This window comes from Macrobrachium rosenbergii, chromosome 23 (genome assembly GCF_040412425.1).
Source record: "Macrobrachium rosenbergii isolate ZJJX-2024 chromosome 23, ASM4041242v1, whole genome shotgun sequence".
NCBI classification, from domain to species: domain Eukaryota; kingdom Metazoa; phylum Arthropoda; class Malacostraca; order Decapoda; family Palaemonidae; genus Macrobrachium; species Macrobrachium rosenbergii.
Window position 1 is genome coordinate 20562929 of NC_089763.1, and position 54737 is coordinate 20617665.

Here is a 54737-nt window from a genome sequence, read left to right on the forward strand (position 1 = left end):
ACACTGTTATGTTTGAGGCTGGAAAATTATCCTCAGAATCATTAGTGAGCACACTATAAAATATATATATATATATATATATATATATATATATATATATATATATATATATATATATATATATATATATATATACATATACATACATATATATACATATATACATTAATGTATGCGCAATATGTTCGAAATGATATATTTTGGTGCATATTGTTCTCTAAAATGTGCAATATTTTGCATCAAACAAGCACAATTCCTATGACTTGTTCAGTAGTCTTACAATATACATCCTTCGTAAAATAATGAACATAACACTCTCCTAAGCAACGATGTCCTCTCTGTTTCATGCAGTCGTAATGATCACTGGACCTAGCAAATAAAAGTACACCTATGTACTGTGTTTGTATGTGTGTGTACGCATGCATGTGGAAAATCGCCTCTGTAAACATGCTGAGATTCTAAGATATCTTAACGTACAAACTGCAGATTCTGTAACGTTATTTGATAGTATTAAATCACGTGATCTGAACATGCAGATAAGGTTATAGAGAATGATATAATAAAACGAGGACACAGAAACAGAAAGCGAACCGCACATTCTACAACGTTATTTGATATTTTTCAATCACGTGACCTGAGCATGATGACAAGATTATAGAGAACGATGTAAAAAAAAAAAAAACGAAGACATACAGACAGAAGGGAACAGCACATTCTGTAACGTTATTTGATATTTTTCAATCATTCGATCTGAATATGCAGATGAATTCATGGAGAAAGATGTAATAAAACGGAGACATACAGACAGACAGAAATGTGTAGTATTTTGGGTGCCTCCAGAAACTTCAGCAGGTTCTCCTCCCTGTCTTGGCGTCTCAGGCGATATTGTGACCCACTGTCACTCACTCCAGACACCAAAGGCCTGTTGCAAGCTCCCAAGCAACGATTTATAGTTTTCTGTAAAAGAAAACTATTGAGATGGCTGTTTGTCCGTCCGCACTTTTTCTGTCCGCACTTTTTATGTCCTCCCACAGATCTTAAAAACTACTGAGGATAGAGGGCTGCAAATTGGTACGTTGATCATCAACCCTTCAATCATCAAACATACCAAATTGCAGCCCTCTAGCCTCAGTCGTTTTTGTTTTATTTAAGGTTAAAGTTAGACATGATTGTGCATCTGGCACCGCTATAGGTGCCAACAACACAGCCACCACCTGGCCGTGGCTGAAAGTCTCATGGGCCGCGGCTGAGAGTTTCATGAACCGTGGCTGAGAGTTTCATTCAACGTTATATGCTGTACAGATAACTCGATTGCGCCGAAGAAACTTCGGCGCATTTTTTACTCGTTCAGGTAAGGACGAGGTTGGGGTCTGTGCCAGAGGTGTCTAGCTTTATAAAGTGGTCATACACCGAAGTAGAGACAAGGTCCTCCGTTACGTGACGTCACTCATAGGAGGACCTCCGCTTTGACGAACGTGCTACGAAGAGCGGGAAGTTCAAGGGCGCCTTCAGGATGCAAAAGTCCTTGGAGAGGAAGATGATTCTTTGGAGGTGCAATAGGCCTACGCACAAGGGGCTATCGAGAGCCTAAGTTCTTTAAAGAAAGATCATATGGTTGAAGGTGTTTCATTTTATAGCTTTCTCATATACGTAGATGCATACATACAAACGAATGAAGATCAAGACTTTTGTAATATATTCATGCATACAAAAATACATATTTGCATGCATACGTGCGTGCATAAGAGGAGATGTTTATCGAAACCAGAAACCCAGGATTTTTTTTATACATACATGCTGTATATACATACATGCATGCATATGAAGATGTGTGTACTGAATGGCCTCTTCCTTAATCAATGCCTGTATTGACAATCGACAGGACAGGTACTTATGTAAAAAAACTGTTGCCTATAGGCAATACTTAACTAAGTACTTCCTTAGCGATGGATATGAGACTGGAACAGATTTTATAATGTAATAAAAATCTTAATTCTTAATATTCAAATGACTCTGATATGGGAAGGTTATGCAAACCGTAAAGTAGTGACTAACCAATTCCTTGATTATTTTTCGTCAGAATGATTAACCATTGCATTATTCAATTTTCTTTACATTTGAATTTTTCTTTACAGGAAAAGGAATCCGTGTATACATTTATGAATATATATATATATATATATATATATATATATATATATATATATATATATATATATATATATATATATATATATATATATATATATATATATATATATATATATTATATATATATATATATATATATATATACATACATACATATATATATGTATGTATGTATGTATGTATGTATGTATGTATGTATGTATGTATGTATGTATGTATGTATATATATGTACATAATTGTCTATATGTATATAATTATAGTAACCCTGAATCTGTGTAAATTATATATTATATATATATATATATATATATATATATATATATATATATATATATATATACAAATATATATATTACAATTCCTTTTCCTTTTACCGAGATTAATGCCTTTTTACGGTATCTGTCGCAGCACCACAAGTAACACTAATCAGCTACGTGGTGACTCATCGTCGAGGGAAGAAAGAAAGAAAGGAAAAAAAGACACTGGTAGAAAATAGCCTTCTTTCATTTCCTTAGGTTAGAGGTTGAAGAATAAAGTCAAACATCCATCGTGCAAGAGATTTCAGAGGAACGCAAACAAATTAGACTGATTCATCTTCTTGCTTTTCTCTTTCCGTCTGCCTTTGTTCGACTTTTCTGTTCCTTTCCTTTGATGTTCTTTAAAGATAATCAAAGTAAACTAGAAGTACTAACTTGGTAATGAAAATCTTCTGCCTTACTCACTTTTTTTTATCTTTGTACTTATAGACTTTCTCTAAACCCACACCCTTAGCTAAGGAAGTTAAGTATTGTGTAATAGGTACAGGTGATTTTTTATAAGTACCTTTTCCTACTGATTTTCAGTACAGGCGTTGAATATAGCAAAGGATACTCTGTGCACACCTCTTCATTTGTATGTATGTATGTATGTAAAAGAGGACTTGGAATATCATAAACCCTGCATTTATAAAAACAAGTTTATTCTCGAATTCAGTTCATGAAAGTCTTACGAAATCATGATTACATGGAACAAAACAAGACTTGGAGATAAGTTAAGACTTGAAGGCTTTCAGTCACGCCTGGAGGGTTTTCTCTAAATGACAGGGGGCTGAGGGCATAATCCGGGTACAGTAAATCCAGTGCCAAAATGTCTGCTTACTTAACAGACCCTAGAATCTTCGGGGCGGTAGAGGAGCTGATGAGATATTATCGGCCGTGTCCTGCGGAAACAGAGGAAATATATACAGTACAGATATATATACATGTATATACATACATACATACATACATATACATATATACAGTACATATATATATATATATATATATATATATATATATATATATATATATATATATATATATATATATATATATATATATATATATATATGAGATGCCGTTTAAAGAGAAATCTTTTAAATTAAAGAATCAATTTCTTTAATCGCACAATACTGACCTGACCAGTCTTCAGATACAACAGCTAGTTCATAACTATATAATTCAGCTGGATATTCCATAATAGAAAAGTCCTATTTAAGTAATGAAACTGGAGCTTTTGAAGGCTACAAGTAGTGGTGGTGATTCTACTGTTAGTGATACAAAAGTATAAATTGTTTCGTTTCATGGCACTGTACATTTTATAGAAAATGTTTAGTGGGTGGCTGATGGTTTTTTCGATTGTTTTACAAAAAAAAAAAAAAAAAGACACCCGAGATTTTACAATAAGTGTTTAGCAGATGTCTGAAGGTATTCTAGATTATTTTCGTAAGTTTACAGAAGAGACACTTGAGAAATGACAAAAAACTTTCCACCTAATCTAATGTTTTGAAATCAAAGGAAAACACATCACTTACTCCCGTAACCACCAGCAATGAATCCTCCACCAGCTGAAAAAAAAAAAAGATAAATGAATAAGTTAATAAAGAAACAAGTAAAAAAAAAGTAAACAATGATAACTAAAGGCATTTTCATAAAATAATCATACAAAACCAGAACTCAGGTTCTTCCTTAACAAATCTGAAGACTAGGCAGCACACGACCAATTCGCCCCTGTCTTTATAAATAAAGTCTCAAGCCTAGAAAAACATGAATCCTCTTGGAATACTAAAAAAAAAAAAAAAAAAAAAAAAAACTTACCTATGAACCCAGCAGATCCTCCACCGTGGTGGTGATGACGGTGACATCCTCCGCAGGGGACAGGCTCAGCTTCTGCAGCGGGTTCAGGGTCAGCATAAGCCTCTGGGAGGGCATAGGCCTCAGGTTTGGCGTCAGCCTCAGGTTCGGGGCCGGGCTGTGGATAGGCGTCAGCCATGATGCTGACGACAGCAATCAGGAGACCAGCAACCAAAATAACTCGGGACTGAGCCTGGAATAATAATTCGAGAGATATATTATAGATTTGTTTGATATATTTTCTTATAAGAAACTCTCCAGCCATAAGATCTCTCATGTTCGGCTCAAATCTCTTAGAGAGTTAGCGAACAAAAAACTGTAATTAACTGCTTACTCATAAATCAGTTTTATCAATGATAAAAATCAATGGTATCGACAATCATTTCAGGTTTGTTTTCTCTACCAACGAGTATCCAAGGAACTACAGAAGCATTGCTCCCAAAAAAACCACTGGAAGAACTCACCATGATGTCTTCTGCAGGGACCAGCGACTGAAGGACGACTAATGGCAAGGACAATCTGCTCTCATTTATATCCTGAACTCGCCCTTGAGCTTCCATCGACCCCTCTCCCTACTCTACATATGACCCCAGTAGGATGTACCTTTGTTTTTATGTAATGTTGATCCTGCGTTTGCACCAGGGACGTAATGCTTCTCCTACTTTTATTTGCTTCTCGTTTCCCAGAATAAGGAATAAGCTGATTGCTTGTACCTTCTTTTCCTTCTTCTTCTCCTTCTCCTTCTTCTCCTCCTCCTCCTCCTCCTATTTCTTCTTCTTCTTCTTCTTCTCTCTAAGTACTTTCACAGAGTACGTCAGTATTAGCATTTAGATCTTGAGAGTCCATTTCATGATGCCGTGATATTGATTTGTTTGAGCTACCATGATGTTGACTTTCAGCCATATTTAGTTAGTGAATTCCAGTCTTCTGGGGCCACTAATGTTTCAGTGTAACTGGTATTTGTGTGTGTGCGTGTGTGTTTTAGAACATTTTGTACTAGTTTTCGAAGCAACTCGCTCAGTATCCTATTAGACTAAATATGAGAGCAATTTATTTTTCCTGTTGCATATCACGCTATCACAAGAAAGGACGAAGATATTAAATACCTGTTTTATAATTATAAAAGTGATCACAATCTGTTTCTCATACTTCTCTTCTTCTTACTTTCCTTTAAGATTAATTTTTTTTTTCCAAGATACAGAGACAAAAGAACAGTGCTGAGGTATTACCTCGTTACATTTTCTTTTCTTGTTCAATTTGCCATTTTAAGCCCAATGTCAAATAAAACTAATCAATTTGATACTATACCAGCCAAAGCTAACATTTCCTCAGGTTATTATCTGCTGATATTAACCTGGAATTGATATGCACTCCCGTGCCGTTGCATTTGTTCACTAGGAACTTCAGCAATACTTAACTAATAATTGCCTAAAGCTAATTAAATTATTACTGCTAATACTAATACTACTACTACTACTACTACTACTACTACTACTACTACTACTGTTTCAGTAGAGCTTAGGTTTCTTTATCTTATCGCATCCCCCCTTTCCATGACATTTTAGTAATTGTTCTAAATTTCCTAAAGATAGAATCAGATTTGTGGCTCTCTGAATCTGGTTACGAATATCTCTCTCTCTCTCTCTCTCTCTGTTTATTTCAAAAACAGCTGGTTTATATTATCTACCAAAATAGTGAGTTAAGTCGTGACTAGTCTACAATCTTTCAGCATCCTCTTGACGTCGTTATAAGACTATGTTTCAATAGAAAAAGCAGCATTCTATCCATTTACTAAAACGTAAATGACTTTTGCATTAGCTCTCTCTCTCTCTCTCTCTCTCTCTCTCTCTCTCTCTCTCTCTCTCTCTCTCTCTCTCTTTATTTATATACACAACTGGTTTGTAATATCTGCCATTATAGTGAGTTAAGTCGTGACTAGTCTACGATCTTTCAGCATCTGCTTGACGTCGTAATATGTTGATGATTCTAAAGAAAAATCAGCATTCTTTCCATTTACTAAAACGTAAATGACTTTTGCATTAGCTCTCTCTCTCTCTCTCTCTCTCTCTCCTCCATTACAATGCAGTGTCCCTGGCCTCAGCAGGAGAAGCGCAGTTCTTCGAAAACACGGCGATGTTTGCATTCGTTGTATACCAGAATGACGTTCACATTTGCTGTTTACTCTCGGATCGTACATCCGGCTATTCCGGCTGCTACCTGTCGTCACCAGGGCAACGCTACCTGTTTCGAAGCGTCTCGTTTATGGTTCAATCATTTCAAGGTCTCCAATTAAGGGTAATAAAAACTGGTTTATATTTTTGGATATGTGATGCCAAATGCGGCCCTTCCGACGACACGCTCACGCTACGGAAGTCAAGTCATTTGTTCTGTGCAATGGGCGAACTTGGATAGTCGAGTCTATCTCTCACAAAGGCAGCCTAGATCCCCGTCACGTACTGTTATGAGGAGAAAAGGTTCTTATGTTAATGGACCCTATATATGTGCGCTTTTAAAATTACGTCTCTGGGGATTTCAGAAGTCGTAAGGCAGTAAAGAGGTCTTGGGATAAGACGCCGATGTACAGTACAGTAACCTTTGAAAGATATATATATATATATATATATATATATATATATATATATATATATATATATATATATATATATATATATGTGTGTGTGTGTGTGTGTGTGTGTGTGTGTGTGTGTGTGGAAGAACCTGTAGACTTGAGGCAAGGCTTAACTGAAAATGAGAAATTAATTATTGGTACAGATAATCAGGGAGAGTCTCCTGAGATGGCATGGAGACGATACTTCATTACGATTTTATTAGAAGTCTCCTAAAGGACTGAAAGTGCTGATTAGGAATGAAGTACCTGACCTAGCTAAAGGACGTATCTACCTTTCTGCAAAGCACAAAGAGAAGAAGTTCGGATGTTTTTATTTCCAAAAACCCTCCTGAAATCTTCAAAGGGCAAACATCACTAGAAAAAACGAGTTATCCCAACTGTCTTCGGTAACCGACGTTTCTGAAACAAGTAAAAATGCGCCGAAGTGTCCGAAAAATAGAGTTTCTATCTTTCGGTGGCCACCGAAAATAGATCTATCTTGCATGAGCCGCGGCCATGAAACTTTACCCGCTACCCGGTGGTGGTCTATCCTATATCGTTGCCAGAAGCACGATTATGGCTAACTTTATTCTTAAATAAAAAAAAACCCTACTGAGGCTAGAGGGCTGCAATTTGATATGCTTGATGTTTGGAGGGTGGGTGATCAACATACCAATTTACAGCCCCCTAGCTTCCAAGTTTTGAAGATCTGAGGGCTGACAGAAAAAGTGTGACAGAAAAAGTGTGGACGGTCAGACAAAGTCCTGCACAATAGTTTTCTTTTACAGAAAACTAAAAACGACTATTCGGGAATAGTAAGAGGACCCCACCCTCTCACAACCTCTTCTCTCTCTCTCTCTCTCTCTCTCTCTCTCTCTCTCTCTCTTCAGGAAATTTCATGATTATTTTGCACATTACATTTATCCTTTTGCCATATATGCTTTATACTTTATACCCTCGGTAAATGTTATGAACAAAAATTCTTCATTGAGGGGTGGGTAGAGCTTCGGTCAGCACGCTGTTGGCCCAGCGTTCGACTCTCCGACCGGCCAGTGAAGAATTAGAGGAATTCATTTCTGGTGATAGAAATTCATTTCGTCATGATGTGGTTCGGATTCACAATAAGCTGTAGGTCCCCGTTGCTGGTAACCAGTTGGTTCTTAGCCACGTGAAATAAATCTAATCCTTCGCAGCTTCTAGGAGAGCTGTTAATCAGCTCAGTGAAACTAAGATATACTTAACTTTGACGTTATGAACAAGTAACATGTCCTGTGCTGTCGTTCTCATTTTTAGCAAAATAAAAAGAATATGGCTATTCGATTTAATTTTCCTCACTTACAAAAGAAGTAAAAGTAATGTTATGAAATATAGTGCAAAAGAGCAAATCTGTAATGCATGTTCCAAGAGTCAGAGGGAGACTTGTTACGGTAGATCATTTAAGGAGGAAAAAATGTCTAAGGGAAATCTCCCCCTAATTTCAGTACTTGATAGTTACGTCAGCAAATGCATTTTGGATATGTTGGTGACTTACTGATGCTATAAATTAGAGTCATAGTAACTGTGTTTATCCTCACCCTTGGGTCACAGTGGTTTATATGTAGGCGATCGCCTAATAATATTAGTGAATGAATACTTATGTCGATTTAACGTGTTTTTATAGATGCTTATTTTCTCCATAAAGTATATTTTTCATTGAAGGCTTTTAATCAGTTTTTGGGGGTTTTCAGAGATAATTTTGTTTTTGTTGCAATTTCATTTAGGTCTTTAGAGATACTAGATTATTTCCACCGTCAGTTTCAATGCTTAGTGTCACGTCAGTTTGTGTAAATCATTCATCAACCTATCAATTATCCACTAGGTCCTAACAACCATAATTAACTAAGTTCAGTAACAAATGGCAATAGTAAAAACGACAACAACAACAAAAAATCCCTAATTGTTCTTTTGATCTTAGTATCATAAAGCTTTCGAGCTCGACCTGTAAATATTTTAACCAGGAAGCCGTCCTGAATAGGGCCACTGGGTGTGTCTAGGAAGATCGACTAATTGTCATTGTCCCCCTTCCAAACCAACGCATGTCTAGGCAAGCACTACAGAGACCGGTAGTCACTGGGTGTGTCAAGGAAGATCGACTAATTGTCATTGTCCCCCTTCCAAACCAACGCATATCTAGGCAAGCACTCCAGAGACTGGTACTGGTAGTCACTGGGTTGTCCCCTTCCAAACCAACGCATCAGGCAAGGACTGGTAGTCACTCGACTAATTGTCATTGTCCCCTTCCAAACCAACACATGTCTAGGCAAGCACTCCAGAGACTGGTAGCCACTGTGCGTGTCAAGGAGGATCGACTGATTGTCATTGTTCCCCTTCCAAACCAACGCATGTCTAGGCAAGCACTACAAAGACTGGTAGTCACCATGAGTTATCTAATCCCATTTTAGGCAGAACAAACTCCTTTAGCAGGAAGATAACCCAGAACAATAGAGAGTAGTACCAGTGTAGCTTCTGCCAGAACAGATTTGGGTTCCTCTCCTAGGACCCAAACGTGTCCACAGGTCATCTGAAACTCGGTGTAATGTTACTAAAAGATACACAACTCTCATTCTTTTCATTTATACTTTCCATAACAAGGTGTTGTACCATTGCGTGTTCTTTTAACAAACGAAGAGACGTAAAGCATAACAAGATATTAGGATATAAAAATAATAATAAAGACAATACGTTATTGTCCTCTTTGTTGTTTTCTGCTCCTATTCCTAGTAACTTGTAAATTCTCGTAGCTCTTGTTTACATTCAAGTTGAATGTAAACATTGTTACTACATGCTACTTGAATGCTACTTGAACGGTTACTTTCTTTTATTGTTTATACTGATAACTATGTTGTGGAGTCAGTTCCCTTATTAACAAACTTCCATTTGTAACTAGATATTGGCAATTTTATCACACACCTGTTTAAAGCATATTATTATTGTAAGTAATTGATATTGACATAGAAACTTGTATGTATTATATGTGACTACATTTATAATCTATTAAGTAACACTATCGAGTTAATTATTTCATATCTTTAATGCATACTTAAATTAGCAGATATTTGTGTACTTTCAGACTGCTTTCATTGTTGTTCTCATTAAAGAGCCAAGCAAATAGACCGAGTTCTTATAGTTACATTAACGCTTTTCTAATATTTTATCAGTAAAAAGCTGATCTGTTTCTTGAGGATGTGACAATCTAGTGGAAACCATTCCAAACAAGATTTTCTTAATTCTCCACATATTCGCACTGAATATTGTCAGCTCATGAGGATGGGATAAAGCAGAACTATAGATAACTTCAGTATTCGGCATTATCATCAGTCCATGGTATTGTGCGAGCATGAAAAATTATATTTCTTGCGACGTATTGGTGAGGGAAAGCTGATGTCATTACAAGACTTCGTACATACCTGTACGAAGATCATCTTATCAAGAAAAAACTTCGATATAGACTGCTTAAAACAGTAAGAGTCTGTTTTGGGATGAGTCCTTCTTGATTTGACAACAGCAACAACAATAAACAAAAAATGAAATCTCCAACATCGGTGGTTTGGGTGTCCACGAGGTCAGTGAACTCGCTCTGCAGCGTCATTCCCGGAGTAATGAATGCCATCAATAAGGTCTAGAGACCTTGGCCATCAAGTTGTCACACTCCGTTACAGGTTTTAAATTTCTTATCGGGGATATTTATAATGCATTCTTTTGGTCCCTAAACATTCTCGCATCATACATGGACTTTTATTGCAGAATGTAGCCACCTTCAATATAATATCATTATTTTGTTGAGCTAGTTCTGGAGGATCCTCTTGCAATTACGCCTACGGTTGTCGTTTGTGATGTAACCGCCTACAATTGAGTTTCTTAATGTACCTTTTAGTATACCAGTTGCATGACATTCTCTTTCAGTTTTATTATCCAGCCATACGTATTTTGGTTTGTATTTTTATTTTATGAAAAACTCTGTACAGTATCGTTTATGTGTATAACATTTAAACTTATGATGTGCGCTAACCTGACATTCAAAATTAAAACACGAATCTCTTTTAGTGCATGTCGCCGTATAATAAACAGGCAATGACGCAACATTACACGATGATTTTTACTCAAACATTTTTCCCCGAATCATCAACACAGCGTCCACAAATCTCCAGGAAATAGCAACCTGATCTAAAAATCCTTTTGATGGGGTATTAAGATCGGTTATTATGATCTTTTACTATAACCAATGGAAGAAGTAAGCTTGATTTAATACACAACGGGAAATGCTATAAGCCATACTCTTGGGGTGAAGCTCTTGACGCAGTTTATGTAAAAGGCAGCCTGGGATCACGTTGTTTTGAGTAGACACAGCCCGGGACCATTTCATAAATCCTACTTTATAAACTCTAATAAATTTTTTCAACTTTAAAACACATGAAAAATAGAAATAATACCGTTTATAAAGCTATTTTTCAATACATCTAAAATTTAAAACATTACAATAGGTGATCTTTCGTCGGGAATGTTTGGCCAAGTTTAGTTGGTAAACAAACAACAGCCGGTATCTGTCAAGCACCTGTCAAACAGCCGTCGATGTACACGCTGCCCACGATGCCTCTTTGAGTTTGTCGACCGTAAGGATTTTTAAGTATTACGGTAGTTAATAGTTTTAATTTATGCCACAGAACAAATGCCAATGGATGTATTTTTACGGAAATTATTTTATGGATAGGTTAATTACCTTTCGTCAGGTGTAGGGTTCCGTAAGCCTATGGTAGACAGCGGTTAGGCAAGTTACGTACGTATCGTAACCAACCAATTTAATATTATTTTGGTTTCCGCCTGCCTTTTAAGATTTTACTCCTCTAATTTTGTAGGCTAGTTCGCACTAATTAAGCCTACCTTTCCAAGGTAACCATGGGAACAATACCTACGCTAGCTAGTCATATCCCAGGCTAACCAAGCTTGCTAGGCCATAGAGCATCATTATTCGAAAGATGAAACTGAAATTAGTGAAAAACAGGGATGCACCTTGATAATACTGAAGAGTACTACCACGCCCCTGTTGTTTGGTAATTAGGCTACTAGTTTAATTGCAAAATGGGCTGGATGAACGTAAAAGCTTAAGTAAAAGAAGATAATTATATATAAATAAATGGCGTAAGTATTCACAAAATTATAAACAAAAGGTGGTAAATATTCCGGCAAGCGACTGGCCTGAACCAGGCCACTGTAGTGGTCTTCAGTTTTAGGTGCACCTTAACCTTACCTGGGTCATTATGCTGTAACTGACAGGGGAGGAAGGTTGGCTACCCCTAGACTCCAGCCTAACCTCACATAGGATCCATTAAATTACAGAGTGGAATACGAAGATTAACCTAACCTATCATAGAATGCCACGCCCTACCAGACTCGAGTGGTGGCTTAACCTCCTCATCACCTTAACTAGGTGGTCATATAGCCCATTAGAAGTTTTTGGTAACATGCCTTGGTAATACAGTATCCCCAAAAGGAGTGGCCAGCCCCTGATCCCTGACAGTTTAACCTGACTGTAAGGCCTAAGACACTGGTATTCTTGTTTCTTACTGGGGGCCCTTATTGTTGTTAGACATAAGGTTGTTTCTTACCATGGGCCCTTATTATTGTTAGACAAGGTTGTTTCTTACTGTGGGTCCTTGTTGTTGTTAGACGTAAGGGCCATGTAATGAGTTAACCAAAGATTTTGATGGAAATGAGTGTCAAGTTTATCAAATGGCATCAGAAAAAGTGTATCGCATGTTTAAAATCACTTCCTGAATAGCCTAGGCTATTCTCTGTCACTTCCTGAATAGCCTAGGCTATTCTCTGTTTTCAGTGCCTGTACTCCTCTGAATATGACTTTTAAATGAAAAGAGGCATCTCAACACTTGTGACACTACTGAAATCTTATAACATATGTTTGATAGAATTCTTAAAATATCAGCTAGTGATGCACAGTTAAGAGACATCAATTAGCCTATACTGTATATGGTGGTTCCATTGAAATCAAGCTAATTTTCTAAGAAACTCTTACAAACTACCTGAAGAAACATGAAAATCATGTGATTGGTTTAGCCAGAAAAATGTTTGAAAATGCCTCTCCTCATTTGTAGATAGTAACTGTCATAATTATGATAAATTAGAGGGAAACATGAATGATATATCATTGTTATTGATAAGATTTTGTTTAGGGCTTGGCAAGATCAGGCTTATTAACTTAATGGAATTTACAGGCTTATTTTCTGAGCAATCCATTTTGAAAATGTTTTGTCCATTATGGAGGCTGCCAAAATTCTGAATATTAAGCATTTCCTTTATCTGTTTTTCAAAATGCCTATGACTTCACTGATAGGAAGTTAGTGTGCTACAATGAACTTTTATCATTAACATCTGTGAAACGTTGTTGGTTGCGGCAGTGAAAAGGTGGGCTACTAGCAAGTCAATTAGTATTTTATTTCTTCTGGAAGTTAGTCATTACTGTATATTTGTAAAATGAAGATAATACTTGTATAGAGTCTGATGAAATGAGACATAGTTACACCAATACCACATTAACATTTGCTTGTTGGATTAATTGGTCCTTCCATACTGCCATATAACAAATGGTTTTGTTTTCAAAGTCATTAACAGGAAAACATTATGCAGATTATGTAATGAGGGTTTTTGTTCCATCATAAGGGTAATCATGGTACAAGTGAGAGGTTTTTTGTTCCATTAGAAGGGTAATCATTGTACAAGTGTGAGATTTATCACATAACCTATGTAACTAAAGCTTTACAGTGTTAGGTTTTGATCATGTAACTGTAGCCATAGCCAAGCTCTCTCAGAATTTGTTTTAAAACATTAGGGGTGAATATGTTTTGTGGGGCTTGTTGTTGCCGTAACAGTTGGTAGGGGTCAGCGAGATGAAACCCCAAATAGATAGAAAGGTGAGAAAGCATGTTCAGCTTACATTATGTTGGGGTGGGTTGTCATAGGTAATGTCAATACAGTCCACCAGATACTTTATTTCTGGTACATAAATTCTGTCATTACCTTGTGATGTGAATTTACATTGCATGATTTATTGTCTGGCTGAAATTTTAATCTTCATGTTCTTTAACCAGTTTTTGGTTTCCAGTCAAGTTTTGTCTCCAAGTCTGGGGTTTGTGGGATAGCCTACCCAAAAAGGTTAATGTAAGCTTATTCAAACTTGCTTTATCCAGTACAGAATTTTATTCCAAATAGCCTTTGCAGCTGCTACATTGTTTTATATTTGAAATTAAAAACTGGCAAATAGTATAGTAAACTATAAGCAAAAAGCCATGACATTTATTATCCCACTGATTTATTTCCTTTACTGTTTAGAAATACCCTGTACTGTACAGTAGTGAATTTTAAAAATTTGGCTTCAGATTTATTTAGTGCATTTCTTTATTATAAAGTTTTAACCATCTCCTGGAATTGTATACAGGATGTTGGATATCTCAGGCAATAGGGAGTGCAGTGAATGGGTATTCGTTGCTTTCTTAGTAACCAATTAAAGTAGTTAACTTTGTGCCTTAGTGATTTTTTCCCATGACTTCCAAACTTCAAGTTTCAGTATTCAAGACAAATAGCAGATTTGGTTTCACCTTTATTGGTGAAGTAGAGTATGGCACTTCGTAGGAGCAGTGACCCGCATCGTCACCTTCGGGATCCTAGGGCTGCAGGTGAACATGAATCTTTCGGCTAAAATATTGGTGTATCCTGTTCCCTGTAAGATGTGATTTGTATTTGCCGTGTGTCAGAGAAACCCTTTCATTTAGTCTTAGAGTCTTAATAATGTTGTGAAGAACTGTGTTTTTGTTATTTTAAGATAGAGGACAGTCGCTTGATGCAGATGGTTAAGTTAGCTGCCACTGTAGTGATTATTCTCTTATTTTCTGCTGTGTCTAAATATATAACATTTTTTGGATGGCATGGTTGTATTTGAAACGTTAATTTTTGAAGTGAATCATACTCCTCTTATGATGATGACTATATTTCCTATGTTAGTGGGAGGATGATTTAGTTGTAAATATCTGTTAACCCATTCCTTTTACATGAAATGCTGGTTCAAGTGTCATGAACTGCTGTAGTGCAACTCTCAGTGCTTTCAGGTATTCATATTTTTAATTTTAAGTTTTTAGATTTACCAAAGGCTACCATATCCATATATAGCTGAGATAAAGTACCTACTTTAAAAGTTTGGGGAAAAAGCATATACCGGTAAATACTGTGTTCTTGATGGTTCATGTGCTTGATTAAAATTTTTATGTAGTGATAAATAGGCATTAGGTACGTAAAGTTTATATATGAAAAACTTTATCTTTTGTAATCATGTTATGAAGTATTGTATGTTTTGTTTATTTGTACTCCTTATCAAGAGCCAAAATGCATGTTTAGGCTAAAAACTAACTACTTATTACTGTATGTTACAGTGTTGTAAACGTGTGTGACTTGTCCATTCGAGCAATTGGCTCAACTTTCCTGACATCTTTTGTCTTCTGGCTGTTACTCTTAATACATGTGAGTTTTTGTAGGACTGGATGCATTGATTAAAGCTGGTAGTCAATCTGTGTACTTAGAGGATACAGTTAACGTATAACAAGAATTAGCTATCATATTGGCTTCAAAGTGAGACTAGTATCATTTTTTCTCTTATTTTTGTAGCATCAGGTAAATGCATTATGTATATTCTTTTTCTGAGCTCGTCCCTGTGTCAGCCGGTGAAATTCCTATTAAGCACGAATTTGTAGGTATAGATATTGCTAATTTCACCGGGTGACGCAGGGCCTCCCTCAGAAATAGACTTTTCCTTTGTCAAAATCCCTTTTATGCACATGAGCATTTATTTGAAATTAAAGTCCTGTATGCATGAAATTTATACACTGTGAACTTTTGAGCATATTACAATAGTTTTAGTTGTGCATGGTGGGGCTGTGTATACTGTGCTATCTAGGTTTAGTGTAATGAAGCTGGTTATATCCAAGGACCAAATTAAGATGACACTTTTATTATTAATTTTTTTTTAACTAACTTTCATTCTAAGAACTTAAAGAGTGTGGCTCAGAGGTAAGGTACTTAATTGCTGAATGTATGGTTAGTTTTTGTCATTCTACGACACTTGAATATACGAAAAGGAATTAAATTAGGGTAATTGCAGAGATACAGCGCACGAGTGGTAAAGATAGATCAAACTGGTATTTTCCCCCAGTCCTTAAGAGTTTTAGATCCCATAATTAAGGAGTATAGTACATATTAGTATTTTTAGCATATTCTCACATGATGCTATATACCTGTTAGAATTGTTTATGGTATGAACTTTTGATTTTAAATTCATATGTAATATATACTGTATATCACCATTAAAGATATCAGCTTTTAAGCAAAATATTCAGATTCTCTACTGGATTAAGAAAATCCTCTGTATATCAGGTCAACTAGGGCTTTTGCTTTCATTTTCTGATATGGGTAATACAGTATCACAATTAATTCATCCTTTTCTCCATTTATTATATTTTGTGCAGTTACCCTTAAATCATTAGTTGTATGAATTGTATGTTTAAAATACTGAAAATGCATGTCCTGTAATTCTGCAATTTTTGCATTTGGTTGAATACTTATTGTGTGTCCCACTCTTTTGTCATAAAATTCTTTTTAGGCTGTTCATGTTTGGTGCTGTACTGAAAGGAATATTGTATTGCTATAAATTGAATAGGTTGTAGCTAAGTACAACATTTTATCCCAAGAATGTATTAGAAGTGTTCAGTACTTTATGTAGCTCTTCATATTAGGTCCATTTTCCAATTATTAAAATGAATAATGTTTCTTGGATTCCTGAGAGGATGAAGATATTGTTATGAATTGTATAGTTTAAAATACATGAAAATTAGTGATTGGAAGTTATGTTTTGCAGGACTGATGCAGCTAAGCCGGTCTGCAGTGTACAAAATGTTGCAGACTCATGCAGAGAAGGATCGCATTGTAACAGCACTCCCTCCACCTTTTATAAGACATGTAAGAAGTTTTTTGTTTATATGTTAATGTAATTTTAATACTGTTTTCAGGACCACTTGTTAGATTAACAAAATGTAGTTGGAAACTACAATGTAAAGTTAACTATGAAGGAATGCAAGATGGAAAAAATAAAATTGATAATTTATTCATACAGTTAATTAGGTAGAGTATTTTATAAAAATATGGCTTAAGGGACACGCTGATCTTCGAATTTCAGGGAATGATAAAAATTTCTAAATAAACATATCCTGAAGTGTTATTGCTAAAATAATTTGAGATGGATTTATTGACACTTTTGTTTATGGCTTATATGGTACTGTGAGCAGCAAATTGTTGTAAAACTTGCAAAAATTTGTCTAATTCCATTTAGTTGGAAGTAATTGATATACTTGCATCACCTGCTAAAATATCCCTTTTCTCTAGTCATTGAAGTGTCAAAGAAAATGTGAAAACGGAGTATTAACTCACTCAAGATGTCCCATTCGTCTCAAGACTCGTATAAGTGGCACCACAGGTGCAATGCGCCAAACAATTTACTGATACAGTACAGTGATGTTTTGTATTTCTTGACTTTTTTATATTTCTTGACTTAATTTACAGTAAAATAACCATATTTAAATTGGCATGCTATATACAAAAATATACAGACATATGCAAATGAATAGCAACCTTCCTCATTGCCATTCAAGTACAATACAGTATATGAAATTTATGTTATCATATGTGAAATCATTTACAAGTCAGTTTATTTTGTTTGACAAATGGTAAAAAATAGAATGGATATTATTTTTATTTCCCCAGGATATCCATAAAGGATTCTATTCATGAATAAAAGAAATATTTAAGTATATGGCAACATTTCTCTAGGGTGCTTCACAGTGCCATGGTGTACTTCAGAGTCATGCTGCTGCTCGGCTTTTTAGTGCATTTTCTGAGTATAAGTACAAGTTTTTCTGTCAAAAATAGGAGCAAAAGAAGATGCACTATAGGAGAAATATTTACTGTAAACTAATGCACTATGAGAATTGAAAAGATAAAAGAAATCAGAACAAAAGGAAAGTGTCTAAACATTGAGAAATGCCACAATGTCAATCACCCAAGAGGAAACCAGGCAGGGGAGTACATTTTTCATCTGCTGTAAATTTCAGGGGATGTTTCTTATATGAAGAAATACTTTTACTGCAAAAATCAGCATTCTTAACTATCATAGTTTCATAGTTATTGCAAAATAAGCAATAATTATTTCTTCCCCAATTTCTCAAAACTTCTTTTAAGAAAGAAAAAGGACCATACTTTGAAGAAGACTGAACCAAATTCAATTAATTTTTTTACATGATTTATGAAAATACTTTTTAAATGCAATATTTATAAAATTAGAGGTAAAATTTTTTTATTTTCTAATGCAGATATTTTCAGTGTTAGTTGTTTAATAAGTGGTAAAAATTTGAAGCAAATCCTTAAGTCATTAGGTAGCTATGGCCACCTACATTACAATGGGGCCTTATGGCAGTGCTGCCCCTTAATGTCCGTAGTCAGAATGAATCTATCTTTAATTTATTAAAGTTATAAATATCAGTACAGTACCTGTACAGACACACCTGTGGTTAAATTAATACTGTAGCTTTGAAGCGGCTTAATTTTAAGTGCTAGTTAACGAGTTAAGATATACTAAGTGATGATAAAATAAGTATCTGGACCATCATATTTTCATTTACTTTTTATCTGAGAGACTTGAGCAAGAGAATTTAGTTCCATCTTGTCAGCCTTTTCCCACTGCACTTTGATCATTTATGGGTTCTTAATTTGCCTCATTGACATCGGTTCAGGTACTGATTTTTTTTCTCTCTCTCTCTCTTTTGCATTGCAAACTTCGCCCTACCTCAAGATGAATTTGATGAAGCTGTCCGGAATGCAGCTAATTCCAACCGCACTCTCCAGGCAGGCCTCAAGATATCAAAATGATAGTCCTTGGGGATGTAGCTACAGGAAAACTTGTCTAGTCAACAGGTAGAGGATTTGCGTAAAATTTGATATTATACTATTATTATGATGTTATGGCTGGAGGAGCAGAGTCTGTTATTATTTCACACAATTTTTATGCTTCCTCCGCTTTAGGAATAAATCTAATCAGTAGGACCTCCATTGGGTGTGGACACAGTTGAGTATTTGTTTGTTTTTTTACTGGGAGAATCTACAAAAATGAACATGTGAAAATACAGTAAGCTGACCTTTAATTCTGGAATGAGTTTACATTATGGTTAGGGATAAGGTGGTAGAAATGTATGGCTGTCAGATGGTAATGTTGTTGCAAGGAATATGTTCCTGCTTGCTGTTTCCTACAACGTGGTGATGAGCTGCATTGCTACTGGCTGGCCTGTTTGCTCTGGAATTATTTGATCAGTGTAATTGTTAAAGGTTATGCTGCTCCACCTTTCTGATTGCCTTGGTGCCAGTGCAAGTAACATCAGTGCAATGAGGGTACTTGTCTTGTGAGGTTTCAGTGTTCTAGAGTATGTTGGTAAATTTCACTTGTTTGGGTCTCTTGATGGTGGTAACAGGAAGTCTTTCTCCATGTTATGGTCCTTGTTTGTGGTGCAATACATGTACCTCCAAGATTTAGGTTATGATGTTGAGCCTCAGCAACTTGACGACCTGCCAGCGTCCCATAAGAAGTAGATTGAGGTAGTTTGGGTACATACTAAGATGGAGAAGTAGCAGGATGTGTCTAGCGAAAAGGCCCAAAAGTTAAAGGGGAAGGCATAGATGAGGAGTTCATTTTTTTACACCATATATATTTTTTGTTTGTTCCTATGGGGATATGAAACTTATTATCTTAATGGAGTAGTCCAGTGCATCTTGTGCTTTGGCTGTTACTTAGAAAATAAAAAGCCTGTTGGGTGGCTCAGGCAATTCTCTGACCTCTCTGGTCACCTTAGCCATTGTGTTCCCAGCCACTCTTGTATAAAGTTGTTTCTGTGTGTCAAGATGCACATTGTGCTAATGTACATTGAGCATTTTCACCTCGTGTGTTAACTCCAGAATCTGTGTTCTTGCAAAGTCTTTACTTTTTTGGTGCTGATACCCAGAATAGTCTTTTGTTTGTTTAATTTTTGAGCATTTTGTGTGGAGTTTTGAGCTTTGTGTGGTGTGTTCTTTAAGCCCGAATTCCATTGTTGTTAAGGAAGAAATATGTCTTGTAATAAGTTCTATTTCACCAGTGGCAGTAGACCTGCATTCTGTGTGTGTTTTCAAGTGTGAAAAAGTGCTCAAGAGAGACTACATGTAGGGAGTGTGGAGGTTGGTTGACTGCCAAGTGGAATCTTTGAGAGATGTCAAAGGAAGCAGGCGGAACACTTCATCAAGGAAGGCTCCTTCCTCCTTCAGTATCCTCTTCCTTCCACCACCCTTTTAGTAGCTTCAGGAATGACAGGAAACCTTCTCTTGCTCCCCTAAGAGAAGGTATGACAACAGAAATCATGAAGGGAGTGCTCACCATGCTTTTGAGAAAGTTTGGGAATCCAGCGTGGTGGCCACATGACCTCTCCCAGCTTCGCCCCCTCTCCTTAATGCAACTAGCCAGCAAGAAGGGAAATTTGAGTGTCAACCCTCCCATTACCCTGTATCTGTGAGTAAAAGGGGCTGGGAGGGATCACACTAAGCCTCAGAAGTGTTCAACATCCCTGCCTGTGCCCCTTCCTCTCCCCCCCCAGAGTACTAGAGGTGGGAGTGTGTGAGAGAGAGAGATTCTGTCAGTGTAGAGTCAGATGATGAAAGGAGGAATGCTCTCGCTCTCATAGGAAGAGCTGGGCGAAACATTTGCATTTTGCCTCATTGTCATCCTTTACTGCTGCTGCTGCTGCTTGGCAGCCTGCACCTCCTCGGCAGACAGCAACATCAATGGAGGAGTGCATCCTTTCCTAGTGGGAGAAAGTCTAAAAGTCTTAAGGGAGAGAGTCACCCTGTGAAACGGAGCTGATTAGCAGAACAGTCATTCATCAAGGCAGAGTCAGTTGTTGAGGCAGCACGACAGGTGGAGTGAACCTATGTGACTGGAAGAGGTCTTTTTCGGGAGCTAAAGGTGTCCCAGTCGGAGTGACATCAACTGGAACATGGCTCTTCTCTGGTCAGGTCTTCCCTTGTCAACTCCCCTTTTCTACCCTGGGACCTGTAGAGTTCTCACCCAGAGGAGCTGAAGACATTGCCGAGCTACAGCACCTCTAAGGGCAGGGAGGCCACCTCCACTTCATTGGTGACCAATGTAACAGCATCATTCATAAAAGCAGTGGAGGGGGATTGAGCCATGCCAGACTTGGACAGCCAAGAAGAGACAGTGCAGGTCAAGGCGTCAAATCCCAAAGAGAAGAGCTCCTAGGAAATGATCGCCCTGATTAGATGGTTCCTTTGACTTGCCAACCAGCCTCTAGCTCCTCATCAGTGCCTCCCTCCTGCTCTTACATGGAAAAAGATCCTAGAGGCTATGTCAGAGGTCAGACAATCTGTAAGACTCCCCTGGTTTCCCTTGTCAGAGGGCTTATTAGCCGAAGTGAACAGCCACCTGCTAGCTGGCCCTCAGTTCTCCCATCCTGAGGAGGTGGGAGTAGCCTGAGCAGGTCTCTGACCCTGGGGGCTGTGAGTCGGGCAGTTTGGGAAGGTGTGGAGTGCCCTTTGTGGGGCACTCCTGCCTGTTAAACCAAGAAGGTAGATTGGCCTTCCACATAAGGAGTGAGGCTCATTTATGAAAGCAAAGGTTTGTATCCTTGTTGGAACAAATAACAAATTTTAAAATAATTTTTATTTTCTGTGGGTATATAAAACCACAGCTTTCATAAAGGACTAACCCCCTCACTGCCACCCCCTCTTGTTCCAATCTCAGTTGATTGTACAGTGAGACGCCTGTGAGCTTAGCTGATTCCTTCAGTGACCCAGGTAGGCCAACGGGTAGGAGCAGTACCGAGCCTACTGATAGGCTTTTGTTTTGTTTTTTAGTCAGTAACTGCTGAAGCATGAAATGTGCTGAATATTCCATTTATGAAAACTACAGTTCATATACTTTTGAAAAATACAAATTACTTGAAAGTATGGTATTTTAGCATCAAATTTTTAGGGGTTGACTTACTTGCCAAACTACATTTTGCCTCAGTTATTTAATTTTTTAATGTCTTATTACTCGTGTTATTTTCAGATTTTGTTTTTTAATTTCAGATTTTGCCATCAGATCTTTGATTCAAACTACAAGGCAACTATTGGAGTTGATTTTGAGGTGGAGAGATTTGATATTCTTGGAGTACCCTACAATTTACAGATGTAAGTCCTAAACATGAGCATGGATCTCTCATCAGCTTATTTTCATTAAAACTAATGCAATAAAGAATACCAACAACAAAGCTAGCTGGTGTCCATTGATATAAGTTATTGTTGTTCTAAATAATTCACCATGTGTTGCTTTTTCTTCCTTAGTGTTAACAGGATTTATAGAAATTTTCCCCACTTTTTGCAAAATCTCACGTAGACATTCTTGGTTTATTTTCCAGTAGCTATAAATGCCTCTTCATTTCCACCAAGAATTCTTCTCATTCATTTCTCATGAGTATCCTCTACACTGTCTGTTATGCTGTTAAGCCTGCATATTTGTGTAATTTACCTAAATGTTTTTGCTGTGTTGGGATATTATTATTATTATTATTATTATTATTATTATTATTATTATTATTATTATTATTATTATTATTATTATTATTATGGTCGACCCATACTCTTGTGATTCCGGATTCTCTGACTCACCTATTCGTGGACTTCTCTATGGAACATACATACAGTACACATTATTTGCGGAAAATTCACCTATTCATAGAGAAATATTCACAAATTACTGTATTTTCATATAATTTTCATGACAAAATGCACTTTTTGTGATAAAACTATTAAAATATTCAGGTATAAGCATTCTTAGAGATTTTTTGGTGTTTGGAACTATCAAAATACAGGCAGTCCCCGGTTAACAGCGGGCTCAGTTAATGGCGATCCGGTTTTATGGGGCTTGTCTAGCGATGAAAATTGGCAATTTTTGGCGCCAAAAATTGCTGATTTCCACTTATTGGCACCGATAATTGGGTATTGACGCTGATACACACCTAACAGAGGCGCTGATAACCAAAAATCTACGCTTTTTGGTGCCGATAAGCCCCGAAAATTGCCGAAAAAGCGCCGAAAATCACCAATTTTCGGTTGGCGGCCATTTTCGGTTATCATCACACCCTCAGAAATGGAGCCCTGCTGATAACTGGGGACTGCCTGTAGGCAGTTATATGCATATTTTGAGGAGATTTGAGTATTCGCGGATTTTAGCCATTCGTAGGGATTAGTGGCACTCATTCCCTGCACATACTGGGGGTCGACTGTATTATTATTATTATTATTATTATTATTATTATTATTATTATTATTATTATATTATTATTATTATTATTATTATTATATTATTATTATTATTATTATTATTATTATTATTATTATTATTATTATTGAGTTCTATTTTTCTATTTTTCTAGAAATTTTATATTTTTTTTATTTTTTCAATGAACCTGTAGAAAGAGGACCAAGCTTGTGCTGAAATACAGCTGCTACTTTTTCACAGATTAATACCATATTATGAAGAACTGTTGCTTATTTTATGGAACTGGCATGCCCTTTTTCTTAATAAATTCTCCTTTCAGTAACATGTTGGGTGTATTAAGCCACTTCAGAGAAGTGTTATTTTAGCAAGGAAATTGCCAAATTTCATGAGGAACTGTTTGCCTTTATTATAAGCATGTTTACCATTTGTCTTGGATCCTAAAATAACATAAGTACCTAGTCATCTGGGAGTTTATTCCAGCCTTCCTCATGAGTGTGGACATATTACCTTGAGCATGGCATGGTTCTCCTCCTGCTGTTTAGTTGTGCTTGAAAATAGACTGTCACGCTAACTTTGCCCAGGGCACAGATATCAGTGTACTGTAGAATATTCTCATAAATATATTGTACAAGATTTCCATGCTTCAAAGATTGTAGGTGGTACTATTTTAAAAGGATTTTACTTCCAAAAAAAGTACTTGCCATGTCTTTAAAGACCATATGGTGTGAAAGGAGCTTTGTCATTTATGTCCTGCAGTATGTAGTTTAGAATGCTTTTTTCTCTAAGGTTTTACCACTCGATCTGATGTTTGTGAAAATACTGGTGTATGCTACAGGTATTTGTTAAAGTCTGGTATTAGCAAACTTGCTGACTTTTTATAGTTTTAAAAATTATTGTTGCATAGATTACTTCAAAATAAACTTTTGTAAAGCTTAAATGTTTTGAGGGTAAATGCTGACCTGTAAGGTAGCTAATAGGACTTCTAATATACAGGGGTCCCTTGATGGAGTAGGTGCTTGTTTAGTTAAGTGTGCAGCAATATTTCCTCTGCATTGTAGTTCACCATCCACACTTATATTAAGGGTGGTAAGAATGTTGGGTGGGAGGATTACAACAACAGAAAAAAAGTAATGCAGGAAACTTAAAGTAGAATGCAGTGTAGGTGAAACAAAAGAATGATGCTTAGAACTCGAACACTGGTCTGCTTGCAGTGTACCTTGTAAAGCATGCAGTAATACCAGTTATCCATGTATAAAGTAAGGTAAGTCTTAGACAATAGTTTATGAAAAACAATTAGCTAAAATGTGTGATCTAAAAGCCACATGATCAGGATTTTACTTAAGATACTTCAAAGGCTACCAAAATGTGAACAATACAAGACCAGTGTCAAGTTAAAAGGTGTCCCATATTATTGTACTCTTCATAATTGTTGGTTGCTAAAATGTGCTGCATGTTTTTTATTTGCTATTTATCATGGAGAGTAACATTAAAATTTAGTGGAAAAACTTTCTTGTTCCTTGTCCATAACAAGATGCTATTTTTATACAGTATACTGGTTTGCGTCGTTGATTTTTGCTATAGTATATATACAGTATTTGGTCAAGAGGTAACCTTTTAAATTTGAATCTTATTACATCCTGGAAGCATTCAGTTAAGTGCGTATAAGAATGTTTAAGTGAGTTTTATTTTGTTAGTGTGTACTGACTTGTGTAGCCACAACTACCTTAATTTTAATCATGAAGGCCATGCTTACCATATGCCTTGCCTTGACAACATGTTCTAACTTGTGTTAGCTTTTAGAAGTTTTGTATATGGGTTTTATATCCACTGCATGTGTACATGTGTGTTATGTGTGTAAAGTTGCACACACAACTTGAAGGTTGATTAGATCAGATTTTTATCTTTAATTTTCATATTACTTTTTACTTAGATGTGAAGTTTACTTCGATGTATTTTTACTTAGTGAATCTTTGTGATAACAAATAGATCACAAAAAATAAACTTCAGAAAGCTGTTCATTGCACAGTACTGTACATTTTATTTTCCAAGTTCAGAAATGATACTCTCCTTGTCATTTGCTACAGATGGCTGTTTATTTGAAATTTAGTATGTCATACCATAAGAACCTTTTGTATATTTAGATATTTTGGGTTTGTTTATATTGTAGGTATATTTATATTTTCAGTTGGGATACTGCTGGACAAGAGAGATTCAAGTGTATAGCTGCTTCCTATTACAGAGGGGCTAATGGTAAGCAAACTTAAGGATTGCTGATGTTGAAGTATGGTGTTTTAAGAAAGTACTCTGTATAAAGTAGGGACTGGATATTAAAAAAGAAACTTGGGGCAGCACATTTAATATAGTATACCAATATAGTATTACCCTGCTTTATTTATTGAGTCATATGCCCCTTTTCTAGGGTTTTAGTTGCATCACATTATAATATGAAAATTATGCATCCTTGTCAACAGCGGTGATGGTCGTGTTTGATGTCACTAACATAGTGTCATTAGCCCACACAGCTCAGTGGTTGGAAGAAGCCAAGGAGGCAAATCGTAATACCAATCCTCTTGTCTTTCTTGTTGGTACAAAGCGTGACCTAATGGTTAGTAGAAATACTTTGTTAAAGTAATGTATGTTTTAATTGAAATTACTTCTTTCAGATCATGAGTCTATCATTTAAGCATGCCAGTTTTTCATCTTGAAACTGTCATAAAACACTGATGGTGTTATTTTTAAGGATTCTTGTCTGTGGTTTGAATAGACTTTTAAATCCATGCCCATAGATACAATAAAATAGTCTCAATACTTGACAGAGAAATGTGATATGTTGTTTTTATTTTGACAAAAAAGAAATACATTTAGCTTCTTAAGGTTTTTGCTCATCTTAGAATGGATCTCATGATTTACAGACTGAGAGTTTGAGGTTTGTAGCTTTAAATGTTAATTTTTCCCAAGATAATTACTAAAATTCTTTCAGAGTGAGGGGGCATATAATCAAATCGAGGCACAAGCCAGGAGAGTAGCACATGGGCTTGGGGCAGAGTATTGGGCTGTGTCATCAAAGACAGGAGACAATGTTGATGCACTCTTTTTACGTGTAGCATCCCTCACTTTCAATCAAGCTGTCCTTGAGGAGGTCGAGGGAGCTGACGAGAATAAGCCCTCTGACACAGTCAGTAAGTATCCGGAAAACAATAGCAGCTTGTAGTTTGGGCATGTGCCCTAGGTTCTTTGTTTTGTTGCATTCAGGAAATTTGTGTGGCGGCTGGAAGGAAGTTGCAGAGAATGAGGCTATTTATGATTAACAGTTTGTATGAAAATGTTACTTGTTCCGACGGGAATAAAAACCTACACTCGCATAGATAGGAGTACTGTACTTAGTTCAAAGTGTGCTGTAACTGTCTGCTGACTTGAAAAAAAACAAATGCCTAACAGGTAGGCATATGAGCCACCTTTGACCTGAGCTGGCTTATTTTTTGTCTTTAAGATCTAACTGATGAATTTTGAAGGAAGGAATTTATATAAAAATGCATTATGTATTCAGATTACAGTATTTTATCTATTAGGTATGGTTTTGAAATTTTGTTCTTCATAAGGTTTAATTGGTGGTTTTGAAATTTTGTTCATAAAGTTTAATTGTCTTAAGACCAATTTCTTGTGGCCTGCCCTAAATAGCTTAGGAATTATGACTAAAACTATTTTTCCCAGATGTAAATCATTTTCCTCTTTATAGTGGTTAATTATGATTTTTCTAACACTTATTTTAATGAAAGGTGTTTTCCTTGTTAGAGAGGAATATAACATAGAATTATTGTTATAGGAAACAACGAAAAATTTGAAGAAAAATATTTTCTTACTAGATGAGCAAATATAGAACTTGAACACTATTGCCTCAAGAACACTGCTTTGAGCTTTGTGTCCTAAAGTTGTTCACAGTTGTACCATTTTGTTTGGATGCTTAAACATGATGAATTGACTATCCTTAGTAAAATGGTCCCCCCCAAACATTACTGTAAATTATGTATTCCTTGGAACCCAATTTGTCGAATTCCATGAAACTCTTGAGATGAGATACTTCATGAAAATATGAAATTTACAGTAATCAAATATTCTTCAATAAGTATAATTTTTTTTTATTTGATTAGATTTTAAGAAGAAATTAAAATCACCAATCACTGTTGGTACAGCATATTGTATACTATATTTTCTCCTTTCAGAAATTGGTGAAAAACTGGACAGTTCTGATGTTAGCAAGAAGCCCAAATGTTCACCGGGCCATTGCAACAAAGGTTGATCTTGGTACTAGTCAAAGAGCCTGATGCTTTCAGTGCTTAAAATTCTTGTTTTTGATTGCCCTTATAAATTGTGCAACTCCTATTTTATACTCAGGGTCAGGGTGAGTAATAATTTTCTTGAATCTGTGGCATTTTATTGAATTGTGGTTTTTAAATAGGATTATTGCTTCCCATGCTGGTGCTTATTACATGTACACAATGAAGAAAGCACAACGTATGCTTTGTTGAGAAGCAAGTTCTTCCTTAACATATCTTGACTTTGTCATATGACCTGCTTAAGTTTCCTGTCACATGACCAACAGCACTTCTGAACAGTACAGTATTTGAGTTTTTAAACTGGAGTTGAAGAAATGCAGGTTAGTGTCTGCTCACTGCATTTGAGTAAAATATCAGCAGGTCTACTTTAGATAAATTTGCGCACAATAACATCAGTTATAATGCTTAACTGAATAGCTGTTAAAATGGGTGCTTATAGTATAATCTTATAGCAGTTATATTTTTCCTTATTCCAAAGATATATTGCCAGGCAAAAGTACTAGAACAGCTTCATAGTGTTATTTTTTCATAAATATAATAAAACTGTAGGTATCACCAGAGAACATGACCTTATAAAAGTATTTTGGTGCTATTTGTTTGCCAAGATGCGGGCAGGTATGATTATCTTGTATTTTTATAATTTCATTTTTTTAGGGATATGAACTGTATCTTATTTTGATAAGTATTTGTTTATAAGTATTTGTAAGAGTTAAGTTTTTTCACAGGAAAATAATTAACTTCAAAGGTAATTGTAGTATATGTACCGTATACTCCTCTTGATAGGGTATTTTTTTATAGACATTTTGTTAAATCTGAGGAAGTATACTGGATGGGCAATGAAAGTTTTAAACTGAAAAGAGCTGCATGGGGTTATTGGTTGTTGTGTAACTTTGTATTATAGGCTGCATAATTTAGGTATTCTGTGGTACTGAGAGGGGACTGGTTGTTAATGGAATTGGAGTCTGTGATGACATAGAAAGTTAGTTACTGTCCCTCTGATTTAAATATACTGTATATTTTTGTGTATGGGGTGTTGTGATGGGTAACATGGTTAGTACTGTCCACTTAAAGAAAAATGGACAAGATAAAGAAGATTTCAGATCTAGTCATAATTGGGAGGTCCACAACCCAGGGTGGGGGACTTTCAAAGATGCAGGGTACCCAGAATATGCTTTTACAGCTTTGAGAGGTACGGAGGAAGAAGCAACCACTGGTCTTTGGTAAAGAGATTTATTTTGAGGTGTTTACAGAATGTTCCTGACTTACACCTTATTCGCCTTGCATCCATAGTTACTTTCAAAGAATTACAGTACTGTATAAATAAATTTTTAAGAATAAACTTTGAAAATGCAATAAGAAAGGTAATACTGTAATAAAACAACTCGTGCATATCAAAAAAATTACTTAGGAGGTAAATTGTAAGGTACTGATGCTACTTAAAAGGCCAGTTATATTTAAAACTTATACATGAAGAATGTGCTGTTTTTTTATTTGTATCCATTTTGATATGTGATGGCCTGTCAGAAGTGTAACCTCTTATGTGCTCTGTTTTGTGGAGCATTTTTGAAACAGTATGTTGAGGCTTGGGAAAAGGTCTCTCTTGGTAAAAGATTAGTCATTAAGTCAGCTTGGTTGTACACTATTTGAATAAGGAGGCTTACAGAAACTTGAAAACTTTCAAGGCAACTTGGGTGCTTACTCAGGTTATTAGTTGTAAAATGAGGTAAAAATTTATTTATCCCTTTGTAAGCTAATTTGATGACATGGAAGAACTTCTTGTGTTTATCATATACAGATATTACAGAGCATTAAAGGGATAACGCAGCCTGAAAGCTCAGTATTTCATACTGGACATGTTTGTGTTTTACTTATGTAATGGAACATTTTGATCGTTTAGTTAATTTGTACAGAGGGAAAATATGGATTAACCATAGTGATGCTCAACCACTTGTATTTTTGATCTTGTAAGTTGTATGTTCACATTGTATAGTCTGTTTAGATTAAAACTGGAGTATGATGTGTACAGGAGGTGTATGAAGTTGTTGAGTTATAGAAATTTCACCAAAAACCTTCTAGTCACTTACAGGTATTTTGCTTCATTTATTGAAGACCCCTATATAGGTTGCTGACTTCCATTTGACTCAAAATTGACATTCTAGCAGATTTGTGCTGGTAAACCAACCCCCTTTTTGTTTTTTTGTGGCTCCACTTTGAAGTGGGTTTTGGGCTTGTGCATTTATTTGGTGCATCAAATTTTTTATTTAGGTTTTTCAGGTTTTCAACAGCTATAGGACAGAAATAAAATCAGAACACATGCAACAATTTTGAATTTCTAAAAATATGAAATCAAATATTTGTGTTGGTTTGAAATGAAAATTTTTCCTTATAGTAGTGTCTCATAACTGCATTTTGTTGCAAGTTCATCATGTATTATTAAGTATTTTGAGATAAGCCATCCTTACATACACTCACTTTGCAGGTCACTCTCTGTGTAGAGAATGTTTTAATTGTTGGTTGCTTTGATTTTTATTTTTCCCCTTTTCAGTAGTTGTCATTTGTGAGAATTCTGATGAAAAATAGTATTACAAGCAGTTGCAATGTATATATTGCAGTTTTGCAATCCTTGTAATTAGCAGAACAAAATACTTAAGTATAACCAGTTTAAAGGATACGTTTTTAATATCTTTATGGGTTTTGCAAGTACATACTGTACTTGAAAGAAAAATAGAATTCTATTGAAAGAACCTGATTTCTTCATTGTACCGTATATATTCATGTCTTTTTTTTTCTCTCTTTTTTTTTTTGGAAAGGGTCAGCATTGTATTCATTGATTTATTACCATAAGTGAGATGAATGTTTGAAATTCAAGTGCATTTTTGGCTCTACTGTATGGTCTCAGCTTGAATTTTTTTGGTCATTTCGGTCATTATCCATTTGATACATCCTTTATTCAACTTTCCCTTATTCAGCTTGACCTGTTTGTACCAATGTGTTTGATAGCAAGATCTTTATAAGTGCTGAACAGAGCCTTACGAAACTTGCCCCGTATGTTCAGTAGGTGGCCTCAGGAAAGTAACCTTTGGGAGAATCTGCTCAGGTGTGACTTCTGTTGCCATGGAAATTTTCTTGACTCAAAGCCAGTTTCTTATCTGCTCAGGGGTGACTTCTGTTTGATTCAAAGCCAGTTTCTTATCAAAGTTAATAATTGTGGGAATCAACATAATGATTATATCTGCTTGTTTTCCTTTTCTTGTCATAATACTCCTACACTTAGGAATTCCATATAGTGGAGCATTTAAGAGCCACATACAGTATTTGAGTAGCTTTTTGCTGAACACTTACGTTCGGTATGTTAAAGTTAGCAATTGACCACTGGTCATTTGTCAGTATGACCTCAATTTAAATACTACAGTATGTCTTCATTTTTTCTCTTTAAACTGCTAGAATGAAAAGCTGTTGCTTAAGCGTACAGATTTTCCTTGAATGAAAGATCCAGCACACTGCAGGAAACTCATGCAGTTAGCCCAGTATTGTTTAGATGGCAAAAAATGTGCATTTTAAATGCCTTAGAATTATGGAATAGATAACCAGTTAGAGTTACCTAAACCACTGTTTGTAGTTTTGTTTGGGGCTGGTTGTAAAATATCACTTAAGACTGGATTTTGATTTTTTCATTCACTCTTTCAAACAAAAGATGTTTACCAAACAGAAAATTTATTTTGAGGAAAAATGGAAGTAGCAACAAGATATGAGTGCCCTGCAAACCCTGTACGGGAATATGTAACTAACAATATGGTCAGTATCAAATCAGTATCATTGTCTTGTTTGGCAACCATAGTCATGTGAGATGAAAATTAACAGAGGGAACTTACAATACTGTAGAAGATTCGTCCTTATATTTATGTATGTAATAGGTTGTGCAATATGGTACTTTATGTTGCTCAATACTTAATCACATTTGTACTCAAAGGTTGTTTTACAGTAGGTTGTGGTTTTGATATAAGTTGTAATCTTGTTGTAGAAGACTTTGACTTTGATGGATAGCCTTTTGTTTACAGGAAGTATTAACTTTACAAGGAATAATAAATTTGAAATAGTTAGCTGCCTGTCATGTATGCTATTTACAAGATGAATAGCAGTAGCTTATGTAAAAATATTTACTTTTATTACTAAGATAATTTATCTCTTGAAAACCCATGTAGATTTTGTAGAGAACTGTTTCTTTTCCATGTCTATTTTGAGAGGAATTCTTTGTAATCTTTTTAGATTCCATTTTTTCCTAATTTAGATTGAATTTTGAAATGAAGAGGATTTTCTGTTGTATTTATCAAATAGAATTTTAAGGTATATACAGTACCTCATAATGGCCTTGCAGATGATAATTGTCAAATGGCATGAAGAAAAATGAAAAAATGCATGCGTGGTAAAAGCTGAAACTTTAAAATCAACGCTACCTTACTGATCTGTGAAGCATGTTAGTTTCCAAGTAAAATTATCATGTAAAAATGTTATTTTGGTTTGATGAGAACATTATTTGTTGATAGTTGTATGAAGTTTTGTAGAATCTTTATTTTGTAGTCTTGTAAGTAGTAGTGCTTTTGTACCTTTGAGTTGATGGGATATTGCAGTTTATAAGGACTGTTTCCCAGTAGTATAAATATTTATATCTTAACTTTATCAACAATGAACATGTCAGACCATTTCATTGTGTAGGTTAATGTTTATTTGGTTTATAAACATCCAGATCTACTAAAGTGGTAGGAAAAAGAATGTAGGCCTCAGATTCATGTTGTGATAGAATTATCTAAATTTGACTGCATTATGATATTCTAAACTAGTATATCATGATTCAGTGTTGATTTTTCACTTGGCATGATTGTATTTTGTAGCATTCAGTTCTTTGGTTAACTGCATGCTCTCGTTTATCAGCTTTTACCTTAGTTTTTTGGCATTATCTCAGTTTTATATTTTTATATGGACTATTTCAGTTTTTAGATATTTTTATACTAGTCATGATTATTACTGAATTTGCAAATGGATAGTTTTCTTTTTGCTACAGACATTACCAGGAATATTTTTTTACATTTTTTCAGTGATCATATAGAGCTGCTTAAATGTTGGTGTTAAAGTACAGTTTCAAATACTGTACTATCATGGTAAACTCTCAAGCAAATACTAACAGGATAGTTTTGTTTTGATTGAGGAATTCCACTTGCCTTAATGCTTGAAAGCTATGGTAATGAGTAACTCTTGTAACTAATCATTTTTTCTAAACTGAGGAAGAGAAAAACTGGGTCTGTTGTAAGCCTCGGATTTCCTATGATTATGATGATTTTATCCCCAAGGACTTTTCCTGCTGGAATACATTTCTTTTTGTTTAAAGAAGTTTATCCAGCACTTTGCTTTCAGTGATAATTATCGTTCTTGTTTTTTGAGGATCATATAAGTTTATGGTGAAAGACAGAAAGTGACATGGCAACCCTAACCCATATCTTTGTGGGGAGAAAGTGCGCTTGTAGTCTTATCTTTTAAAAAGAGGATAAACTTGCACGTGTACAGTGATTTAAGGAGTGTTGAGTAATGCCGAACGACCAGCGTTTTGTTAATGATTATTTTGAAGGACTTTTCATACTAGTCAAATGATAGATTTGCAACTTCCACACAGTATCTGTCAAATTGTTAACCATCCCTGAAATTAAGAAGCACTATCTTGTCCACTTCATTTTAAGAAACAAATACAGATGGTGTCATGCCTACTCTAAATAATTTAGGTAAAGAGAGGAAAGCCACCATGTTTACCATTTTTCTATAGTCATAAATTGTTTCACCAGTAAAAATAATTATCAAAGATTCAATCATTTTTAACACTTCTGCTTAGAAATTTTTAAATTTTTTTATTCAAAGTAAGAAAGAATGGAACTTATTATTGTAAGTGTATGCAGTATATACAAGTTAAAATCAAAATGTAATTGATAAAGCTTATTATTAAGACAATATTTTTCAAAATTGTCTTAAACTGAAGTATGTGCAAAGTTTCTTTTAAATTTATGTTTTGTACTTCATGGGTAACCCAATTGGAAGGAACATACAAAGGGAGCTTATTAGACAGAGCATTGGAAGGCATTGAATTTTGAGTAGATGGGTGTTTAAATATTTTCAAGCAGTACTTTATCTAATGATTATAAAGCTAACTTTATGAGAATGAAGCTCTGGCTATAATTATTTCATAATACAGGCAATCCCTGGTTAACGGCTGGCTCAGTTAATGGCGATCCGGTTTTATGGCACTTGTCTAGCGACAAGAATCGACAATTTTTGGCACCGAAAATTGCTGATTTCAGTTTATCAGCACCAATAATTAGGAATTGGCGCCGATACATACCTAACAGAGGCGCTCATAACTGAAAATCGGTGCTTTTCGGCACTGATAAGCCTTGAAAATCACTGAAAAGGCACCAAAAATCGCCAATTTTCGGTTAGTGGCGATTTTCGGTTATCACATCTCAGAACAGAACCCCGCCGATAACTGGGGACTGCCTGTACTTGATTTAGTCTTTGCAGACCCCACCACAGTACCATCTGCATTTTTCTTGCTATCACATTTCAACTAATGCACCATTATAATAAATAGTAAGGGATTCAGATAGTTATAAATTTAAAACTGATTGGGACCCCTCAGTAAAATATAATGCATTTTTTCATGATTACTACTCTATCTCTCTCTCTCTCTATTGGGTCTATCATGAGGTGGTAAAGAAGTCCGTATGCAGCATACTCTTGGGGTCTTGCAGGTAATGTTGATTAAACTTTATTGATAGTTTCTCTAGGCGCCCTTTATACAGTTCTTCTAGTTGCCCCTTATTCTCCCAGTTTTTCTCTCCTCCACTTCACTTCTTTGGTTCTTCGGTTTCTTTATAAGGCCTGAAGTGCCTTCCACCCCTCTCATAGGTTATTTTGTCCCATTTTAATAAAATTTACTCCAAATAACATTCATAGCACTGCAATATTGCCTCCTCTCATGAATCATTTGTTGGGAATTACTCTTGATGCTGTTTTCTGTATCACCCTCATCTGCAACAGCAGCCTGCTCTCTGATAAAAAATAAATAATGTAAGTTGTCCAGCAACTTTTTCATTCAGTATTTTGACTACACACTTCTGCATTTGTGTAACCTGTTTGGTTAAAAATGCACTGCCACCCAAGTTTCACTTACGCTACTTCTCCAAGAGTTATGAGGAGTAAGCAAGAAAGCCATGGATTTTTGCGTATGTTGCGCATTGAAGCACCAGTTTGGTAACTTCAGCAGTTTTGTAACCATTCAGTGCATAAAAGTTTTCCAACAAGGTTTTGGAATTGAATCCTATGTTAATGACTTAGCAACAAAGAGAATTATGTATCTTGGTTGTGTTTTTGTGCAGACCTCCTTGCTTGTCTTTTGCAGGCCTATCCTGCTGTGTGATTAAGATTTTTTTCATCATAAATCTCTTTCAGGGATCCTGCTTGGACCTAGTAGTTATTTGAATTGTGTAGAATACTTTTTACCTTTATTATTTTCTATTTTCTGAGCTGTAATTAAATGTCCCAAAGGTTGTTTTATGTCATTATATTACAGTAATTATATGTCTTAAGGGTTCTTTTGTCATACAAAGTTCCTTTGAATCATACATTGTTGAAATACAGCATAGGTAATTGGGAAGAAAGGACAGACTGCTCTTACCTGAAGGTTTAGTTCTTGAACTTGCTGAGGCTACACTGCATGGTAATTGTGTGATAATTTGCATAGGGTTTTTGTACTTTTTTCACATAGGTATAGTAGAAATTTTAAATACTAAACTTTCACTTCAGTGTTTTTGAAAAAGGGATGTTTTGGAAATAAATAGTTTTTACTTTATTTTTCCTAATCACAGTTCATAGTGTCAATTTTCATATGAAAGTTGCATAGTTACTTATTCTTGTGATGGATTGAATTATATTTATAAGGTTAAAACTAGATATCATGACCTTATCGAAAGTGATTGTATTAGGTGCTGCTGATCACTAAAGAGGCTGTTGCTGGTTTTAAGGTTTATGAAAGCATGAATTCTCTAGCTCTTGAGGGGAAAAAAAACTGTGTTGGTATAGTACTCCACATGTGTTCTTGGGCATGTATTTCATATTAATTTCAAAACACTGAATGTATGCTGCATGATCAAGTTATTTTTCTAAAAATATTCAGTATGTTTAGTCGTTTTCTTCATAGTACTTTTTCACATTGTTGTGGTTTATTTTTGAGTATATAATTCTTTGCCAGCCTTGTTTTATGTCATTTTTGAGTATATAATTCTTTGCCAGCCTTGTTTTATGTCAAAAATGAGTATATAATTCTTTGCCAGCCTTGTTTTATGTCATTTTTGAGTATATAATTCTTTGCCAGCCTTGTTTTAAGTCGTTTTTGAGTATATAATTCTTTGCCAGCCTTGTTTTATGTCATTTCATGTCTGTGGTGTAGTGGTTCATGGCAAGTCATATAGTTATTTTAGAATCTGTAATCACTGTCAAATGTAGAGGAGCAAGGAATACATTATTTCCTTTTATGGTGCTTTAAATTTGTATCATGCACCTCAAGTTTAATTAGTGCTAGAATTCAGTCTGTGCTCTTTGTATGGTTCAGTTGCCTAGGTTATTTTATGTAAGATTTTCCCCTTATGGGATTTGACTTAAAATTAATTCTGTCCACTGCCTTGTGTCTATTGTACTTTACTACTTTTCCAGCTCTATATCTAGAAGGTATTGCAGTCATCATTACACTTGCCACAGTGCTTGAGTTTAACTTTGTAGACTATTCTAACAAATATAATGATGTAGATTTTTATGAAGTGTGCCTAGTGGTAGCAAAGCCTTCCATAGCTAATGGTAAAACTTCCTATTGTTCTTCTCTTATGAAGCTTTTATGATGATATAGTTAAGTCTGGTGCAAGCTCTTAATGTGAATGTAATTAGAATGTACAGTATTCTAGATATCTTGTACTGTAATCTGACAATCTCTCAAAAGTCTTTAACTGTCTTCAAATGGAATCAAGAATGAAGTATTATTTCCTGTTCATCATAAGGTTGAATACTAGAGTTTTTTTTTTTTTGTGCAAAATATACAGTAGATAGTATGTACAGTACCTCTATACTGTAAATAATTTGATCAGACTTATTTGTTTTGACCAGTGGTCAGTGGTGTTACTTGGTCAGCCTGTTATTTATGATGCTGTTTTTGTTTGTGGGCAATCCTCACTTACCAGCAGCATTGGTTAATGGCGATCCAGTTTTACGGCACTTGTCTAGCGAAGCCGTTAACTGGATTTTTGGCACCGATTTCGCTTAGTGGCAGCAATACCCAGTTAACGGCGCCATTAAGCTGGTCATTAGTGCTATTATGCGCTGTTAAGCGGGTTGTTAGTGGCGATTTTCGGTTATCTATGCTCGGCTGGGAACAGAACCTCTCTGTTAACCGGGGACTGCCTACTTAAATATTGTCATTACTGACATACCCAAAACTTACATAGTTATTCAGGTTAATTCTTAAATGCTGTATTTGCTCTTGAAATAACCATGGAAATCTTATGGGGAATTTGGCAGTTTGTAAAGATCTTGGAATATAATGAAAAAACTTTTGTTAGCTAAAGGATTAATGAAGTCTTTTAGTATATTGAATTATTTGGTATACTACATATAAATCCTCCTTTTTTATCATAAATTGAGGGAAAAATGATTTTGAGCGCAAGATAGTTTCATAGCTCAGTATAAATGATAGAACTTAACTGTGGGACAGGGTTTAGAGGAAATGAATCTCCTCTTGAATTAATAAAAAAAATCTCTCAGGATATCTCCTGTCTTAATGCCATGCCTTAAAAAAAAGAGAATTCTTTAATGGCGTGATCAAGCTTAATGGAAGAAGAGTACATTTGAGTCACAGGTGGAAATGAAAGTTTTTTCTTTAATAAGGAACTTATACTTTACTTATACTTTGCTATAGTAGTGATTTAAATGATTTTCTGGCATTTTATCTGCAAATGAAATATTTTACAAAACCCTGCAGGATTTCTGATTAGTATGTGTACTTTGTTTTTTGCTATAAAAGGTTATAAAAATTACAGAATAGTACTTAAAATTTTCTCACTCTTCAGTACTCAGTGTGTTATGTGGTATATGTTCATTTAGTCTTTAATCCTTCAGTGTGAATGGTTTACTTGAAAGATTTTGCTAATGACTGATATGAGATTTGACTTGACTATGATTGTGCATTGTGAAGAAATGACTTATGAAATGTATTAGATATCTCATGAATTGCCTTTCAGATCATTTTCAACAATTACAGTAATCTTTGTTTTATCATACAGTATTTGTACCTTTAGGATTTCTTTCATGAGACCTCAAGAAGCCTGTAACTCCTAAATAACCAGAGTTTTGGTTTATTTGCCCATGTGTTTGTTATGCATTGTATATGATTTGTAGTGACGCTGCATATTTGTAACCCTAACTTAGTCATTTGTTCCGTCACTATATGCAGACCATCGGTCCTTTACACTAAGAATTACTTTCAGCGAGGCAATTCCTAGTGTAAAGTACCTCAGGTTTTTATAGTTATGAAAAATACAATTTACTTTAAAAAATTGTGATCTCTAAGTGATTTACTTTAGTTTGAAGCACAGAAGGCATTTAAAAGTGCAGTTTTCTTTTTTTGAAGCTCAATATTTTTACCCTGTATATTTAGGGCTTATTAGCATTTATCATCACATTGGCCTTGAAGTAGAATCCCTATGTCCAAAGTCATAGAGGAAAAATGATAGTGAGTGATTGGTCATCAGTAATTATGTACATTGGCCGAAGAGTTTCTCATTGTAAACGGATCTAGTATGAATGGGAGTCAGAAACTGTAAAACAGGTGCTGAAGATTCCTATATTTTACAGTGTTGAATTTTTAGTTATGAGTTCAACCTTTCTGTTTTACTTCTAATTCTTGAGATCATTGTGGCTTACTGTTTTGTCTTTGAATCACAACTTGTATTATAAGAAAAATAATACTAGATTGATTCAGTTAGCTTTGAGAATATTTATACTATATTCTACTTAAATGCTGCATTTGCCTCCTCCTGCCTGTTTCTATACCGTCCATTATCTGCGGCTTTATATTTTTCTATTTTTCATCTTGGATCTAATAACAAATGCCTCCTACTGCCTCTTTCTATACCGTCCATTGTCAGCCTCTTGATATTATTTTTCTACTTCATCTTGGATCAGATAGCCCTTATAGATGTATCATTGTAATTAGCAAGAGATTATACTAGCTTGATATGAGAGATGTGTTATTTTCCTGAGTGTTCATGAATTGTCAGCCATATTCTAAGGCTTAAGCATGATTAGTTACGGTATTTGGAAATTTGCAACTCCACTGAAGGAAAAGTTAAATTTATGGTACTGCAGAATAGCACTAAATTTATACGTAGGAACTTGAGTGGTCAAATTCAGGTCTATGCTGTACAATGATAATTTGTTAAAGGCAGAAAGTGAATAAATCAATTCCCCAAATATCTGTAAATCATTTATATTACTGTATTCTGCAAGTATAGTCAAGTTTAACAAGGTAGAATGGAGTACCCTGTACAGTCTTAGTTTTGCCAAGCATATTTGTACATGGCCACAGTTGGAAATTTTTTAATATGTGAAGATGATTATTGTGAGAATCTAAATGATAACATTATCCTAGTTTTACCCTAGAAAAAGGATTTTGACAAAGGAAAAATCTATTTCTGGAGGGGGGCCCGTGTCACCGGTGAAAAAGTCCATTCAGCACTTATTTCTGTAATTCCGTTGCTAGATACCAGAGAGCTAAATGAAATGCTGGAGTTACTACCCCAGAGCGAGCTCCACTAGATGGAGTCGTGTATGGAAAAGGGTGAACTACAAAACACGGAACCTTATCCTATAGAGATTCCCAATGTCAAAGTCCCAACGAGAGGTGCCGATGCCCATGCACTACTCAAGGACTGTATACAAGGCAACACTAGTCGCATTCCATGTTAGCACCCACCCCACTAGAATGATGTTTATCATGGGAGGGAGAAATGAAAAAACAGGGGTGGGTCACCGGGTGACACTAGAAATAGATTTTTCCTTTGTCAAAATCCTTTTTCTGGATCAGGTCCTAGCCGGTGAAATAATAACAGAAATAAACATCATTCTTATGCTATTAAAGACTTAGAGTCGTTGAAAACTAGGAGAATTCTACACTGGACATTAGTAAGGTCTCTCTAAATTCATGTAATGAAAAAAAATGTAAGTGGTCACCGTCTAAGATCATGAGCTTAGAATAGAACCTGAATAGGCTTGTATTAAGAAAATACTTCCTGCCTAATAGCAGACCCAATGACAGTACCCCACCAGCTTAAGAATGACTAGTCTAAATCTGTTAATGGTAAGATATACAAGTACATCATAAACTTTAATGGGGTGGAAAGATTCCAGAATATATTGTGGAAAGTGATGATGATGATGATGATTATTATTATAAATTTCACTAGACCACTATGTTACAGTGCTAGAGAACTGAAAATTAAACAAGGCCAAGGGACATATTAGGACACCAAGTGATGGGAGAGACAGGAGGAATGGATGAAAAATAAGATGCAATCACGAATTTAAGTACTCAACATTTCAGGTAAAAATAAAATTTACAAGTGAAGCCAGTAAATTTTTCAGGGAGTCCTTCGACAGCCCGCCCTATACTGGGACATTAAGAACAAAGCCAAGACTGAGAGCAGAGGTCAACCCCTTCCCCAGTCATCATGAAAGTCTTTGCCCCAACAACAGCAGAGGCACTGAGTCTAAGGGCCCCACCCCTTTGGAGCCCACTTTTTCCAATCTGTACCCTCGTTTTCAAGAGGTTATTGCACTCATAAAGCCATGCTGGTTACAGAAGGACTGCCTACGTAGAAAATAAAGGCCAATATATAGGCGGATAAAATTACACAGTTCAGTAGCCTATATTTCATAATTTTGTGACTTTTCCATTTATTTTCTTATCTAAATACAACTTTTTGTGAACAAAGATTCCTTTTGAATATCTGGTCGTTTAAATTTCTTGTAACCTTCTTTAACAGCTTTTACAACTGAAATTCGTGTAAGTTTGGAGATAAAGATACTTATCAATTACCTTTCGTTTAAATAAGATGAATTTTAATGACTATTTAGAAAAAAATCTTGTGAACTACTGTATTTTCGTCCATTAATAAAGACAGTGGCTGCCCTGTTATTCCTTTTCAGATCCACGTCTTTTTCACTTCAAGATATCTTTACAGGTTTTTATGCATGTCAAGTGATTGAATGACCTGTAATATCTCAATGCTTTATTTTTTTTACTTTTCCTTGATTCCCATTGACAAGAAGACCTTATAATTTACATCTGTCGACAGACATCACCACACGAAGCATAGCCTACAACTGGAATTATTATGGCTTTTTGTACTGCACCCTTGTAGGCCCTAGAGACCCAGATAGAACTAAATGAACTGCAAAAAATGGATAATCAAGTGTGCTTGACAATACTGAAAGCAAAAAGGTACACAGCTAGTTGTGCAATTTAGATAGGAAATAAAGCCTTTTCCTGTCACTCAAGGGATATGAAGAATAGATTATTCTTATACATCACACCTGAGAGGGGTGGAAATACTTTTATTTGAAATAAATACAAGATTAAACTTTAGCTTAAGCAAAATTGAATCCATTAAAGGAAGGCAGTTAAAAGAAGTGATAAATGATTGGGAAAAAAAGCATGGCTAAGAGAAATAAAAGACAAACAAACCAACATTAAAATTTTACAGACAACACGGAAAAAACTATGCTGATCAGTAGGGTTAGATTAAACGCACTAGAACTAAGTGACTGGAAAAAAATAAGCGGAGGATATAAATCTTTTATGCAGTGAAAAGTAAGAAAATTTCTCACTATACTGTCCAGCATATTGTAACATTGAGAATAGATATAGATTCGCGCAAGCACCCATACAGACCTTACAGACCTTTACACGTTCGGGTTGCCCCAGGTCCCTCAGTGTGAGGCGCCTTTGATGTCTACCAGAGTTGCTAACGCATCTTTCCGGTATATTTTGCATCTTCCAGTCTTGGATGGTCTGGGATGCATCTTAGATATTTGTCGAGCTTATTTGAAACACATCTACGCTCACTCTGTTATGTTCCTCAGATGAGCTGGTAATTGAATAGACGCTGCATTATCGATGCTGGTGCGTGGTGGATTAATGTCCTGTGTGCTTTCCTTAATTTTCCTGGTATAGTTTTTGGCACTATTAATCTACCTCTGCTTGCTCTTTTGATAATTTTAGTTCCATGATATTTTCGGTAATTCCTTCTATCTGTTTCCATGCTTGAATTACCATGTATCGTTCTCTTCTCCTTCAAGACTATATAAATTTAAGAATTGTTCTTTTCCCAGTAGTCAAGGTCCTAACTTCTTCTATTCTAGCTGTAAATGACCTTTGTACACTCTCTATTTGTGCAATATCCTTTTTGGTAGTGTGGGACCATATTATAAATATTCAGTGGACTACGAACGACGTTTTATAAAAGCATAATCATGTGTTTAGCTTTTCTTGTTTTGAAGTGCCGGAACAACATTCCCATTTTGCTTTGCATTTTGCTAATAAATTGCTATTTGATCATTGCATAACATATTCCTATTCAACATCACACCAAGGTCTTTAACTGCTTCCTTGTTTGTGATTGTCTCATTATTTGGTCCTTTATGCATATAGCATTCCTACTTTATCACCATAGTTCATTGATTCAAATTTATCAGAGTTAAATACCATCCTATTTATCTCTGCCCATTTATATATTTTATTTAGGTCTCTTTGTAGAGTTCCTATCTTCATCACACAATTTCTCTACTTATTCTTGTGTCATCTGCGAAACTTCTTACTACTGAGTCCTTAACATTACTGTCTATGTCTGCAATCATAATCACAAACAGCAATGCAAAACACCGTACCCTCTGTGGTACACCGGATATTACCGTAATTCATCCGATTTCTCATCGTTTGCAATCACTATCTGTTTCTGTTTTGCAAAAATTCTTTTATCCATCTTCCTACTTTGTCAACAATGTTATGTTTTCTAATTTTTTTCGCTAATATATTATGATCTACCTTGTCAAAAGCTTTTTTGCAAAGTCTAGGTAAACCACATCTGTATCTTTTTCATTTATCATATTTTATATATGCTTTCATGGTGGACTAACAGTTGGGTTTGTGTACCTTTCCGGTACAAAACCATGTTGTCCTATATTGAACAATCTATTTTTCATTAAATGTTTCATTATATTTTTTTATTACCCTTTCATATACTTTCATAATATGAGATGTCAGACTCTGGGCCTATAATTACTTGCCTCTAGTCTTGAACCACTTTTGAAAGTAGGAGTAATATATGCTAATTTATGCTCATCATAAATCTTGCCTGTATCTATACTTTGTCTTAATAATATTGCTAGCGGCTTTGCGATTGAATGAACCACTTTCTTTAACAATATGACAGGTACTCCATCTGGTCCTGCTGCTGATCCATTTTTAATTTCATTAATAGCCTGCAAATATCGGCTTCTGTAATATCTATATCTGATAAGTATTCAGTATTTTCATCTCTTATTTCTGTATCATTATCTTCATTTTCAATTCTAGGTGTAAATTCACTCTTATATCTTTCTGCAATATGTTACATATTTCCTTTTTCATTCGTTAATCGCCCTTCAATTCTTAGAGGGCCTATTTCTACTCTTATTTTATTCATCTTTTTGCATATGAATAAAAAAATTTTAGGTTTTGCTTGATATTTTGTAGAGTAATTTCTTCAGGTTCCTTTTTCAAGTAGATAAAGAGGAGCTGATTACTAAAATCCTACTATTCGCAGATCTGTCGCAAAAATTATTTGGAAATAGGAAGGTATTTATTAAAAATAATTGGTATTCCAGAGACGGTATGCTTAAACGAGCACACGCGAAGGAAAAACAGAACGAGCAGGGGAGCCGTTCCAGAGGTAAATCCGTACGACTCCCACAACAACAACTACTACTAATACTACAAAGTGAGAGTCATACTGTCATAATTGAAACAGCGTACCGACTGTGAAGATGACGGCTGACAAAGAACAATGCTTAGCTGATTATCGAAGGAGGCTTATTGAACACAGAGAAGTAGATTCCAAACTCAGAAAGTGTAAGTATGAATATGCGGTCTGCGGCTCGTTTCTCTTTTGGGTAAAAATTGAGTCTTTTGTCTCACCTGTGAAGGCGGCTCGTGACCTGGTCTAGCCTAAGGTCAAGTTGTCCCTGCCAGTTGGGCTGTTTTAAACTAGTAGAATAACTTGGTAAAAATTTAATTTAGTTTCGCCGCCTGATTCACGCCATTCGTCGACCGGGACAAGTTCCTCATACATGTGTAGACATAACCTCTCCCATAATGCCAGGTCCTGACCTAAGCAGATCTTACGTAGCTAACCCGGTTATTTTTCGGAAGACTCCAGCCACCTCGTACATTATAGTTTAGGATAATTTATACTTTTTTGGGGTAAAACACATCAAAACAATAAATTTCTTCTCAGTGCATAACCTTCGCAAATGCTTAATAACAGAGGAAAATAATTAATCAAATTATGACTTATAAGGCAAGACAATACCGTCCCCTGGTCCCCCTCCATAGCTAATACAGCAAAACTGTAACCAGTAAAACACCCCTAGGTTTTGCTAGGTCTTTATTTTTAGGTTCTTTTAGTTCGCTATCATTTCCCATCCATTTTTGCATGAAAAACCCAAAATGGTTTTTCATGCAAAAATGGCTAGCTGGAGTCTTCCAAAAAATTACCCCTAACTTAACTTAGGGCGACGTTTCCTGACCCAGCCAGGGCGGTGGGTTTTGCCGTCCCTGGACCACTCCTAAAAAGGCAGTAACCTGTCTCGGTCAGCGACTGGCGGGAATGAGACCATGCAACTAAAGTAAAGTTTTACTGGATGTCCCTACCTGTTAGGCTATCTTAGACTAGTGGGCCCTGGTAGGGTATGCAACAATGGAAGAACTTAACCTAGCCTATGAAAAATTTCTTTCAAGTATTTAGCTTAGGTAAATATCATAGGCTAGCGTAGCTACTGTACTAATGTACAATGACACTAAGTAGTATTCAGATGGACGGGGTCACGACATAGCCTACTTGGTGAGGTCCAGAAGAGGCGAAGCCCTGCCCCCTGGCCAGGTAAGGGCATGGTGTCCGAGGTTAGGTTACGGAAAGATAAGTCTGGTTAGGTTGTACTCCCCATGAAATGCTTATGAGGCTACAGTTACAGGGGTAGCCTAGGCCAGATCATGTGACCCATCTATCTACATTGCCTCCCCAGTTCTAAGAAAATTAAATCATTTAGACTTATGCTAGTGGTTTGGAGATGAAGGGGTCACTGCTTAGGTGAAGGTAGGCCTGGGTAGATCATATTACCTCTGAAATGCTTACTACAGTTAAGGAGGTGTCCCCGGCCGGGTAAGGGCAAGACGTCTGAGACAAGATTTTAGGTAAAGGTAGGCCTGATTAGGTTGTATTCCCTCTGAAATGCCTACTACAGTTAAGGAGGTGTCCCCAGCCAGGCAAGGGCAAGATGTCAGAGACAAGGTATAGGTAAAGGTAGGTCTGGTTAGGTTGTATTCCCTCTGAAATGCATACTACAGTTAAGGGGTAACTTAGGCCAGACCATGTGACCCCTTCATCTATATTGATTCCATAGCATGTATTCTTATCATAACCTACTGAGGTTAGACTACTTTTTCTTTGGAAATGGGCAAATGGTAAAAGAAATTACTTTTAGCTTATTTATTCCATATATTTTGTATTTGGCATATTTATTCCATATGTTTTGTATTTGAGCATGCTGCTTTTTTTGATGCTGTCCGTCCATATAGATTCAGAACCTTTGCTTTCTAAATGCATATGACATAGGGAGAAGGTTTTGAACATAAGCTTTACTATTCCTGATCTGAACACCTTTAGCATTAAGGCAGGGCCTTCATCATCTCAGAGAAGGAAGAAATACATTTTTGCTTATTCTGTTTAGGGCTTCTACAGGACTTATTGGACAAAATCTGTACTGTATTCTTGTGTGTAACTAGTTGTTGTTTGTGAATTGTTGTTGGTTACAATTAGAATAGTAGACACATTGTTGACAGATTATTCTTTATTAATGTAAATCTGGTGGGTTGGCATTCATTTTGTTCACAGGTAATTGATTTATCAAGAATATTAGTGTTGTCAAAAAGGGTCTTGGCAGTTTGAAATGAAAAAAAATGTCTCTGCTTTACTTTACACAGTGGCAGCTAAAAGAGGTACTGAGAAATCAGTGATTTTACAGAATACTAGTTCTTTCTTAGCCAAATTGTTGAAGTTTCCACTCCCAAAGTAACAGAAGCTTTTATCTTTTACTGACTTGTAAGAACAGGAGCAAGGTGAAGTAATAAAAAAAGCAAGGTGATTAGACAAACTTGACATACCATAATGATGCAAAAAAAGAGATTCTGAGAGATGCTAACATATTGTTTAATTTGTTCTTATATTGCAGTCCGAGAAGAGAAGAAGGAGTTAGACAAACTTGACATACCATAATGATGCAAAAAAGAGATGTGCTAACATATTGTTTAATTTGTTCTTATATTGCAGTCCGAGAAGAGAAGAAGGAGTTAGACAAACAGTATGATAAAAGTGAGAATGATCTGAAGGCTCTACAAAGTGTAGGTCAGATTGTAGGAGAGGTCCTTAAGCAGTTAACTGAAGAAAAATTCATTGTAAAAGCAACTAATGGTCCTAGATATGTGGTTGGTTGCAGAAGACAGTTGGATAAGGCAAAGCTGAAGGTGAGATGTAATTGTATTTTACTACATAGTCTTGTGAACATTTACTTTTATATGATGTATGTGTCCTTACAGTAATTTAATTTTTTCAGTGAACATGATGTTTAAGGAATTTTGCAAGATGGTATTCCCCTTATTAAAAATTTAATGGATTTTGTTTGCAGCCAAGCACTCAAATGTAGTCCTCTTATTAAAGATTTAATGGATTTTGTTTGCAGCCTAGCACTCGAGTGGCTCTGGACATGACAACTCTCACTATTATGAGATATTTACCTCGTGAGGTTGACCCTCTGGTTTATAATATGAGTCATGAAGATCCTGGTGATGTAACTTATAACCAGATTGGTGGTCTAGCAGAACAAATTCGAGAACTGAGAGAGGTAAGAGGAGAAAGTTGTACTGTAATTCTTTTTTATGTAATTTTGTAAGTTTTTCATTTTTGGATATTGGGAATGGTATAAAATTTTTTTTTATTTTGTCATTGGTGACATTTTCAAGTTGGTTTTATTCCATGTGTAGATCACAACATGTCCTCGGTAGTTAAGATGTCGTATTTTCTTGTTTCTATGTATTAAATGGCTTGCTCAGTGCGCTACCCTTCCCCTACTTTTCATTTGTGATTTTCTCCAGACTTAGTCTTGCTTAATGCATTCCCTTGTTTGTGCTGTAGTTCAACATTATCATACTTAAGTTCAATGAGAATGACTACATGATTGGTAAAATATTGACTACTGTACTCTTCAGGGTTTCCTCCAGTATATATTAAATGACATTGATTATTGTGTCACACGTAATTGTGGTGTTCGTAATGACCTATTACTATATCTAGAAGAATCTTTGGTTTAATATTATTATCCAAGATTGTATCACAGCAGTTAGGTAAGATTTTATGCAACTTTTTCTGTTGAAAGTATTCTGAGATTTCAACATGAAATTAGATAGAAAGTGAAAAGTATGTGCTGGATAGTAGTATTAATTTATATGTGGAATTAAATGTCTAAATAAGGAGTGGATTGTTTTGGAATTTCCTGAGTTTGCTTTTCCAGATTTTGTGTGCTCAAGTGTATATATGAATACTATAATTGCAGTTATTTTGTGTCGGTTTTTTCAGGTTATTGAATTGCCATTATTGAATCCAGAGCTCTTCCATCGTGTTGGTATTTCACCACCAAAGGGATGTTTACTGTATGGTCCTCCTGGTACTGGGAAGACCCTACTTGCCCGAGCTGTTGCCTCACAGTTGGATTGCAACTTTCTGAAGGTTAGCAATTTAGTTTATTGCAGTGTTATGATAAAAATAGTGTCAATCTGTTCTTTACATATAATTTGTCCTTTTCTGGTCGTAATAGAACCATATAGCCTCAGCTGGTTGCAGATGGAAATGTTTTCCATAAATATAGTCACAACACTTACATCATACTATCAGTTGAAACCTGAAAGGGTAACTTTTGGTAACATTGGTGGTAATGGGAGTCTTCTTTTTTTTTTTTTTTTTTTTTTTGCATTATTTCCTTTCCCAGCATTATCATTCAACACTGTTACTCTTTTTGAGTATCTGTTTTCATTTTGTTTGTTATGCTTTAGATATTATTGCTTTGGTCAAAATTGTTGTTGTATTCATATTGAGCATACATTTTAGTGGCTCAAGTTGAGAGCATGGTGACTTGCTCTGAAAGATTCCATGGCAGAGGTTGCCCACGTGTGTAAGACAGAAAAATAACAAAGTATAACTAAGCATACCTTAGTTATAATTTGGGCTTACAGTGCTGTCACTAATTTAGCTTAATGAATACAGTAAATGGAATCATTCCATGAAGATGCCGATTTTATTACAGTACTTGGTTTTACTGCAAGTATGATATTTACACATGTAGATTGATCATCAAGAAGTATAAAAGGCTATGATGTAAATACAGTCACTTGGAATAACACTTTTACAGAAGTTAAGAGGAAAATCTGACAACACATTAATGATATTACAGTTTATTTAAACTTTGGGCTAGGATTTACAATCATGCAGTACTAAAAATAAGTTAAATTAATTTAAATTTCAAGTGGTTACTTGCTGTGCATTACCAGAATTACTGTACAGTACAGTATAAAAATTCTTTTGTGTAATTTAGCCATTAATTTCATTTACTGGTACAGTTTCCCCGGAAATGAGTGTCCCCTGGGAAAATGAAAAGTACTTCAAATAGGAATTCAGTGTAAAGTGTGTAAGCTAGGAGAAAGTGAAAAAACTTGTAGGGGATTGATCTCTGTTATTGAAAAACTCGTCTTATGAATATAATCACTTTCGTACTCATCACGTTTTATATTTTAGCTTTCAAACAAATTGACTTCGTAGGTTGTGTCCAGTGCTATTGTGGATAAATACATAGGTGAATCAGCTCGTCTTATTCGAGAAATGTTCAACTATGCCCGTGATCACCAACCATGCATTATCTTCATGGATGAAATTGATGCAATTGGTGGTCGTAGATTCTCAGAAGGCACTTCAGCAGATCGTGAGATTCAGAGAACTTTGATGGAGCTGCTGAATCAAATGGATGGTTTTGACTCTCTTGGTCAGGTAATTGAAATATTTTTTTTTTACGGTCATTTTTTAAGTATGGCACTAAAGTTTACATTTTTTATATGACATCATTGAATTTTGTAAGGATAACTATACTGTACTTGAATGATATCAGTCCTATTTTAAATATTAACAAGGAAAATAGTGAGCAGAAATAAGCATTAGTTATGTTAACTAGTAAATTAACAAAGCTTTCATTATGTAAAGCATGTTGGATCATTTTTATATAGACATGATGAATAGCACAGTAATTTGCATCATTTGAAATGTTTTATGTAGGTCAAAATGATCATGGCCACAAATCGACCTGACACTCTTGATCCAGCTTTGTTGAGACCAGGAAGGTTGGACAGGAAGATTGAGATTGCTCTGCCAAACGAGCAAGCCAGGTTGGAGATCTTGAAGATTCATTCCGGACCAATAACTAAACGAGGTGAAATAGGTAAGCTCATTATTTTTGCTCTAATTTGTATTTCAAGGAATATTTTTTAAATGAATCTTACTTCCGTTAAGATAGCTATATTCCCACATCAGTGGGAAGACAACAGTGTAAAGACAGAAAATGTAATAGAATTGTTTAGTTCGAACCATCTGTTGACCCATCCCTTCCAGATGAACCACTGGTTCCAGCATCTGTTGTTTTTATTTCAGTTTTGTCTCTTTTATTGTTCTCTGAGGGCATATTGAGAAAGTGCTGTTTACTACTTACATTACCGATTTGGATCGTTTTTTCAGTTTTAGGTTTGTCTTTTCTTGGTTTTTTCATTAATTAGGGCATTGTCCAAAGAGGATAATGGCAAAACTTATAGAATCTGTAATACTTGTCTTTAGTTCATAATGGTCATGACTTGTGCAATAAATTTAGGAACAAGGATTGTACTTGTAATAATTACTGGGATCAGTGTGTTGATTGGCCAGGTGAGACCATAAATGATTTTTAAAAGTATAAGAAGAGAGGCGAAGAAAAGAATAGGAGAAGACAGAAAAGAGATTCTTCTAACACTAGGATAAGAAGTGAAGATAGGTGTTTGAGTTTTTCAGGTTTTTGTTATCTGTCAGGTAGAGGCTCTTCCTTTTTTACCTAGCAAACCTTCTTCAGAATGTATTTCTTCTCCTCTGAGAGCTCCCTGTAATGTGCAGAATATTAAGTTTGGCAAGTAAGAACCTGATGTAGCTTGTAGTGGAGTTACATTTGAGAAATTTATGGAGGCCACCACCCCAACATTATGGCTCTACAGGCCCAATTTAATCATTCTTATTCAGGTTCCACACTCACAGCAAAGGAAGTGCCAACGTTCTCCCTCCCTGTTAGCCATACCTTAGCCATGCTCTGTGATGCTTCCCCTACTGTTGGAAGTGCAGGGAAGTGTCATCAGAAAGTTGGGGAGCGTCTTCAGCAGATAGTCTGTGGAGCAAGAACTCCATATAAATAAGTTGGAGATGTTCTTTGGTCCTTTAGAAGCCAGAAAATAGATTTCTTTTCAATTTTTTGTCACCATATCTTGAGTTGAATTCTAGTTAATCTGTCTCAGGAGATTTTAATGTGTCTGAAAGTTGAATTTCTGGCCTCTGAATGTCATTTCTGCACAAAAGGAACATATAAGGCATTATAATACTTGCAGTAGATATTTGTAGCAGAAAAGTTGACATCACCGCTTTGTGCTGCATTGTATAAAACTTAATGTCCTGGAACTTTTTTGTTATAAATTTTTCTGTGCAGTTTTATTGCTTTATATTTTGCTTTATTTTTCCTACCTTTTCAAATGCCATCTGCAGTATTGCTCTGCTTTCTTTTGACCTGTCACAATATTCACTCATATGACATGAAAGAGTGATCATGAATATTTCAAAGATGATTAAAATAATTCTTCTTTCTCTTAACTTTGACCTTGAATGATTTAACAGTTTTAAAGGAACTGTATGGTTTTGAACTGGGCAACACAGCAACACAAAGATTTTGGAATGAAAATTTGAAAGCTCCTGGTCCAATCTTGAAATTGTTAATCACTCATTTGCATCTTAGAAATAAGTTATTAGATTTGAAAATATATTAATCAAATCACTCTGGTAAGATTGATGGGTAATTTTGCATAATTTTATTTGTAACAACAGTAATTAGGTAATGATTAAAAGAATTTTGATGGCTGTTTTTATTGCAGATTATGAGGCTGTAGTAAAGCTGTCTGATGGATTCAATGGTGCTGATCTGCGAAATGTGTGTACTGAAGCTGGTCTCTTTGCCATTCGCAATGAGAGAGATTACGTTATTGAGGAGGACTTCATGAAAGCTGTTAGGAAAGTCTCTGATAACAAGAAGCTAGAAACTAAATTAGACTACAAACCTATATAAGTCATATGAAGCCCTTTCTGCTATTTATCTTTATAGTTTTTCATTGTATGGTTTTGTAATGCACAATGAACATCTAATCTTAATTCATGTGTGAATAGTAAGAATGGCAATGCTTTAGTACAGTATTTTCAATTTTGTAGCTATATTACTACCCGAGTACATAGACTTGTATTGAATGGTACCCTTTGGATATACAGTATTGGAATTAAAGAGTTTTATAGTAATGACTATAGTTTAATTGCTATTCTTTGTGTACTTTATTTCATTTTGGAATTTATAAAAAGTTGGATGGTACTGAAGTCTGTGCATAAATATATAAATAAGTATTACAGAATATTCACTGCCCTCTATGACTATCAGGGACATTTCTAAGTTGAAAATTATTCATAGCAATGTTTACCTTCCAGCACAGAATAGCCCATAGTTGGCATGTCTCCATACTTAAATCAAAACCTTCACTTTCTGCCATTTTGCCTTAGAAGAACTTCATGTCCCACTTTTAAGTTGTGCAATTGGTTTTAAAATTTTTTTAGGTATTTCATTACAGTGTGTGAATGTCAGTGGCCTTTCTTATCATTTATTTTTTTCATGTAAATTTATACTTTATTTATAAAATCTGTATGATTAATGTGCCATCATGTTCCTTTTAATTTGAATTTCCGTAACTATACTTTTACCTTTGTCCAGGGTGTTGTGTTTTTATTTTTTTAATTTATACACGGTAGTCTGATAACAGGATGATAGGAAAACTAAAGGAAAGTTTTTTATGAGATTGGTTTTTGGATGACCCCCTTCCTTATGATTAATCTTTTGATGTTCAAGTGACATGAGTTGACGTGGACATATCCCCAACCATTCAGTTTCTGATGACGTCATCCATAGAAAATATTTGTTTAGCTTTAAAGTCGTCAGTTTTTCTTTTTATTTTGTTATTTTTCATTTTATGAATGTACAATAAGATACATATATCCAGCATGAAATTGATGCTGTAATCAACATTATGCCAAAATTTACACTATGCTCTAAAACAATGTCGTGTTCTTCAGTCCATTGCTCCTGGACAAGAAAATAAACTATACATGTATCTGGTTGCAGAATATGTGGTAAAGGACAAATGAGGTTATATTGATGTAAGTTACTTCCTGGTCAATCTTGGGCCAAGAGTTCAGCCTGTAAGCTTCCTGTGTGTTAGTGCAGTTCCACCACAGGCCTCCCCATGAAAGAAAAGTTGCAGTGTGTTAATGCCTAGATGTCAGATGACAAGTATGGCATACAAATTCATTGAAGAAATTTTGTCCATGCCCAACTTGCAGTCCACCATTTCTCATTCTTATATGTAGTTTCAATTTCATTGGATGTGTGTGTGTGTGTGTGTGTGGTGCATCCCAAGTCTGCACATAGTTCTTTCCATGTTTTTGGTGAGTGTTTCCCCTTGTTGCACCTTTTTGCCTTAGTTGGTGTCATCTCATGATGTTACTGTTGTGACTGTCGTGTATGTGATTATTTCATCCCAGTTAGTGAGTCAGTTATTGGCTCCACAGGCTCTCTTTTCAAAGTTTGGATTGATACATGAAAATTTTACAACAGACTTTGTTTCATACACAAACAATTGCTTTACATTTTGTTCTGCTGCCCTTCCCTCTTGAATGGGTGCAATTGCATCAGTTTAAGAACCTCATAATGTACAAGGGGGGTGAGGTGTTGTGGAATACTGTATACTTCATTGCAGGGACTCTTTCACCTTCTATAACCAGCTTTGGAACTTTGCAGGTCAAATGTTTATTAAAGCATTACCAAAGCATTAGGCTTTAGAAAGACAGTTTTGTGTCTTCAGCGTCTCGTTGTTTATAAACTGTTTTCAAGTTGAAATAATGTTAAGGAAACAGATAAAAAATCAAACCAATTATTTCATCACATACACAATTGGGTAGGCAGAACTTTTTAAATAGTGTGGGTGGGATGAGGTACACCCATACAACACTTGAGAAAATATTAAAAAAGGAGTGGGTATGCATTGAAGATGAAGTTATTTCATCCGTTAGGGTGTTATGAAAAGAGAGAGACAGAGTAAACATGGTAAATAAATGGAAGTATCTAAGCTATCTGAAATCATTGCCTTCTCCATTTACATGTCAGTCAGCTGCACAGATATTAAATTTTGCATTCTTTCTTGCGTCATAACCAACACAAAAATGTGGGTGACAAAAAGGTTATTGGGATTCAAACTTATTTGAGCCACTTGTCCTTCAATAACCATGATTAAAAACACTTTAAATGTTGTGCTACTGCCTTGTGAAAATATTAAGGTAATTCAGTTAACAGAGGCAATTATATGATCTTACTTTATGCATTATGTATGTCATATAAATCACCTGCTAAATGTAAATGGTTTCTTATTAGGTAAGGCAGAGTTTTTTATGTTCCTCTTGGATTACATGAAGCTTAGTAAGTACAAAGAATTTACCAAATGAAGCATTTCCAGGCTCAAAATGTATTCAACTTGACATATACAAAAATGCTTGCATGGTAATTCACATAAACCTGTAAACATATGTAGAGAGTGAATCAAAGATATAAGCATTTATTTACACCATTTACACTCTTAGTGTATCAAGCGTTTATTAATAAATAGGAAAAACAGGCAATCCAGTGTAGCTGCCAGAGAAACAGTAAGTGAAAAATTAAAAAAATATGCCTATAAAAATAACCAGGTCTAAGACAGCTTGATATACAGTCAGTTATTCACAGTCTTGTGAGAGGAACTACATCTTTTAAATATAGCACTGATCACGGTATTCGCTTTTCCTCAGTAAACCTAGGTTTGGTCAGCAGGAATTTCAAGTGGTGCATTGTGTAACAACAGCCAAATCTAAACTAGAAGTGATTATTAACCTTCAAGATTATGGAGTTAACACTAACTGACAAAAAACAAAATTTATTCATACCATCAATCAAAGTGAAAGCATGTACTAATTCTTTTTTTTAACTACTTCAGGTAATAGTCATGTTGCTTTCCTTTGACCATGAGACTGCAGTCAAAATGATGAGTTGAGGCTAACTAATGTAACATTTCTTTCTTGTGTTTCAAAAAGGCCATTGCTAAAACCAAAGCATCAAAGATACATAACTTTGCTACTTTGCAAAGCTTTGCTAATTGCCTTCCTTTTTGTCATTAGTGAACAGTTTAACCGTGTTGCTC

The 54737-nt window shown here is 35.4% G+C and overlaps 3 protein-coding genes across 3 annotated transcripts; 2 read left to right on the forward strand and 1 right to left on the reverse strand.

Annotated features, from left to right (window-relative positions):
* Positions 1–3093: 3093 nt before the first annotated feature.
* LOC136851163 (uncharacterized) lies at positions 3094–4880 on the reverse strand. Its single transcript, XM_067125121.1, has 4 exons — positions 4770–4880; positions 4270–4498; positions 3987–4019; positions 3094–3350 (listed from the first exon to the last, which is right to left on the reverse strand). Exons 1-4 carry the CDS (start codon positions 4863–4865, stop codon positions 3337–3339), a joined length of 372 nt encoding a protein of 123 aa, XP_066981222.1. The 5' UTR covers positions 4866–4880; the 3' UTR covers positions 3094–3336.
* Positions 4881–11434: 6554 nt separating this feature from the next.
* RabX5 (RAS oncogene family member RabX5) lies at positions 11435–39019 on the forward strand. The gene is given in 11 exon segments (XM_067125408.1): positions 11435–11562; positions 15388–15475; positions 16866–16973; positions 18852–18917; positions 18920–18952; positions 18955–18973; positions 22169–22270; positions 25546–25610; positions 25832–25965; positions 26341–26539; positions 27581–39019. Coding segments are annotated over 9 exon segments (798 nt in total). The 5' UTR covers positions 11435–11562; positions 15388–15475; positions 16866–16870; the 3' UTR covers positions 27658–39019.
* A 4709-nt stretch (positions 39020–43728) lies between these two features.
* Positions 43729–51763, forward strand: LOC136851356 (26S proteasome regulatory subunit 10B-like). Its single transcript, XM_067125409.1, has 7 exons — positions 43729–43946; positions 46423–46616; positions 46832–46993; positions 47725–47874; positions 48961–49185; positions 49468–49630; positions 51348–51763. Exons 1-7 carry the CDS (start codon positions 43862–43864, stop codon positions 51536–51538), a joined length of 1170 nt encoding a protein of 389 aa, XP_066981510.1. The 5' UTR covers positions 43729–43861; the 3' UTR covers positions 51539–51763.
* Positions 51764–54737: the final 2974 nt, after the last annotated feature.

Coding starts and splice junctions, on each gene's coding strand:
- LOC136851163 (XM_067125121.1), bottom strand. CDS start 4,865: ATGGAAGCTCAAGGGCGAGTTCAGGATATAAATGAGAGCAGATTGTCC. Junction 4,499..4,769: donor TCCCTGCAGAAGACATCATG/GTGAGTTCTTCC, acceptor TTATTATTCCAG/GCTCAGTCCCGAGTTATTTT. Junction 4,020..4,269: donor AGGATCTGCTGGGTTCATAG/GTAAGTTTTTTT, acceptor TTTTTTTTTCAG/CTGGTGGAGGATTCATTGCT.
- LOC136851356 (XM_067125409.1), top strand. CDS start 43,862: ATGACGGCTGACAAAGAACAATGCTTAGCTGATTATCGAAGGAGGCTT. Junction 49,186..49,467: donor GTTTTGACTCTCTTGGTCAG/GTAATTGAAATA, acceptor TGTTTTATGTAG/GTCAAAATGATCATGGCCAC. Junction 49,631..51,347: donor AACTAAACGAGGTGAAATAG/GTAAGCTCATTA, acceptor TTTTTATTGCAG/ATTATGAGGCTGTAGTAAAG.